Consider the following 72,089-nt stretch of genomic DNA (forward strand, 5'->3'; position numbering starts at 1 on the left):
GCCCTGGCTCCGGCGCCGTCATAGAGCGCGGGAGTTGTATGCATCCCCGGTCACGGAAGTGTCAATGAGGGTATGGGATGTGGTAGCCAGCAGACTGGGCCTGACGACATTCCCGTCCCTAATGTCTCCCTTAGGGGCGAACCCGGATTTTGGTCCGGGCCTGCAACGGGAGGCACTACGCCGTTGGTATGAAGGGGGCTGCAAAAGGGTTGGATACCTTTTTGATGAGCAGGGGGTGATCTCCTTTGACCATGGATGAAGGAGGCATATGGCTTAACAGAGGCGGACAGGATGATGTATTACCAAATACGGCATTGGGCCATGTTGCCAGCCAATAGAGCATTAATAGACAGGCCGTTAACACCGTTCGAAAAATGGATCTTAGTGAAAAAGGACGATAAGCGGGTGATTTCGGAGCTCTAAGGTCTCCTAAGGGGGGAAGCCTGTTCGCCTAAAACTAAGGGCCAGCTGAGGTGGGAGAGGGAACTGGAGAGAGAGCTCTCTGATGAGGAATGGGAGGGCATTTTTTACAGGACTCACCACACGGCCTACAATGCGGCAGGCACATAGACAGCCTATAAGGTGGCCTCCTACTGGTACTACACCCCAGTAAGGATTCATGCTTGGGATCCCACTAAGTCTAGCCTTTGTTGGTGGGGCTGCGGGGGTGGTGGGTCGCTGGTGCATTTACTATGACATTGCCCTAAGCTTCATAGGTATTGGGAGAATATTATAGACACTATTGATGCGGCGTTTTACACTCAGATCCCCAGATTTCCTGCGTATACTTTGCTGGGCCTGCCTAACTCGCTTACTTTCCCCCTGAGATCTCGCTATGGAAAAGCTCACTTTGGCTTCGCAGCAGCGCAGTGGCGAATTTAAGGAGCTCTGGCAACCTTTCTTACAAATACTGTCCACGGAGTTCATAGAATTGACATGTCCGGCCTACCTGAGGGTGTTGGAGTTGAATTGAGCGGAAGGGAGTGTGTGAGCAGTAGAGAGGTGCATGGAGGACCAGGGTTATATGGGAACAAGGCTTGGGACCGAGTGATGGCTGTTTGTCGTGCCAACAGCAGGGAAACAATGTTAAAGTTTTGTTTATGTTTATTGTCACTATACATGGAGCATGCCTCATTCCATGGCAACTGTATTATTTTGACGCATTGCATATGTGATGTTTATAATTGAAAATAATAATAAACAGATTTGATCTATAAAATCTAACCCCTCCATAAAATCACCAAAATAATTAATCTATAGTTACAAACTCTTTGAAGTGCGGGCTTATAAAACTGCATCACCTACATATAAAAGTATTGGAATTGTGGACCCTTCAATCCTAGGTACCTCTGCAGCAACATGTTTAAGGTGGTCCAAAATCCCATTATTATAGACCAAAAATAAAAGGGGGCTAAAATGCACCCCGTCTAATCCCTCTAGATTGACTAATTTGGGACAACAATTCTCACTGGGGCCATATCATACTGCTAATTTTAGATCTTAATGAAGGTGCTTTATCAAAGTGAGCAAGTCATGTTCAAAACCCCTAGTCTCCATTGTAGCCCATAATTTGTCTACCCATGTTACTACACAAGCCAGAATTACCCTCCCTAATAGTTTAGCTGTTACATCTATCAGGGAGATTGGCCTATAACAGGTTGGCAAGGATATATCTCCTTTCTTAAAGATCGGCACAAGAATAGCCAATGGCCACGAATCTGGAAGTTTACCATCAACTGCACTTCGGAGTACCTTTGTTAGAAGAGGAGCCCATAGTTTTATATCTGTTTTAAAAAGGTCAGCTGGAATCCTATCTGGGCCCGGGGCTTTACCAGACGCTGAGAGATTTAACGCCCTTACAACCTCCCCACTTCAATAGATGCTAATAAAGATACTAGGGAAGATTTGGCATCTTTGGCCTCACTACTCCGTGGTCCCAACACACTAAATTTAAAAAAATCCTTTGTAATGTGTGACCTACTCAGCTTCAGGGATCAAAATTCCATCTTTTGGCCATCGGATTCTGCAAAAAAAGGGAGATATACAACCTCCCAGAATTTCATGTTGTTTTTTTTTGTAGAAGCTGCTATAGTTAAATTTTCCCATGCTAGTGCTCTGATTTCTCCTTTCCTAGCCCCCAAAATGATCCTATAATCCTGCCTGGCCTATAAACGTCCTGCAAACATCTAAGAGTAGATCTGAAAGCTTTTAGCAGCCATTTATGGACACCAGAGCATGTCTTATTAAACCAACGGTGAATAGGAGTGGACCGAGGGGGATTACGGGCTTTCAGAACTTAAATAACTGCAAAAAACATTTGATTAAAACCATCCAAGACAGTTGAATGAATAGACTCCTCTGACAAGCACTTTACAATCGGTTTTATATTTTCCTGTATAATTTTAGTTAAGAAACTAGACGGATTGATTTGTTCCCATTTGATGCAGATACCATTGTTTTTATTAAAAGGCCAGTTTTGCTTGGACACCGGAAGGTTACATTATTTGTTAATGTTTAAGAAAGTGCAAATAGGAATATGGTCACTCAAACAGTTTGGGACAATATTATACTCTGACATCAAAAGCAGAGCATCTGATAAAATAATTACCAAACCTATAATACTACTGTTTATCCCACCACTAAAGGTGGGAATTGTCTCTGCCCTAGTACCCCCTATCGTTCAAGTATGAACAAATCCAGTTTGCAAAGCATCATATTCAGTGCATCTCCCAAAGAACCATGTTTAAAGTGGACCCTGTACATACTCTTGTCATCCAACAAAAGTCCACATGCATTTGTCGTGGGTAAGTCACATAGTTTAATAGTGAAATCCCCCAGCCAAATCACAATTATTTTCTTCCTCATATTTAATAAGACTATCCATAAATTCATCTAAATCTCGAAGGGCTTTAAGCACATCATTGCTAAAAAAATTATTATAGGAATTTACTATCAAAATGTCCCACTTACCTCTGAAAGAAATCAGGGAAACCAAAAATTGCGGAGTTCACTACACTACCGACATTTTTAATGTATCCAGTCTTAGAGAAACAAATGTGGCAATGCCACCCCTGAGTCTACCGGTCGTTGAAGGTATGGCCGGTTGGATCAAAGAGGAAAAGCCCTCTAAATCAAAAGAACCAACCAGGTCTCTTGCAGATCACATCATTCATACCACCAAAACTTAACCACTCCTGATTATGCAGCTTTCACTGTGCACCTGCTATATTCCACGACATAATGCTCAGGCAGCCATTTACTGCCACCTGGGTTTGACTGGAGTATAACTTGGAGGCAATAGCCACACCAGTAGCCAATCTAGTTTGCCCTTCATGCCCGTCTTGCCCTTCCATCCCTTCTATTTGGGCGGCTTGTTTACATTGCTCCTACATGGTATATTACTCCTGGTTGGTATGTTCCAGGTTTGGATTATCCCGGTCTCTGGCGTTCTCTGCAGAAGGAGCACTCAGTCATTCATCATTTTGATCCAGGGAGGCAAGGACGCTAAATCTATTTTGGGCCAAATTAAACATGTCTTTACCTCCTTTAAAATGCCCCTGGGAGTGGGAATGGGCAAAAGGTACTTTCTGCAAGTTCTGCTTCACATGACAATAGAACAAAAAAAGTGGAAGCATTTTTATCGCACTTTGTGTCACTCCTTCCACTCCTACTCTGGCATAAATTTCCCCCACCAACCTTGGATTGCAAAAATTAATACCAATTGTATCTCCTGAAGTTACTTGAGGTGAGGGGCCCATTCCACTCACCCGTCATGCCAGAATAATCTCTTGCCTCAAATTCCACTGACCAGGTAAATTGTGTGATAACCAGTGAGCCTCCTTATTCATTAGGGCCTGTGTTGACTGGACTGCATTGTCTGCTAAAGGCGGGACAGTCACCACAACAACTAGATCCCGGCAGGCTGCAGGGGGAGGATATATCACAGGTAACTTATTTGTTTCTTTCCCTGGTTTCACCTGCAAAGCCAACCATTTGGGCTGGGTCCCTCAGCTATCATGTGACTGCCTGGGTGTACTTAATTTGGAATGACATCAACTGCTCTAACCAAAAAAAGTCAGTTGTAGTTCTTGCGTGTGACTAGGGGCCAGGCAAGAGCCCCAAGCCAGCTGGCTTTCGCTTCCCCATAATAAAAAATAGGCTATTTTCCAAGCGTTGGCAAATTGACTAGGCTATGGCAAATTAAAGCCTGGCTGGGAGAAAAAAGTGTAATACAAAAGGGGCTTCTCAGGAACTTTCAGACTTCAAGCCGAGGCCTTTGTAGCTCCTGTCAAGCAGATTACCAACAAAACCAGTTTACACAAATAAAAGGGGTAGCCCTGCCCTGCCAGTCTATGATGGGCTTGTCTTGGTCTGGTCTTTGCCCGACTGCAGTGGGAAGCTCAAGCGCCTTTGGTAGCGCCGATTATAAGTCCCCCGCAATAAGCAGGTAAATGGCACTCTGGATGTTCTTGATTTATTGGCTGCACTTATCGCCACACTCCTTGAAACTGCCAGCCTGACATGTCCCGCACAGCAGGAAGCCCAAGCGCATTTAGTAGCGCTAATTACAAGTCACCCGCCACAGGCAGGGAAAGGGCAATCTTGATGTTGTTGCTTCATGGGCTCCCCTTCTCTCCGCACTTCTTGAAACCGCCAGCCTGATATGTCCCACACAACAGGAAGCTCAAGCGCCTTTAGTAGCGCTGATTACAAGTCCACAACCACAAGCAGCTAAAAGGCACTCTGGATGTTGTAGTTTCACAGGCTTCCCTTCTCACCGCACTCTTTGAAACCACTGGCCTGATATGTCCCACACAACAGGAAGTCCAAGCGCCTTTAGTAACGCCAATTACAAGTCCCCTGCCACAAGCAGGTAAAGGGTAATCTGGATGTTGTACTTTCACGGCTGCCCTTCTCATCGCACTCCTTGAAACCACCGGCCTGATATGTCCCACGCAGCGGGAAGCCCACGCACCTTTCGTAGCGCCGAATACAAGTACCCTGCCACGCGCAGGTGAAGGGCACTGTGGATGTTGTAGTTTCAAGGGCTGCCCTTCTCGCAGCACTCATTGAAACTGCCGACCTGATCACTATTGATTGTCATTTAGCTCGATGTTTCCTCTTGATTCATGGGTGGGTTTTATTTACACTGTGAGGTTGATTTTGTACAGATCTGGCAGTGAAGGGGCATATCTTAGCTTTTAGGGAAATCAAAACCAGGGTCCGATTGGCAACACAAAGCAGCCCTGGAAAATGTTGTCTGACCTGCCACCATAGGATGCATAGCGAGTGAGCCTGACCACCAGAATGAGGCATGGGGGTCCCCCCACCAAAAAAAAAGAAATGGTTCATTCTACAACACATTTTTCATTATATATTCTTTTGTATTAGTTTTTAAAGCATAGTAAATGATGGCCTTTGAGTGCACCAGGATACAGCAATCTTTATTGAGGTTCTTCAATGATGTCTCACCATCACCCTCTAACAGTGCCTCTCATCTCTCCAGAGCCCCCTCTCTAACATGTATTTTTGTTTTATAGCTCCTTTCTTACCAGCATAGGTTGTTAGAGAACTTTACATCGCACGCACATATAGAGACAATGAATCATACATGTGTAGACCACTGTATAGAAAATGTTGACAAAGGGTAGGATTTACGTCATTGATGCTGGTAGGCATTTTTAGCGAGTGCTCGGACTGAGGAAGCATAAACTAAGGATTCAAAATGTAACACAGTGGTTAGGATTGACTTTACTATAACAACTTATTTCTATCTAAACAAACCCTTTCTAGCAAAATAAGGATAATCAAAGACTGGGAAAAAACATAACTATCTAACCTGTACATGCTGTTTGCATGCAGTTCTTTTCATGGCAGTTCATAGCTCACTGTGCTAGAGTATGATTGTAACTCATGAACTGCACAGTAAGAAAAGGAGCTCTTTGACAAAAGCAGTATCCCACTGAGCTATGCACATAACACACTACTCCGTCATGTGCTTAGTACATAATCTTTGCAGCAGGCCTATTAATCCTCTGCCCTACCTTAGATGAGTCATAACTGCCACTAGACAAAACTACAATCTCTCTCCAGCAGGAACATTATTCACTAGAGTTACCTTGCCACTTTTATTGTTGCCTGAAAACTGTTGGATACGCGAGCAACTCTGTAGTGCCTTTAAAACTGCTGCACAGTAATAAACTGGCCTCTCAATAACAAAACCATCTCCCCATCTTTCCAGCCTCCTGGGGAAATGCCCGATGTCCAGTAAGGACAGTCCGGCCTTGATCGAACCTCACCTCCCCTTGTACTCCCAATACCTAGATTATTCCATACAAGTTATCATGTACCTCAAAATGCATTCCACATTTATCAGATCACTTAAAGCCTTTCGAGCTCTGTAAATGGTTAAATATGGTGTCCTAGATATCTTTAAAAAATATCATCCCATTCTTTGTAGATTTTATTTTATTAACCCCAATAGAAACATATTATTGTACATAGCATTTAGGACACAACATATTTATGAGACAATATTTAGTCCATGATATTCAACACCACACACTGTAAACCTAGTGTGTTGTATCCAAACAAGCTGTCCGCTACAACAATTCAAAATATATAGGAAATGGCACCAATGAAGCTGAAACACAATGCAAGGGACTCCTCAAATCAAACACTGCACTAACCTCCTCCCAGCACCAGTCATTTCATATTTCATCTAGAAGAAAATTAAGATCTATAACTTATTCGCAAAAGAAATTAAAACCGTCCTCAACAACCTTGATCTCACTAACTCTCACAACAATTCCATCTTCACCCTCCACATCCCATCCCATGATACACAATCGGACAACTTTCAACCGCCTACCAACGATATCCTGAATGTCTTCTTCTGGCCCTGAAAGCAATAATGTGTGATGATAACAGATTTAAAGGCAAAGACATTTATTTATTGTCCTCATTGATGTATCAGTGGCTTGTCACACTGTTAACCTAAACGTCCTTTTCCAATGTGTAGTTCCCCTGTTGGGCTTCTCAGATACCTTCCACAAAATAAAAGGTTTGCCTCATTTCTCTCGAACTGATAGCAATTTGTTATCCTCCCTTGCTCTCACTTCTAGTCAGTTTTGCATCACCTTTTGTTACAACCTTACCAAAAGATATTTAACATGTATATGGAACTCAGTGATATGTTACTAGCAAAGCAAGAGATGGCTGTCCTTTCCACCAATATGCAAACGAGTCATAACTATCTCTAAGAATGCTCTAAAAGGAATGTTCAACATCTGAAACAAAGACTACATCACATTCAGTCTTGAATACTCAGCAATTTCCTTATGTAAAGCCTTTAATTGGCATAACTCATATTCATCAATAGTGTCAAACTTCAACCAAAGATCATCAAATGTCTGAACAAAATACAACAGAGGTCGTCCTCTTGCCCGTCCTATCAACTAACACCAAATCCCTAGGCTTTTACATTGGCACATCTCTCTTTCACTTAAGTTATCAAGAAGGCCAACACCACCTAATTTCAGAAAGCCCTCCAACCGAAGACAAAATAGTTTCTCACTGCATCCACCTTTATGACAACTATACAAGCCACGTCCCTGTCATACACTAATGCAGCATTTCCCTCTCGGTGGTCTTCATGATTCAACACTCTAAGCAGCTCTTTTGATCACCAAAGAACAAAATAATGAACACATGACTCACCGAATGAGACACAGACACCTACAATGCCCCCCCCCAACCAACACACATCACATTAAACTTTCTTTGTATAAGCTACACCACACACTTTACCAACCAACACATTTTTTAAAGTGCTAAGGCAAGCAAGCATTGGCAAAGCAAGTGGGTTTCACCTTCTAAAACTTTTTGATACGACAAAGCTATTTGCCAATGTTGTACAACATCTGTAAAAAGAAGAAAAAAGGTGCAATGATGTGGGTCCTGTTCATTGATGCATCATTCTGTTATGCATTTGCATGTGGCATGATGGTGGTTGACACAAACTTAGATTGCTAAACAAAACAAATGCATTTTAATGCGCAAATGCACTTTTATGCAGCAAAGTGCCTGGCATCAAATGGCAGGTGCAGGGCCCTCCAAAAAATTTAAACTTTAAAAAAGATACAAACAGCAGAGTGGGTAGGGCGATGCAACAGGGAGTAGGGGCAGATAAAATGTGTAAATAAAGCCGGGGGGAGGAGGAGTGATAGAGCGTTCCGACCTAATAAATTACCTGTATTTGGACGCTCTTGGGTCGATGAATCTTTTGACCAAGTGGGGCTCTCTTCACCCGAGATTAGTCAATTTAATCAAATCAATAATCAATAACGAACATAAGCAATCCCCTGATCAACATAACACTTCACAATTAATCCAGAAAACATTTCGGCGAACCATGACCTTCCGGCCATGAATAACCACACCAGTTTATTCAAAGTTAATGAATTTATTTCCCTATATTAACAAAGCTAGCACGACATAAATGTGTCTCAACATCAAATGATATATGTAAATGAACATTAACAGCTGTCCATAACGGCGAAAAAGATGCAATCTATGCAGCATTTGAATAACAATGCATTCGATGATAGCAACGCAAACCACTAAAACTATAATCTGTAATGAGCTAATTGCATACATTAGTCAGCATAACAAGGTCTCAAATTGCATCGTGCAACAAATGAATCCTCATCTAACCTCAAATTAGCATCTGCATGTGGGATTTCATGCAAAAACAATTTAGCAACATTAATTTGGAAAACTCCTAACTAGGGCTCTTATAAAAAATCAGCAGTTGGTTACCTAAAAAGAAACACAATGCAATTGTACATTTTCCTTTCATATTTACCAAATTCAATCAGCATTCAAGGAAGTCTTCGTCTCACAGGTACCGGTTTCCGATCAGCATGGGACGGGGCAAAGGGGCAGGGTGGACGGGGCAATTGCCTCACAGCGGCAAGATAAAAGGACAAAACTACTACTTTATGCAAAGGGGCAAATCAAAGTTAAAGTCTCTAGGGCGAGAATTACTTAAAGTCTCTTTCTCTCGATTAGAGAAAGCATCAAAGTCTCATCGAACATCAATTGGCATCGTAGAAGATGGCAAAATGACGAAGTCGGCAAGATGGGCCATAATGGCTGCAATGTCCTACAAATGGCAAATGTCCAATGTCTAATGGCTGCTTTCTTCTTGTGCACCAGGTTTTTATAAACAACAGTTCAAATCCAGTAGGGTCTTCCATTGGAGGGTTCATAGGTTGTCTTCAAATTGTCCAATCAAAAACAACAATTCACTAGCTTCTACCTAGGCATACATTATCCTTGGAGTCGGGAACGTAAGTTGCAACATATTTTACCAATTAACTCACTTTCAGAGCTTCCATTGTCTGCACCTGCAGATTGACCTTGGAGCAAAGAAGAAGATGCCAGGCTGGCACGAAACCTTAAAGATAAGCATGTGAACCGATCTCACTGGAAAAGTACAGCTTCAAGCAAGAATACACGTTTTATTAGCACATTAGAAAAACACGAGCATCTAAACCGTGAGACAAGGCAACTAGGCCGAAGCCTCCACTAAAGTTATGCTAAGTTAAAACATTTCAAACAAGCAAATCATAGCACACGTTTACGGTTATGTCAGATTAGTACAATTCTAATACATCATGTTATATAAAGCACGCTTATAAATGTTGGCGAACTACTCTGAGGGCACATTTGTCCCAGTACAATCTTTATTAGTTCGGTTAAAGTCACACTTGATTATTGCGGCACTACGTTTATGCGCTAATAAATGTAAAACCTTCATTTCTGCGTCATCAATCCCTCCTCTGATGACTACTTGTCATCACACAAAACCATTCCCACAAATTTTATTCCATTAAAATTCTGTCAGTTCTCTTTGCCTTTTAGTTCCCCTTGTTCTTGCCTTGTATTCTTCTGCCATTCTTTTCATTATTTCTCTTCCTTCCTTCTTTTAATTCTTTCCATGATCATTAATATTCCCCTCTTTATTCCCCAAATCCCAAAGATGCAAATTAGTACTATTAGTATTCCCTGTATTATTTTTAGTAATGTTCCATTCCAAATGCCACCAAGCCAATTTCCCACTGAAGCAATTCCCTTTCCAACCTTCTCCCAAACTCCTGGTTCTTTCAATTCCTTCAAGTCTGCACTCTCTTTTGTTAGATTTGCAAGCATTGTTTTAATCTTCACACTGTTGTCTGGTATATAAGTGCAACAGTGACGCGCACCAAGCATTTTGCAAACGCCGCCATCCTTTGCTAAAAGAATGTCTAGGGCAAGCCTGTTTTGAAGAGTCATAGCTCTTTCTGCTGCAAGTTCAGCATCCATCAGGATTATAGCACCTGAAAACTTTGTCAACATGTTATCCACTATAGTAGACAACTTTCTTATTTTGATGGAATTCAACACAACTCCCAATGAAGGAATCATGGCTCCAAATATATCTCCTACCACAGCAGCTGCGGTCTCTCTTTTCTGGATACGATGAGATCCAGACGTCTTTGGAATCACCGATAGGTCATCCAGTTGATAAACCTTTGGGAACACTATACCCAAATAACATCTCCCCCACCATCCCTTTGGAAGACGATAATAGGCATTATGCCCACAAATGTAATATACACCAGGTATGACAGGGTCAAGTCCGTTCAGCATGAATGTCCATTTGGCCTTAAAGATAAACGTATGTTTACATTCACTCGCTCCCCCGAAAATGTTATCATAATAAGATTCACCACGATATATACAAAATTTCCCTACATGCCAAGCGTCTAAAGCTATTTTTCCTTGTGTTTTTATTGCGGCAAAAGCATAATTATCTACTGAAGTCCTCTTACTTAGCTCTTTTTCTAATTTCGCATTCATTTGTGCCCTTCTATCATCTGTGCGATCTAAAAAGCTTATTTCTACTGTAGAGAGCGAGCAGGTAAGGTTTTCCCTATGAGCGTGAGCTGTTTCAAAAGGTTGCATTGGCTCGAAAAATTCCCTCATTATTTTATCATCCCAATCTTTAGCAATCTGGCTTAGTTGCGTTATTATAGGAACATATGCAAAGGTAACATCATAATTTGAGTAAAAATACTGTATGTTAGTTTGACCATAAAATCTAGAAGTTACTAAACTACATGTAATCCCATATGTAAGAGGCATGTGGTGATAAGTCACCCCTTCCGTTACCGATGTCGGTATCTGTGTACACACATAACAATCTTTCGCATCCATAGTCTCAACATATTCTGTTAGTAGGCGATAGAAAACATTATACGAAAGTTCCTTCTTATCATGCAAGTGTCTCTCATCTAATTCTAGTCTTTTCAATGCGGTTAGTTCAGTGACAGTAACAGGAGCAGAAGTAGAAGCATCAATTTTCTCATTCTCACCCTTACCACGCGTTGCAAGCACTATTGCCATTATTATTAGTACACATGCAGTTATCAAGCCTATACACGCATATTTACAATATTTCACTCTACTGTTTTGTGTAGCGTACTTAGTCATGATCTGTATAGAATCAGAGAGCTAGAAGCACCTATAAAGAAACGATTTAGCAATTAGTTACAAAGCTGAACGAGCGCAATGTTCACACAGTTTTCTTCAGGAGCCCAGTCACTTATCGGTTAGCAGCATTTGTCTCAATTCGGCAATAACTCAGTCTTTTATCAGTTAACAACGTTGTCTCAAATCGGGTTTAAGAGTCAATCAGGTTATCAAAGTCTTATCAAGTTAGCAAATATCTCATCCGGTTTAGCAATGTCTGAGCTGGTTGTATCACGTTAGATTATAGCAAGCAATGTCATTTATCAGTTTTTTTTTCTTCAGTCAATAGTGTCCATAAAACTTTTCTTTTCTATTGGTATCTCTTCTTCTTCGTTCTCGAGGCTAAGAGATACAAATTCGTCGGTCCAATCGTCATTGACTACATATGCCCATTCTGGACCGGAATATCTCCTGTTTGGTATTCTTTTCCTTTTCAACTTTGCATCTCTCTTTGATTCTGCTTCACTGGTACTTTCCTCTTTGGCCAAGTCTTTTTCTTCACTTGATGTTGGTATCACGACAGACACTTCCTTTATTTTCTCTTTCACTCTCGGCCCTTCACTGTCGTTCAACGTTTCTCTAGTTCTTAGTTTTACTGGTGATATACTTGGTCTTCTCTTTGCACTGTGTCCACTTGATGGACCTGCGATCTCTTCTGAAGAAGTTTGAACAGTTTCGTTCTGTTCTGCCTTGTCCCCTCCTTCTGGGGAGTCAATCAAGTTTTCCTTTTCTTTTTCTGTACCGTCTGCTTCTGGGAAAGCCCTCCTCTGATCAGGCTCTCCTGCTTCTTCACCTCTTTCGAGCCCTTTGTCACCGTTACTTTCTTCAGGCTGTTTGTCACTTTCAGCTGCTTCAGGCTCTTTGTTAACTTCAGCTGCTTCGTCGCTGTCTGAGGTTTCTCCTTGGTCTTCCCCAAGTGAATCGGTTGTTTCGTCCTCAGAGAATATTTCTCTCTCCTCTATTTCTGCCTGTTCGCTTCTAGTTCTGTTTTGCTCTGTCTCAGCGCTCGGCACTTTGTTATCAGGTACTGGCAGTTTCAGCGCTTCAACTTCCTCATCTGTGGGACACAACACTTTCTTTGTATGACTGGCGTGGATCCAGTTGGGAACTCCCGCACACTTCACAGCGGTAGTGGTCGTCAGGATCACTTGGAAAGGGCCTTTCCAACGGGGTTCCAGACACGACTTCCTCACGTGCTTCTTTATCACGACCCAGTCACCTGCTTTCAGTGTGTGTCCTGGACCTTGGATCGGTGGCAAGGTGGTTGCTTCCACCTGGTGAGAGAAAGAGCGAACCACGTCAGCCAGACCTTTGCAGTAGTCTAACACCATATCATCTGTAATATTCAAAAGCGCGTTTGCGGGAACTGCAGGAAGTCTCATGGCCCTGCCCATGAGAATTTCGTGCGGGGACAATCCAGTCTTTCTGTCAGGGGTGTTTCTCATTGACATTAACACCAAAGGCAATGCGTCAGGCCATTTCAAATTTGTCGATGCACATATTTTCGCCATTCTTGATTTCAGTGTACCATTCATTTGTTCCACCAGTCCTGAGGCTTCAGGGCGATAGCTACAATGCAGTTTTTGCTCAATGTTCAGCGCTGCGCAAAGTAACTTTATCACCTCGTTATTGAAGTGACTTCCTCTATCTGATTCTAAAGAGATCGGGAATCCGAAACGTGGTATCAACTCCCTCAACAATAGTTTTGCAACTGTAAGGCTGTCATTTCTACGTGTAGGGTATGCTTCAATCCAGTGACTAAAAATGCACACAATCACCAACACATACTTCAGACCTCCATGCACAGGCATCTCAATAAAGTCCATCTGCATTCTGCTGAACGGGCCACCCGCCCTGCCAATGTGGCTCACGTTCACAACCGTTCCCTTTCCTGGGTTCATCTGCTGACAAATGACACAACGATGGCAAACTGCTTCTGCAACTTGACGGAATCTGGGGTTAAACCAATCACTTTTGAACAATCTTATCATGGCATCTCTCCCTAGGTGAGCCTGCCCATGATAGAACCGCGCTAGCTGCGATAAGAGACTATTTGGTAAAACAAATTTTCCCTCATTTGAAACCCATAACTCATCTTCTCTCTTTGTACATTGTGACTTAATCCAGGAAACTCTTTCATCTTCCCTGACGCTATTCTGTAATGCTTTTAGTTCATCCATTGTATCCACGACCTTCAAGGCAAATGCTTCAGCTGGTTCGAGCTCTGGCTCACTTATCAAATTCCATTCATCCCTGAGCAATATACAGTTCAAGGCACAAAATCTTGCGACCTGATCCGCATATGCATTTCCCAGGGAAACATAGGGCCTCATTATGACCCTGGCGGGCGGCGGAGGCCGCCCGCCAGGATCCCGCCCTCCAAATTACCGCGCCGCGGTCAAAAGACCGCGGCGGGTATTACGAGTTTTCCCCTGGGCTGGCGGGCGGTTCCAGTAAAACCGCCCGCCAGCCCAGGGGAAAACGACCTTCCCACGAGGATGCCGGCTCGTAATCGAGCCGGCGGAGTGGGAAGGAGCGACGGGTGCAGTGGCACCCGTCGCGTATTTCAGTGTCTGCAAGGCAGACACTGAAATACTTTTCGGGGCCCTCTTACGGGGGCCCCTGCCGTGCCCATGCCATTGGCATGGGCACGGCAGGGGCCCCCAGGGGCCCCGCGACCCCCCCTACCGCCATCCTGTTCATGGCGGCTTTCCCGCCATGAACTGGATGGCGGTAGGGGGGGTCAGGATCCTCATGGCTGCGGAGCGCGCTCCGCAGCCATGGAGGATTCCAAAGAGCAGCGGAAAGTCAGCGGGAGACCGCTGACTTTCCGCTTCTGACCGCGGCTGAACCGCCGCGGTCAGAATGCTCATTGGAGCACCGCCAGCCTGTTGGCGGTGCTCCCGTGGTCGGTGGCCCTGGCGGCCACCGGCCGCCAGGGTCAGAATGACCCTCATAGTCCTGTCCTTTTGTATGAGCACTACACTTTACCACTGCAATTTCGGCTGGCATCTGAATGGCGTGTAACAATTCCCTTATTCTCTCCCCGTTTTTCACTGGGGACCCTGAAGAGGTCAGGAAACCTCTCTGTGACCATAGTTGCCCAAAGTCGTGCACAATTCCAAACCCGTACTGACTGTCAGTGTAAATGGTAACCTTCATCAATGTAGACAGTTGGCATGCTCTTGTAAGGGCTACAAGCTCTGCTACTTGTGTGGAATAGACTCCTTGAAGCCAGGACGCTTCCAAGACACCTGTTACAGTACATACAGCATATCCTGCTTTCAATATTCCCAGTGCATCTCTTAAACATGACCCATCAACAAAAACAATTTGGTCATTTTCATCAAGCTTAGTATCCTTAATGTCAGGTCGGGGTTTTGTGCAAAATTCAGTCACCTGAAGGCAGTCGTGCTCGACGTCTTCAGCGTTCTCAATTTCAGCATTTTCACCGGGAAGCAAGGTTGCTGGATTCAACGTAGTGCACCTTTTCAGCTGCACATTCGGTGAGCCCAGAATTATTGTTTCATACCTTGTGAGTCTTGCTCCAGTCATGTGTTGCGTTCGGGAGCGGGTCAAAAGTATCTCAACTGAGTGAGGGACCATGACTGTTAATGGGTGTCCCATCACTATTCCTTCACTCTGAGTGAGGCTGATACCAACTGCTGCTACGGCGCGCAAACACCCTGGCAGTGCTGCTGCGACCGGATCCAAAGTAGCTGAAAAATACGCTACTGGTCTGTTTATGCCACCATGGGCTTGGGTCAAGACAGACAAAGAACATGCATCACATTCATGACAAAACAATGTGAAAGGCTTTGTGTAATCAGGCATACCTAAAGCTGGAGCCCTGCACATGCATTCTTTCAATTCATTAAAAGCATCCATCTCATCTCCTTTCAGCTCAATTTCATCCAAGGCATCCTTCTGGGTCAGTTTCAGTAAAGGCTTTGCTAGAGTTGAGAAGTTGGGAATCCACTGGCGACAGTAGCTCACCATCCCCAAAAACTTCCTCACCTCCCTCCTCGTCTTTGGTGGACTCATTTGAAGTACACTTGTTATTCTTTCCTTCATTATTCTCCGTGACCCTTTCTCTATTTGATGACCCAAGTATTTCACTTTCTTCTGACAGAACTGCAACTTTGAAGGAGACACCTTGTGTCCATTCCTTCCCAAATGATTCAGTAAAGCAATGGTGTCTGCTGTGCAGCCACTTTCTGTCTTAGCTGCAATCAGTAAGTCATTAATGTACTGTACTAGGGTTGACTCGAATGGCAATTCTAATGCTTCCAAGTCTTTCTTTAGAATCTGATTGAAAATTGACGGTGACTCAGAAAACCCTTGAGGAATTCGACACCAACTGTAAACTCTGTCTAAGAATTTGAAACAAAAGAGAAATTGGCTGTCCTCATGAAGAGGCACCGAAAAGAATGCTTGTGACAAGTCGATGACTGAGAACCACTCGGCATCACAAGGGACTTGAAACATTATCACAGCTGGATTCAGTACTACAGGGCAGCATTTAACTATGATGTCATTTATTTTCCTCAAGTCCTGCACTATTCGGACCTTTCCACTCGGCTTTATTAGTCCCATGATTGGTGAATTACATGGACTGCTTAATACTTCTTTCAGTACTCCCTGTTTTACAAACTCGTCAATGAGTTGGGCGACTTTCATGAGGGTGTCTTGTGCCATGTGGTATTGCGGGGTCTGGGGAAAGGTTACATTGGGTTTTACGGTCACTTTCACTGGTTCCACTCCTTTCACCAATCCCACCTCTTTTCCTGTCATATCCCACACTTCCTTTCCGACTGTTTCCCGTAATTCAGCTGGAATATCTTCTTCAGTTATCATCGGAAAAAGGTTAATCAGAGGATATTCTTCATCGACAGTTTCCATCTCATCCCCTTCTACACTTTCCTCTTCTTCCCCATCACTGCTCGTCTGAATTCTAATTCCATCGTCCGAACACATAATTGAACATCCCAATTTGCACAATAGGTCTCTCCCTAACAGTGCTATCGGGCTTGAGTCACATACCACAAATTTATGTAACCCTTGATAGTTACCAATTCTGACTTGTACTGGATCTGTGATTGGGTTCGTCAGGTGCCTGTTTGCTACTCCCACTACTTGAATTGTTCTCCCTGAGAGTGGCAAATTTGGTACTTCAATGCTCCTAACAGTTGAACGTGTGGCTCCTGTGTCAACCAAGAATGAAACACGATGACCCATAACTCTTCCCTCCACATATGGACCCTTTTGATCAACTTCCAAGGATGCTGCAAGCACACAATTTCCCTCCTCATCTGAACTTTCACTCTCCCATACATTGTTTATTCCATTCTCACTGTGTAATGGGAACTGTTGTACTGTGCCATTTGTATTCATCACCTGACCCGAGACCTGTGGAGGAACCATCACTTGCTGCTGACTCATTGGTGCCAAAGGTATTTGCATTTGCTGATTAGGTACCATGGGAAACTGCTGTTGCATTGGCTGCATTTGCGTCATCTGCATACGGGGCATCTGCATCTGCTGCGGCTGCATGGGCTGTAATCCCTGCAACTGATTTATGGTCTGGAAATTTGGGTTTGGACCTCTCATTTTCGGTCCCCTCATTGTCTGGAATGCATTGACATCATTGTTTTGCTGACCAACACCTGCACCTTCCTGCACCACCATCGGACATTCGCGTTTCCAATGCCCGACGATTCCGCACACGTGACACGGCATCACCCTTTTCATTGCCTGCACACCATTCGGAATCGCAACTGTGTTCAAATCCGGACCATTACTCCCAAAGCCTCCTCTGCCTCTGCCTCTCGCCTGTGGCTGAAACACCATATTTCCCTGCGGCTGCGGCTGCGGTATCTGCTGTTGGAACCCTTGCAACCCTTGCAAACCTGTCTTAGCTGCTTTAAGTTGCATCATCATCACTTTCTCTTTCAACCTTTTCTGTTTCACTTCAATTTCGTCGCTACAGTATTTCGCATAATTCAACACCTCATCAATAGGTTTCGACTGCCAACAAATCAAATGCGTCTTTATCATCTGACTTATCTCTGGTCTCAGCCCTTCCATAAATCTAAACACAAAATGAAGCATGTCCTTCGCCTCTATTGTTTCCGTGCCACTGTAGTTCTTGAACGCCTTCAACAACCTCTCATAGTAACCATGAATCGACTCTTTAGCCTCTTGGGCAGTTCGATCAATCTTCTGCCAATCCACATTTTTTGTGGCAACCTTCGTCTTCAAATGCTCAATCACCTTATAGTACAAGCTCATTACCATAGGTGATGGTGCACCCGTATCCCTGTCTCTCTCTGGTTCACTTGTCGGCCAACCTACAGCCCTTTTGCAGTCTTCCCACAAATCTGCCGGAACCACAATCTCAAAGAGGGTGTTCAGGTCTTCCCAAAGACATTTCGCAAGCTTCACAAACCTATCAGTCTGTTGATACCATTCAATCGGTTTCTCTCTCAGTTTGGGAAAATCATCCGTAAAAGACTGAATGTCGCTTCTGTGCCACGGTACATGTATTAATTTTCCCCCTGCTGTCTCCCTCATTGGTAACATGGTTATTGCATCACTACTCTGTGGCCTTTTCTCCTTGTGCTCTGGGACAGTGTCTTTCCTCTTTTCCCTTTTCTTTGCCCATCTGCTTTCCCATTTGTCTAAGCACCTCCACACTTGTGCACTCTGCAGCAATTCTCTAAGGTGCGTTTTCATGCCTGCTGACCTCATGTGTTCAAAGTCTGTGGTCCCGAAATCCAATCTATAGCTCCTGCTCAAGTGTTTTGTCTTGTCTATCTCAACCCCATTTTTGTCAGCTATTTCTTGCAACCTTCTATGTACCTTGTTCACTTCTCTCGTAATCCTGGGACATAGATACCTCAGCTCTTCTTCCGAGTAGGACTCTAACCTATTCAAACCCATAGTCCCTTCCACCAATTCTTCTGCTTCCATGTTCAACCTTACCCTATTCAGATAGTCTTCTCCCTTCCCACTGGCTGAGCTTTGTGTGGAATTCAGACTGTTGAACCACTGCGTCAGCTGTTGCGCATTCAACCCCATCAGTGTAGCATTCACATCGACTGCCATTGATGGTTGCGGCAACTTTTCAGTGTTCGATGATAGCGGTATCATCAGTGGGGGACTCGATCTCACCACTGTTGACTGAGCACATATGGGACTAAACTCCATCAAGGACCCAGATCCAGTTGGCAGAGCCGCTATCGGAGTTGTCTCTGGAGTGTTTTCTATGCACCTCCTTTCCGTCCCATTCTGCACCACTGATCCTTGACCACTCATACCTGAGTTAGGCTGAATGTACAAAGGTACCGGTGGACCTACAGTAATGGGTAGGGATATCGCATCTGGATTCTGTCCATTCCCCATGTTCTGAGGCATGTTCATTCCCACACTATGGGTCATCATTGCCGGCATGCCCGTCTGACTCCCCGTCATCTGAGCATGTGCGGTTCCCCCCTGCATCTGCTTTTGAGGCATCAAAAGCTGGGTTGACTCAGCTTGTGCCAATGTTGGGTTGCGACCATTCTGTACTCCCATTACGGTTGGATCTAGAATCATTCCCGTACTGTTGTCACTGCTGTAGTACCTTGGGACCTGCGGCTGATAATTTTCTGCTGTTTTCAATATAGGCACATCTGGATATATTCTCCTAACCTGCGGTATCTGCGGGGTGAACAGTAAACTCGGGTCCTTAGATCCCGATGGCGTTTCTGAATTCGGAATTTCATTATTCTATACCGGTGCCGGAGGGGCAGAACTGGTACTTGGACCTTGTTCACTCTCTACATAAGGTGGTGGACGGTCGTTCAGCAATTGCATGATGAACTCCTCATCCTCTGACTCTTCTTCTCTCCTTAACTCTTCCTCGTCCTCTCTATCTTTGGAACACCTCCTGTTTGTCTTACAGGTAGCTTTCTTGCCTGTCGCCTCTTCTTCCTTAGCAATTGCGGGAAACAATTTTATCCCCTGCAATATATCTGTCCTCCACACCTTCTGTGCATTATCCCACCTAGCGTCCGCTAGTGTCTTTTCTACCTTTCTTATCCTGTTCTCGAACTTCTTTTGCTGTTGCTGTCTAGCCATTAGTTCCCAAATCGCTAGAGCCTCAAACTGTGCTGGCCTTGGAGGTACCTTCATGTTGTACATCGCGAATCTCAAATTCTCTAGGATCCTTATATTGAATGTCCCATGGATCGGGAACGCTACGCTCCCATGTCTCTCTGTCAGCTTGTGCCATTGCTTTAGCCAAAGGCACGGAGCTACCCCCCTTTCCTCCATTACAATGTAAGCTGGTGTACCTTCGGGTGGCGTCTCCTCTCCTACGCTCGCTTTAATGTAAGACTCCCCCTTCATCGCACTCTTTAATGCTTTCAAAAGTTTCATTTTCTCGTCTTTTATTTCACAAAATTTGTAATCAATAAGTGACTTTAATTCCCGGAATACTCTTCGCTTGCCTTTCCCCTTCCAATCGAGCCCCACGGACTGCGTCCAATCCGTGCGCGACCCTTCTCTGCAACCAACCTATCCCAGCGCGGCTCCTAGTGACGTCACACTCACACACTCTGCGGCTGACAAAGCCTCGCGGCTTGTCCTCCTTCACTCAGCTCCTCTCGTAACAACTTCTAGCATGTATCACGAGCAACCAAATAATAATAAAACAGATCTGTCGGTTTACTACAGGAAGGGTAACACCATCGCTTCAGGACCTTAGGGATTTTTCACTAGCCTCGGCAGTTATTCCATCTTTCTCGGTCCCCACTTTCGCAAGCAAATTCTGACCCGCAGACTCTGCTCTCAACTTGTCAGTGATCTATTCTAGTGCACTTAGAATTTGTCAAAGCCCGAAGTCGAAGTTTCTTTCACTCCCTTAACACACGTACCGACTCGTTGACCACGCCCGGTCAACCTATTAAACCGACCAGACCACAACATAAAACAAGTGTCTCATACACTTTTCAACATACTCCGGAGTCTCTTGACCTCGCAGGGCCCGTCTCAACAACAACAACCACGTGGACCTTTTTCTGCACAAAGCGCCACATGCACATGAAGTTCGACGACTTCCCTACTCTCACACTCGGAGTCGCACCTCCGCTATTCTCTAAAATCCTCGCAACCTTTTCAAACAATCTGCGGCAATAAGCTGTGCAAGCGCAAAATCCTAACTTCACTCATACCATCACTAGTACCGCCAACGCCGATTTCACACCTCCATTCTCTCCATTCGCAAGCTCCGAGATCCCGGGAAAGTCGCGGGGGACTTAGGGCATCATCATTCTCTCAATCTGTTTTACCCAAGAAAAATCTAATTCAAACTTCTCGAGTGGGGTCCCAAAGGGCGTAACCGTTACCTCTCGAGTGAGGTCCCAAAGGGCGAAACCGTTAATTCAACACCATATACTTCTCGAGTGGGGTCCCAAAGGGCGTAACCGTCCTCTGCTACCATCTACTGATAGAGCTTTCCGACCTAATAAATTACCTGTATTTGGACGCTCTTGGGTCGATGAATCTTTTGACCAAGTGGGGCTCTCTTCACCCGAGATTAGTCAATTTAATCAAATCAATAATCAATAACGAACATAAGCAATCCCCTGATCAACATAACACTTCACAATTAATCCAGAAAAAATGTAGGCGAACCATGACCTTCCGGCCATGAATAACCACACCAGTTTATTCAAAGTTAATGAATTTATTTCCGAGGCCTTTGTAGCTCCTGTCAAGCAGATTACCAACAAAACCAGTTTACACAAATAAAAGGGGTAGCCCTGCCCTGCCAGTCTATGATGGGCTTGTCTTGGTCTGGTCTTTGCCCGACTGCAGTGGGAAGCTCAAGCGCCTTTGGTAGCGCCGATTATAAGTCCCCCGCAATAAGCAGGTAAATGGCACTCTGGATGTTCTTGATTTATTGGCTGCACTTATCGCCACACTCCTTGAAACTGCCAGCCTGACATGTCCCGCACAGCAGGAAGCCCAAGCGCATTTAGTAGCGCTAATTACAAGTCACCCGCCACAGGCAGGGAAAGGGCAATCTTGATGTTGTTGCTTCATGGGCTCCCCTTCTCTCCGCACTTCTTGAAACCGCCAGCCTGATATGTCCCACACAACAGGAAGCTCAAGCGCCTTTAGTAGCGCTGATTACAAGTCCACAACCACAAGCAGCTAAAAGGCACTCTGGATGTTGTAGTTTCACAGGCTTCCCTTCTCACCGCACTCTTTGAAACCACTGGCCTGATATGTCCCACGCAGCAGGAAGTCCAAGCGCCTTTAGTAACGCCAATTACAAGTCCCCTGCCACAAGCAGGTAAAGGGTAATCTGGATGTTGTACTTTCACGGCTGCCCTTCTCATCGCACTCCTTGAAACCACCGGCCTGATATGTCCCACGCAGCGGGAAGCCCACGCACCTTTCGTAGCGCCGAATACAAGTACCCTGCCACGCGCAGGTGAAGGGCACTGTGGATGTTGTAGTTTCAAGGGCTGCCCTTCTCGCAGCACTCATTGAAACTGCCGACCTGATCACTATTGATTGTCATTTAGCTCGATGTTTCCTCTTGATTCATGGGTGGGTTTTATTTACACTGTGAGGTTGATTTTGTACAGATCTGGCAGTGAAGGGGCATATCTTAGCTTTTAGGGAAATCAAAACCAGGGTCCGATTGGCAACACAAAGCAGCCCTGGAAAATGTTGTCTGACCTGCCACCATAGGATGCATAGCGAGTGAGCCTGACCACCAGAATGAGGCTTGGGGGTCCCCCCACCAAAAAAAAAGAAATGGTTCATTCTACAACACATTTTTCATTATATATTCTTTTGTATTAGTTTTTAAAGCATAGTAAATGATGGCCTTTGAGTGCACCAGGATACAGCAATCTTTATTGAGGTTCTTCAATGATGTCTCACCATCACCCTCTAACAGTGCCTCTCATCTCTCCAGAGCCCCCTCTCTAACATGTATTTTTGTTTTATAGCTCCTTTCTTACCAGCATAGGTTGTTAGAGAACTTTACATCGCACGTACATATAGAGACAATGAATCATACATGTGTAGACCACTGTATAGAAAATGTTGACAAAGGGTAGGATTTACGTCATTGATGCTGGTAGGCATTTTTAGCGAGTGCTCGGACTGAGGAAGCATAAACTAAGGATTCAAAATGTAACACAGTGGTTAGGATTGACTTTACTATAACAACTTATTTCTATCTAAACAAACCCTTTCTAGCAAAATAAGGATAATCAAAGACTGGGAAAAAACATAACTATCTAACCTGTACATGCTGTTTGCATGCAGTTCTTTTCATGGCAGTTCATAGCTCACTGTGCTAGAGTATGATTGTAACTCATGAACTGCACAGTAACAAAAGGAGCTCTTTGACAAAAGCAGTATCCCACTGAGCTATGCACATAACACACTACTCCGTCATGTGCTTAGTACATAATCTTTGCAGCAGGCCTATTAATCCTCTGCCCTACCTTAGATGAGTCATAACTGCCACTAGACAAAACTACAATCTCTCTCCAGCAGGAACATTATTCACTAGAGTTACCTTGCCACTTTTATTGTTGCCTGAAAACTGTTGGATACGCGAGCAACTCTGTAGTGCCTTTAAAACTGCTGCACAGTAATAAACTGGCCTCTCAATAACAAAACCATCTCCCCATCTTTCCAGCCTCCTGGGGAAATGCCCGATGTCCAGTAAGGACAGTCCGGCCTTGATCGAACCTCACCTCCCCTTGTACTCCCAATACCTAGATTATTCCATACAAGTTATCATGTACCTCAAAATGCATTCCACATTTATCAGATCACTTAAAGCCTTTCGAGCTCTGTAAATGGTTAAATATGGTGTCCTAGATATCTTTAAAAAATATCATCCCATTCTTTGTAGATTTTATTTTATTAACCCCAATAGAAACATATTATTGTACATAGCATTTAGGACACAACATATTTATGAGACAATATTTAGTCCATGATATTCAACACCACACACTGTAAACCTAGTGTGTTGTATCCAAACAAGCTGTCCGCTACAACAATTCAAAATATATAGGAAATGGCACCAATGAAGCTGAAACACAATGCAAGGGACTCCTCAAATCAAACACTGCACTAACCTCCTCCCAGCACCAGTCATTTCATATTTCATCTAGAAGAAAATTAAGATCTATAACTTATTCGCAAAAGAAATTGAAACCATCCTCAACAACCTTGATCTCACTAACTCTCACAACAATTCCATCTTCACCCTCCACATCCCATCCCATGATACACAATCGGACAACTTTCAACCGCCTACCAACGATATCCTGAATGTCTTCTTCTGGACCTGAAAGCAATAATGTGTGATGATAACAGATTTAAAGGCAAAGACATTTATTTATTGTCCTCATTGATGTATCAGTGGCTTGTCACACTGTTAACCTCAACGTCCTTTTCCAATGTGTAGTTCCACTGTTGGGCTTCTCAGATACCTTCCACAAAATAAAAGGTTTGCCTCATTTCTCTCGAACTGATAGCAATTTGTTATCCTCCCTTGCTCTCACTTCTAGTCAGTTTTGCATCACCTTTTGTTACAACCTTACCAAAAGATATTTAACATGTATATGGAACTCAGTGATATGTTACTAGCAAAGCAAGAGATGGCTGTCCTTTCCACAAATATGCAAACGAGTCATAACTATCTCTAAGAATGCTCTGAAAGGAATGTTCAACATCTGAAACAGAGACTACATCACATTCAGTCTTGAATACTCAGCAATTTCCTTATGTAAAGCCTTTAATTGGCATAACTCATATTCATCAATAGTGTCAAACTTCAACCAAAGATCATCAAATGTCTGAACAAAATACAACAGAGGTCGTCCTCTTGCCCGTCCTATCAACTAACACCAAATCCCTAGGCTTTTACATTGGCACATCTCTCTTTCACTTAAGTTATCAAGAAGGCCAACACCACCTAATTTCAGAAAGCCCTCCAACCGAAGACAAAATAGTTTCTCACTGCATCCACCTTTATGACAACTATACAAGCCACGTCCCTGTCATACACTAATGCAGCATTTCCCTCTCGGTGGTCTTCATGATTCAACACTCTAAGCAGCTCTTTTGATCACCAAAGAACAAAATAATGAACACATGACTCACCGAATGAGACACAGACACCTACAATGCCCCCCCCCCCAACCAACACACATCACATTAAACTTTCTTTGTATAAGCTACACCACACACTTTACCAACCAACACATTTTTTAAAGTGCTAAGGCAAGCAAGCATTGGCAAAGCAAGTGGGTTTCACCTTCTAAAACTTTTTGATACGACAAAGCTATTTGCCAATGTTGTACAACATCTGTAAAAAGAAGAAAAAAGGTGCAATGATGTGGGTCCTGTTCATTGATGCATCATTCTGTTATGCATTTGCATGTGGCATGATGGTGGTTGACACAAACTTAGATTGCTAAACAAAACAAATGCATTTTAATGCGCAAATGCACTTTTATGCAGCAAAGTGCCTGGCATCAAATGGCAGGTGCAGGGCCCTCCAAAAAATTTAAACTTTAAAAAAGATACAAACAGCAGAGTGGGTAGGGCGATGCAACAGGGAGTAGGGGCAGATAAAATGTGTAAATAAAGCCGGGGGGAGGAGGAGTGATAGAGCGTTCCGACCTAATAAATTACCTGTATTTGGACGCTCTTGGGTCGATGAATCTTTTGACCAAGTGGGGCTCTCTTCACCCGAGATTAGTCAATTTAATCAAATCAATAATCAATAACGAACATAAGCAATCCCCTGATCAACATAACACTTCACAATTAATCCAGAAAACATTTCGGCGAACCATGACCTTCCGGCCATGAATAACCACACCAGTTTATTCAAAGTTAATGAATTTATTTCCCTATATTAACAAAGCTAGCACGACATAAATGTGTCTCAACATCAAATGATATATGTAAATGAACATTAACAGCTGTCCATAACGGCGAAAAAGATGCAATCTATGCAGCATTTGAATAACAATGCATTCGATGATAGCAACGCAAACCACTAAAACTATAATCTGTAATGAGCTAATTGCATACATTAGTCAGCATAACAAGGTCTCAAATTGCATCGTGCAACAAATGAATCCTCATCTAATCTCAAATTAGCATCTGCATGTGGGATTTCATGCAAAAACAATTTAGCAACATTAATTTGGAAAACCCCTAACTAGGGCTCTTATAAAAAATCAGCAGTTGGTTACCTAAAAAGAAACACAATGCAATTGTACATTTTCCTTTCATATTTACCAAATTCAATCAGCATTCAAGGAAGTCTTCGTCTCACAGGTACCGGTTTCCGATCAGCATGGGACGGGGCAAAGGGGCAGGGTGGACGGGGCAATTGCCTCACAGCGGCAAGATAAAAGGACAAAACTACTACTTTATGCAAAGGGGCAAATCAAAGTTAAAGTCTCTAGGGCGAGAATTACTTAAAGTCTCTTTCTCTCGATTAGAGAAAGCATCAAAGTCTCATCGAACATCAATTGGCATCGTAGAAGATGGCAAAATGACGAAGTCGGCAAGATGGGCCATAATGGCTGCAATGTCCTACAAATGGCAAATGTCCAATGTCTAATGGCTGCTTTCTTCTTGTGCACCAGGTTTTTATAAACAACAGTTCAAATCCAGTAGGGTCTTCCATTGGAGGGTTCATAGGTTGGCTTCAAATTGTCCAATCAAAAACAACAATTCACAAGCTTCTACCTAGGCATACATTATCCTTGGAGTCGGGAACGTAAGTTGCAACATATTTTACCAATTAACTCACTTTCAGAGCTTCCATTGTCTGCACCTGCAGATTGACCTTGGAGCAAAGAAGAAGATGCCAGGCTGGCACGAAACCTTAAAGATAAGCATGTGAACTGGAAAAGTACAGCTTCAAGCAAGAATACACGTTTTATTAGCACATTAGAAAAACACGAGCATCTAAACCATGAGACAAGGCAACTAGGCCGAAGCCTCCACTAAAGTTATGCTAAGTTAAAACATTTCAAACAAGCAAATCATAGCACACGTTTACGGTTATGTCAGATTAGTACAATTCTAATACATCATGTTATATAAAGCACGCTTATAAATGTTGGTGAACTACTCTGAGGGCACATTTGTCCCCGTACAATCTTTATTAGTTCGGTTAAAGTCACACTTGATTATTGCGGCACTACGTTTATGCGCTAATAAATGTAAAACCTTCATTTCTGCGTTATCAGGAGGAATCCAGCACACGTGGAGAGAGCAACATGGAACACAGGGGCAGTTGAAATGTGAGAAGCACACAAAAGAGAGCGAGAGAGAGCACATGAGAAAGTGAACAATACAGAGGAGGGGGGCTGGTATTTAACTGGGGACCACGGACTGGTTTTTAGCAGGGAAAATCATACAGGGGAGGGATCTAGAAAACAAATGTGCTCTCATGGAGTATTGAATAAAAGAATATAGTAGTTCTCTAAATATGAGCAGTCAAAGGCTACAAGTCATTAAGTCAAAAGGGTGATAAAGAGGCTATTCTATTAAGGAGTAACAAAAAGAAGAAGGGGATGATCAACACAAGATTGACAAGGAAAACCCTCATCTATAAAAAGCAGCAGAATAAAGTGACAACAAAGGCCCGCTCTACCCTACTGCTCCTTGGGGATCCGACACACACAATTGCGAAGGGATTTTGAGACCGGGCAACCAGTTGGGGTTTTGAAGATATCTGGAGAACACAACACAGTGGGGAGAGGGATTAATCCTTCTACTCCAGCCTTTACTCCCTTCATGTCCACCTAGATAAGGTCCTGTATTCTGTAACCCTGTGCAATTTGTCCGACAAACCAGGTACCTGGGGCTAACTATTTCTGACCACTACTTGCTCCTTCTGGAAATCCAGGTGCAATGAGGCCGGCGATCCCAGTGTGTCACCCTTGGCCCTGGAAGAAAACACATACCGAGAAGGCCTCCAGGAGGCCATAGCAGACTATTTTACATATAACTTGATTATGGCTGGGTACAGCCTCGGACTGCCTTGTTGAGGGAGGGGCCTTCATTCTGGTCAATCCGGGACACTGCATGGGTTTGACGGTGTGCATCCAGAGGGAGTTCGATAGCAAACTGGTGTCGTTAGGCAAGTCCAAACATGACCTAGGGAACCGCGTGTACACTGACTCCAAATCCAGACTGCGACTGGTGGAAGTCAAGGCATGGTACAATGTCATTCTTAAGAAGCTTCAATGTCATAACTACAAAGATTATATCGCCAGAACAAATAAGGGTTGGGTGGGCAGACTGTTGGCCTGGTTGGTGCCCCCTGGGTCCTGTGGGGCCCTGATAACTTGCATGTCCCGGCCGGATGGGTGAGGAGTACACTTACAGGTGGAGATTAATGACACCTTTACAGAATATTATACTGGACTATTCAGGAGACGATTCGAGGGACTACAAGATTGCATGAAAACTTTTCTGGGTTACCTGATGGTACGGAGCCTACTTCTGATCACAGCAGAAGAGCTGGGTGGTCCCATTACCCCTCAAGAAATCATGGTGGCCATTCAGGACATGGCACGGGGAAAGACACTGAGACCAGATGGCATGCAGACTGAAATAATTTTATTCCACTTTTTTTAAAAAACTAAATTCTATTCGTTTTCAGTTTCAACTGTTTCATCATACAGTGTAGTACCCAAGTAGCATTGCATGTAGATCATAATTGAACATGCAGTCCCCATAACAGATCTACTGGTGTGTTCTAGTGATCTTGTATTATTTAACATTGATGTTGAACAACAATCCCCTATCCTATTCACCCCCACCCTACCCAGCTTCCGTCCATTAATTATGAGTTAAGTCATATGGGTCGCAGTTAATACTGAGCTTCTCGGGAGTACCTCTCCTTGTATGAGAGTCCGACATATATAATCACCTTAAGAACCACAGCCTTCCCAGCCAGTGTGATGAAGGGGCGTTTGTGAACCCTTTAGTTTAAAATATGTGGAAGCCTCAGGCTTTCTACTCAGAATCGCCTCCAGCATTTCTTAAGAGACACTACTTGCCCAACTGCAGTCAGCCCTATGATTCAATCTGTGCCCTAAACGCTTCTACTAGTGAGTCCCACTCTAGAGATATTAGTTTTCTCCTCAGTCCTGTATATTCCTCTCTTTTGAGGGCTGCACTTTCAGGCTCGCTCCAGTATAATACCTCCTCCCTCCACAGGAGAAGAGATGGGGCATTGGGGGACTTCCAGCACCTCGTCAGCTGACGTTTTGCCAAAAGCATAGCCAAGTCCATGAAGCACGTATGTACCTTAGAGGTATGTTTCCTAGAGTGCAGTCCCAGAAGGAAGTAAGCAGGTGATAATTCCACTGTTTCCTCCGCGATCTCTGTCAGAATGGGTCCTATTGCAGTCCAGTCTGTGTGAGGGAAGGACATGCCCAAATCATATGGAAGAGGTCGGTATCAGTGGTGTGACGTGGAGGACAGTGTGCCATTGTAGTGTGGTAGATCCTGTTGAATTTATGCGGAGTGAGGTACACTCGATGGAAAAGGTAAAACTGAATCAGCTTAAACCTAGTGTTATGAGACACTTTTTCAGAATATAGTAATAGAAATGTCCATTCTTTGACAGTAATGTCTCTACCTATATCAGTTGCCCACGTGGCCTTCAACGTCTCCAAGGATGTGTGGAGCTGTGCTCAGATCCCGCGATATAGCCATCAAACAAGATGCCTATCGTGTCCCATTGTATGAAGAGCCTGGAGGGTTTCATATGTTACCAGTTCAGTACCCTGTGGTGCCCAATAAATGTGTACACATGATAGTATTTTAGGATGAGCTAAAAAGAGAGTCTCCGATATACCATGTATTTGCATGAAGTCTGAATGATGCAGTAACATGCCATCTTCGAACAAGTCCCATAAAGTGAGTGGACCCTGCTGTTCCAAACCCTGAGCATAGCTGCCGTGATAGTTCCTGAGGGGGTAGGAAGCCCGCATAATGGTATGTTAGGCACATAGGGGGTTGCTGAGGCTGTGTAACATGTAGTTAGTTTCCAATAAGCCAATATCATACGCAGTTGCAAAGTAGACCCTGAGGGGTAATTTAGAGGACCCAGGATATAGCAATCGGTGAGTGAAGTCCTTCTTTCACAGCGTGGCCAGCTAGCCAGTAGGACGGCCATTGAAGTTGGCCCGCAATATAGTAGGCCTTGAAATCTGGAGCACCCAATCCACCCATGTCTGGGGGTAACTGTAGTTTCGTCAGGCCAACTCAGCGGTGACCTCTCCCTCATATCAAGTCTATCAATAAAGAATTCAATGTCCGAAATACGCAGGGTGGTGCTATAAGCGACAAGTTCACAAAATGGTATAACACCCATGGTAACATTATCATCTTCGCCAGAGCTACCCTCCCCACCACTGAAAGGGGTAGCGTGATCCAGAAGTCGATTTGGGATTGGAGCAATGCAGCCGCCCAGTTTAAATTACTGTCTAGCAAATCGGTTTGGTCCCGATATATGCGAATACCGAGATGCCGGAAAGAGACAGGTGCTATTGCAATGGTCATGGATCCAAATTGGATTGCAAGCTCTGAACAGGTGCCCTGGAAGGAATATGCATATGACTTATCGGGATTCATTTAGAGCCCTGAAAGGAGTGTAAATTCAGAAGAATCTGCGCGGGCCTCTCTGTACCTTGCCACAAATCACTATAGTAAAGTATCATATTATCCGCATACAAAGAGCACGCATGGGTAGTGGGTTTGAGCGCAATTCCACAATCATTTGCGCTTCTGCAAAGGTGTTGTGCCAGGGGCTCCAATAGCAGGACAAACAAGAGGGGGGAGAGAGGACAACTCTGTCTAGTTCCTCTGTAAATGGGGTAAGAGGCAGACATATGCGCTCCTGTCTTGGCCCTGGCAGTCGGAGCTGTGTACAAGAGCCTCACCCACCATGTAAATTCTTGGGGTTCCAGAGACATTCCAGAGATGTCAATAGATATTGCCAGCTGTGAGTATCAAATGCTTGCCGCATATCTAAAGAGATGCAGCTGGTGTACGGATATTGGTGTTTCGAGTCATCCATCAACTGAAATAGTCGGCGGATATTCATCAGTGTACCACAGCATGGAACAAATCCACATTGGTCTGTATGTAGTAGGCGCGGGAGTAGTGGGAGTAGTCTGTGTGCCAATACTTTACTGAGGAGTTTATATTCTGTATTTAGAATAGACAGGGGTCTATAGGATGACATCTGCATGGGAGGTCTATCCGGCTTAAGAAGCGAGGTCACTACTGCTTCTCGAGTTGTAACTGGAAGCATTCCTTCTTCGGGTGAACTCTTATACAACTTCTTTAGGTGGGGAAGCAAACGGTTAGCATATGTGGCATAAAATTCCACCAGCAATCAAGCAAAAAAAGGGTTTTATTACATACCATCTCTTTTAATGCCTCGCGGATCTCGGTAGTTGTGATTGATGCTCTCAGCACCTCTCTTTCTAATGCTGTCACCTGTGGAAGCAGATGGCGGTGCAGAAATATATGTATGGAGTGCTGGTCTACAGGTCACGGTCCTACGTGCAAATCAGCATGGTAGAGATGAAAGGTTCATTAATGCTAGTTTGGCTAGTTACTAAACCCAACTGTGGGGATGGTATCATTGATATAGGTGGCGGAGATTGTTGTGGCCTCATTAGTTTAGCAAGTAGGGCACCCGGTTTGTCCACCTCCACATGTGTCCTCTGGTTGTAAGATCTGTAATCTTCCACTCGCAAGCGCTCTAGGAGTTCCGCATGCCGGATCTGTGCCATTTGTACTTGCGCTGTTTTGGTATCATCTAGGATCACCTCTTGCTCTGGAGTTCCCAACTAATTTTCTAGTTGTGTGAGGTCTTTCAGAATTTCAGCCCGTGCGCCCACCCACATAGAAATGTAGGACCTCCATATGATCACTTTGAAAGCCTGCCATGCAATCAGTGGGGAGGTGGCTGTGTCTGTGTTTTCTGACAAATATGTGTCTATAGTAGTAGCTAATGTATCTCTGTAAACCGTGTCTTCCAAGAGCGTGGGCTGCAGGTGTCATGTTGGTATCAGGGTGGGTACCCTTCCCCAGTTCAGTTGGATCTCGAGCGGGTTATAGTCAGACAGCGTCTTACCTAAATATGTGGCATGAGTTATGTGGGGTTGCAAGCTTGTGGTACACAAAAATCGGTCTAAGCGGGAATGGAGCATAGGTGGGTAGGAGTAAAAGGACTATTCCGTTGCGTCAAAATTACGGCACCACCAGACATCCACTATGTCCCACCCCAAAACTCATTGTCGTAATGTTCAGGGCTGGCGAACCGGTGCGGCCCTCGGGAGGTGCGGGTGCGAGCAGTCGAGGAGCACATCCAGCACTGCATTCGAGTCTCCCCCCAGTACCCAAGGTAGGTGAGCCCAGTCTGCCAGTATGGTAGATAAGCGTGCATAAAAAGCATCTTGTTCCTGGTGTGGGGCATAAAAACAACCCAGTACTATCTGCTCTCCATCCAGGAGGCCCTTGAGTACTACATGTCTACCTCGTGAGTCAATTTGAGTATCTTGGACTGAAAACGGAATTCCCGCCCTTCTCCATATGGCTGCTCCCCGGGCATACGCTGAGAAGGAGGTGTGGAACAATTGCCCCCACCACTTGAGCTGTAATTTTAGGGCTTCTGGTGTAGTAAGGTGGGTTTCTTGTAGGAAGGCAAGATGAGCGTGACATCTGTGCAATTTGCGCTATTACCCTGTGCCGTTTGGATAGTGTCCCCAGCTAATATTCCAAGTAATTATATTGTATGATTTGGTATTCAAGGCCATTGTCCTTAATGTAGGAAGAGTCAAGCAATTTCAAACCCGTGGCCCTACTGCGTTCCCCCCTAGGTATCAGTGATGATGGAAGTGTACTAATAACAAGTAACAACCCTACCCAATAGACAACTGTGCTTGACCAGTGTAACTAATATAACAAACTGTGGAAACAGAAAGATAGTAAGGCTTACGCTAGTGGGGTGCAGTGGCTGAAACACTGAACCATACATTTGCACCTCAGCCATACCACCTCAACAAGGTCCGGACCCAGGCCACATCAGTAATTAGCTACACATATAGGTATGCCCAACATCAAGGGTCTCTCCAGCAGCGTCCACAGGATCCTTGAAGTGGGATGAGTAACAATACGGAAGCCCTCCCTTTTCATAGGTTGTGAGCGGTCTGCAGTGTGATATTTGGGAACAATGCCAAACTTCCCTCAGTCTCAATATCTGAGTCCCCGGCCATGGATGATTCCGTGCTGGACCTACGGTTGGGGTCCCACAGAGTAGTTGCGAGTTGGATGGCCTCCAATTGACTCCTATGCGCCTGCTTTGGGAACGGACCTCCCCCTCCATTATGCACGGTGTCTTGTTAACAGCGGGTGCACCGATTCTGACGGCCGAGTTCTGTGATGTAAACTCTAGTTATTGGTCGCTCCACGTTCCTTGAAAATTCTGATCCAGTCATTCCTTGGCCGTCGTTGGAGTAAAAAAAATGAGAACGTTCATGTATCCCTTTCAGGTTTGCAGGAAAGATCAATGTGTATACAAGGCTGTGTGCTCTGAGGTGTTTCTTAACTTCTTGGAAGGAAGCCCAGTGACGCTGAACCACCATTGTGTAATCTGGATATAGAGATATTCTGGAGCCATCCACTGTGATTGGCGCGTGTTCCAATGTGGCCCAAAGTAACATATCTCTGTCTCTATAGTTCAGTATTTTTGCCACTATTGGCCGCAGCGGTACCCCGGGGATGGGTCTCTTGACAGGCACAAGGTGTGCCCGTTCTACTGTGAAGAGGGCAGACAGGCTCTCAGGAGCTACCTTCGTATCCAGGTCTCGATATATGTGTGGGATGATCTCCCTCAGTACCTTCCAGCAGCCCACTATCCGGATGTTATTCCTGCGAGCTCTACCTTCGGCATCCTCTGCTCAGTCTTGAAGTTGTTCCACTTGTTTGCGCAGTTGCTTCAACATGGAGTCGTGGTCTGCCTGTGCCGGAGCCAAGGTGGCCAATTTGTGTTCCGCCGATTTGACTCTGTCTGACAATTTGTGCTGGTCATCTTTCAGCAGATTGAGGTCCGTGGTGATAGCGCCAAGTTTCTGTTCCATGTGTTCTCTGGAATCACGTGTCTCACGTAAGATAAGATCTAGCTTGTCCTCTGATGCCTCTGCTCTTGTAGGGGGAACACATTCAGGTGGCGTGGAGGAAGGCGAGTCTTCCAAGGGCGGGGAGCGGCGCTGTTCATATTCCTTCACCCCCGTGGTCTTAGTTTTGTTGCTCCTCATTTTAACAAGGATTTGTCACCGTAAGGTCAGAGGGCCACACACGTTGCTCCAGATGTTTACCCCCTTGAGGTGTGCGTGGGATCTGTAACATCCACCCAGCTTCTAGTGGCATAAAATAGTCTCTAGCGCCCCCGTAATTCCCTCAGGGTGTGGATGGAACAGTCAGTCAGAACCTGGGCCCCCCTGAGGCAGGTAGATCTGGCAATTACTGGCATCTACTACCTGTTGCCGGCCGCCGTCCTGCCCCGCACCTTGTTGCTGGGGGCCAGCCCTTAGGCCATTCAGCTCCTCTCGTCCCCAGTCGCCGCCTCTGGTCCCCGTCACCGGGCCTCCCATCCGAAACTGCGCCTTATCACTTGTTAATGTTTTCCTTAGCATAGGGTGGCCTCGCACGTCTCATCTCCATAGCGCTTTCTCTCCAGCCACACAGCACGCTCACCTTGCTGCTTTTTTGGGGGCCAGCCTCAGAGACAGTACGTTATCCGGGTCCTGCCTCTACTGCTCTGCTGCATTCAGGTTCCTCTGCGTCTTCCGTCCTGCCCACAGCGGGCTGCAACAATCAGCAGGCCCCGGCCAGGCCCGAGATGCCATTCTTTTCAAGTCACCACCCACAGAACCAGGCTCCTTCACACGGCCGCTGGTGTAGGGGTAGGCCTTTGCTGACACCTCCAGGGAGCACCAGTAGGCTGCAGCCCAACAAGCCAGGGGACCCGCGTCCATCAGTGGGACTCCCGCACGCGCGGGCCCACAGTGATGAGCGCCTTCAATGTGTCACGGCCCCCGGGTGCCGTGCCTAGCCTCCGTCCGGGCCGGACTCTCCTCGTCTGCCTTCAGTTCACCCTCACCGCCTACGCCTCAGTGCTGGGCCATTCGAAGGCTGGGAGAAGGCGGTATAGGGCGGAGGGGAGGCCTCGCCGCAGGCTGGCGTTGTCAATTGCTGTCCCCTCAAAGGCGCTGCTGCTCCGATTCTGGGCCACACAAAATCCCGGCACCTCTCCAATTCACTGCGGTGAGTTATGTGGCTTCTACACGATGTTGGGGACAGATCTCAGGTAGATGGTTCAACCCAGGTCTGAGCCGCTAGATCATGCATCCACCATTTTGGATGCTTGGCCATACCCACCAAGAATTTTATTCCACGTTTACTGGGTCTCTGGCCCTTGCATAGCTGCCATGTAAAATAGAGCTCTGGAAAGGAAGGAGTTGCCAGCTATCACCAGGGACACAACTGTTACTCCCCTCCCAAAGACAATCGTGCAAGGGGTGCCCCCGGCATATCACCTGTTGTCCGTGTTAAACATGGATTACAAGATCTTAAGCAAGATATTGGCCATGTGCCTACTTCCACACATGCAGAGATTGGTCCATCTCGACTAGTGTGGGTTTATCTCACAACTTAGCACCTCCCTTAATCTCTTAAACTATGTTGTATGTATTTGGTATTCTTTGCCCCACCTCCCGCAAGAGGAAGATACCAGGGTGGATCTGATGACTATACACCTGAAAGGGCATTTGACACTGTCAGCTTGGCCTATCTGGAAGCGTTCATGATCCAAATGCAGCTGTTGGCCTCATGGGTTGTATGGGTCTGTCTATTATATATGACCCTACTGCCCGAGTCAGGACGGGCCAGATCATGTCGGACTCATATGATGTGTGTGGCGATACCAGGTAGGGCTGCCCGTTGTCTCCACTCCTGTTCGCCCTTGCCATTGAGCCCCTGGCAGAGCTGCGCAGACTCCAAGGAGGGGTAGGAGTATACGGTAACTGGAACTGAACATTTTATATTGCTGTATGCCTATGACCTGTTACTGTACTTGTCCAACATGGTCACTGATGTCCCGTTCATGTTACAACTCTTGCATGAGTTTGGTGAGTTATTCGGACTTTGAGTGAACCTGGCGAAGACCTGTGCTTTCCCGGTACTACCCAACTCGGACTGAAAAGGGACCATGTTGCCAGAGATCAGCTGGGCCCCTTCGAAATTCAGATATCTGGGAATTCAAATTGATCATACCGTAGGAGACATGCGAGGGGTAATGTAGGGTAGTGCTGCACTCCCAGAGGGTATGTGTAACCTTTTGCTGCTTGCTCCGACTCCCTATTATGGTGCCCCAGTTGCTTTATTATTTAACCAACCTCCCAACCTAGTTGCCCATCCCATATTTTAAACAATTAGTTTCACTGCCGGGAGAAGTAATCTGGGACAGAGGACATCACAGGGTGTCCCTATACTCTCTTAGATGGACGATTTTGGAGAGGGGGATGGGAGAGTCAACTTTGAGATATATTATTTGGCTTCTCAGCTGTAGCAGATTACACTCTGGCTAGATCGCCCACATCTGACCAATGTAGGACCCATGGGGGCTGTGCTTAACCAGAGAACTCTTCTGGCGCGACTATTTAGGTGACTGCCTGGGATGGGGAAGGATGGCATGCTCTTAGTGATGACACTCTACTCCTGGTAATGCATAATTTGGCAGATGAGGGAGTTGTGAAGAAAAGAACGTGCCACCAAGACGAATTCGTTTCGAACTCAATTTAATAAAAAACAAGGTTTGTCGTAAGGGAGCAAAACCAACTCGACATCCTCCACAGCAACTCTACCCACAACATTCTCCTTGCCCGACCATTCCATCCCCACATTCTACTCCCATTGTAGCTATCCAACGTTCCGATCACCACATATCTCCCCCCCCCAAAACTAACACAAAATTACTAATGGTACCTTAAATAGTGATATTCCAATTTGCACTTTACAGGAGCTACATTTTTTCATCTAACCAGATTAATAATATTCGAATTACATTACTATTGCTCAATGACCCATGACAAATTCTTGGAGATGCCCAGGTAATCTCTTTTCCCTTTGACCTCGTTGAAGCGGTGTACCATCGGTGTGCGAAACACACTTGTTTGCCTTATGTCCAGAGTCAGCACATTTATCAAAATGAATATCAGGACCCACAACTAGTTGCAACTGAGAATCCCTTCACAACAAATACCCCTGGATTTCATCACAATTTTCACGCATATTGACTCCTTCACACAGACTCATATGCTGCAGATTACGTATTTTACCATCCTCGTGCCTGACAGCTTCATCCAATACCTTCACTATTTTAATAGGACTTGACCAACAGCTGCCCCTTTTTCTATGAACCCAGGGTTCCTCACACGTACATTCTGCCCTTCAACGAGTTTAGGCATGGTTCAACTTCTGTTGACTCTACTCATCACATGACCTTGGTGTTTTAGCACACGTTCCCTAATTAGAACATCACTGTTGGTCAACCCCTGCTCCTTTTTTTTGTTCTTTAACCACTACAGAACTATCTTGGAAGACTGTTTCCTTACCATTAATAACTCAAATGGTGTTTTCCCTGTCACCAAATGGGGCGTAATTCTATAAGATAGTAACAAACTCTGAAGAACCTTCTTCCCAGACAGGTTAGATTTCAGAGTCAACTGTTTAGCTTCCTTAACTACCCTATTGAACGTTTCGACTCCACCATTTCCCTCTGGATGATGTAATGACATCTTTAGGTGATTCACACCATAATTTTTCAAGAACAATTTCACTTTACTAGATGTGAGCTACCAACCATTATCTGTTACTAGGGGCTCAGGAATCCCTTCCCTGGAAAACACATCCTCCAATAAGTCGATGACCACAACCGTAGTCAGAATGCCAACCATACGAACTTCTGGCCACTTAGAATAATAATCAATAAGGACAATGGCATACGCCTCTCTGGACGGTAAGGTGGTGAAAGGCCCAATAAAATCACCCGCTACCTTCCCCCAAGATCCTTCAGGGAATTTGATAATCTGCAGAGGTACTACCATTGGCTTGACAGACCTGTCACTCGCCTTGCATGCATTGGATTCGCTCACCCAAGGATCCACAATACTATCCACCCCTGCCCACCAAAAGCTTTCCTTAATTTTCCTTCTGGTACTTGCTATACCACCATGCCCTTCATGTTAGGACCTGACAGTAAGTTCACATATGCCATAAGGAGATACTATTTTATCACCCCTCAAGATGATGTTATTGCATATGGATAACTCATCCTTGATCTTCCAAAATGTACTACATTCCCCTTGAAGCTATTGCTCAGATGGCCACTCCTTCATAAGAAATTCCTTTACCCCTTGCTAAGATTCCATCTTTTTTGCATTTCCTTGATCCACTTATCCTCGGAAAACTCTAATTCCATCCCATGATCTTCAATAAATACCACATCGTCATAAGTAAATGCCACATCACACTCATTATCATCCACTTCCTCACAATTCTCATTTGTCAAAGACAACCATGATAATCAACCGCCACCCGATTGTCTTTCCCTGGCAAGTGTATAATCTCCTAATGGTACAATTGCAGTTTTGAGGCGAGCCTCACTAACTGGGGGTAAGATTTCTCCCACCTCCAGGACTCAAGATATTTACCAAGGGTTTGTGGTCCGTATATATCTTAAATTTGTGACCCCACACGTACATCCTAAAACGTTGTTACAGCTAGTAATTCCCTTTCAATAACAGTAGTCTCTCTCTGCTTGTGTTAGAGTATGGGATGCAAATGCAACCAGCCACTCGTTCCCATTCCTTTTTTGGGCTAAGAAAGCACCAATGCCATACCCACTAGCATCCACAGAAATGATACAATTTACATCTTAATCAAGCGATTTTAGGTATGATGCATTTACAATATCTTTTCTATGTGCTGCAAATTCTTCAGTATGTCTCTGTCCCCAGCTAAATGTTGCTTTTTTCCTTAATAGCACTCTAAGATTCTCGACCTTGGATGCGTAATTTTCTATGAAACGTGCGTAAACTTCTGTCAACCCTAAGAAGGATACCAACTGTTCCTTGCTCTTGGGTTCTGGAGCATCGCAAATGGCTTTCACATGTATCATTTTCGAACGAATGCTATCCTCTGAAATTACATGACCCAAATATTCCACATGTTGTTTCCCAAATTTGCATTCTTGTTCTTTCACAGTTAAGCCATTGTCCATAAGTGCTTGTAGATCTTCCCTCAATAAGCAATCGTGTTCCTTTTTATCCTTCTCAAATATCAATATGTCACCCTGAAAATATTTTGCACCAGTTATATTTGATAATACTCTAGATAATTCCCTTTGGAACACAGAGGATGCACTGGCTAAACCAAATGGCATCCCTTTTGTACTGGAACAAACCAGGTGTTATGAAGGCTATGCAGTGCTTAGAGGTCGCATGCCAGCGGAATTTGCTGATAAGCACTAGCTAAATCAATTGTTGAGAAAATGTTTGCATCACCAATGGACGACATTAATTCTTGCAAATTTGGTAACGGGAAGGCATCCACCCAAATAGTATTATTTAAAGAACCTAAGTCCACACAAGGACATTACAATTGGAGATACCCAATCAGAACTTTCAATTGGTTCTATAATGTCCCTTTCACATAAATCACGCACAGGAGTCCACCATAGCTTCGACCTGTATTCCATCTATGCTTAATGTACACTTAGGCAATTGGATATCCTTCGCTTTGCTGTTCTCGCACTTCACACTTCATACCACATCACGCATTTCCTACTCAAGCTCCTAATAATTAGGATCCTACACGATACAATTTACTTTTTTTCCCCCACTTTTACACACGTGAAAAATGTCCTTTCTTCTTACACACATTGCATGTCTTCCCAATGGCAGGGCACAATTTAGAATTAGCTAAATATGTATTAGCTCCACATCGAAAACACAATGGCCCTCTAGTTTTACCAACCGCAAGATCCTTTTTTTCCTTACCACTCTTCTGACTTCCTATAGCATATACAGTATCATTGTCTTTGTTTTAATTCCTAACTGCCTGTATACATCTCTCAGTAATGTCAATACTCCTTGACACTTCTATTGCATTTTTTAAAGATAATTCACTGGAAGACCATAGTTTCTCTTGAATTTTGTTTTTGATTTAGTTCTCATCAATAGCTGGTCCCTTAATACTTGGTCATTTGTCATGTTTTCGAATGCACAAATTACAGCAAATCCCTTCAACACTGCCATATACTGGTCAATTGATTCATCTTCTTTTTGCCTTCTTGAGTAAAACTTATAACTTTCCATGACTATGTTAATTTTCCTACCATACTTTTCTTGTAACTGTTTGAGAGCACATTTAGACACATCTTCCTCATCAACGTTGTCCAACTTTGGCAGATTTTTAAATTCTCTAAGACTTATTGCACCTAATCTGTGCTTTAGTAAGGACAAATGTCTTTCTGGTGTACATTCCCCATCCTCTAATACTTCCACATATGCCCTAAACAAATCCAACCAGAATTCCCATGGAATAGGTGGGTCTCCCTGCTCAGCCAAAAAAAAAGGTGGTGGTTGAATGCTAGACATAACTAGCCCACAATAAGAAGTAAATCAATAAAACTCCACGTGTAGCCACAAGTTCCACTGCTGCAAGTATGTGCGCGTGGCCAGTGCGTGTCATCCCTTCAAAATAATAGTTTTCCGGGTTTTGGGTGTGCGTATCACCGAATGCGCTGAGTCAAAGTAAATGGTTGTACCGATTGCCGTACAACGCAACTGACGTTTGATGATCTTTCAGTATTTTCAGCATCACCGAACACCCAAGATAGAAGGGAAAGTCGGATTGAATATCCTTATTTATTGCTGTACAACCAAAGCTGTAAAAACAAATCCTCCCAAACAACAAAGATGGCTGCCAAGACGTAATCTTATGTTTTGTCTGTAGGCATTAGGGCTTATTTTTACCCGGAATGCACTTCACTGTACGCGTCAATAAGGCCTCGTGCACAGATCCACGGGCGAAGTGCACTTCACTGTGCATGTCAATAAATGTTCGGGCACAGCTCCATGCATGGGAGATTTATCGTACCTGCACTTCCAAAACGTACTCCTCGGACAAGTATGATAATTACCGTGGCAAACCAGCTACACCGATCCTTCCTCTCCTTCCGGTAAACGTTTTTGTTCATGAAGTTTGCCGGCAGAAACGCAAAATAGATACAGAGTTATGTGACTTTAAAGTGGTGTTGCTCCTCTCCCGCTCATTGCCATTGTGGAGAAAAGAATGTGCTACCAAGACGAATTTGTTTCCAACTCAATTTAATCAAAAACAAGGTTCTTCATAAGGGAGCAACGCCAACTTGACATCCTCCAGCAATCGCCCTGCAGCAACTACGCCCACAACATTCTCCCTGCCCGACCATTCCATCCCCACATTGTACTACCATTGTAGCTATCCAACATTCTGATCACCACAGGAGTGTCCATTGAATGAGCCCCCTCGCTGCCCCTGGTGAGGTTACCACGTGGAGATCCCACCACTTTCTTCTCAGTGGCCCAAATAGAAAGGTGAACAAAGGTAGGATTGGTGACGGTCTGTGACTGGATCAAAGCCACCACAATGAAACCCTTGGAGGTGCTGCTTGTTGAGGCACATGGCTTGCCTCCTGTGCAATTACTCACCTATGAGGCATTAGCCTGGACCTTTAGGGCTCTTTGGGAGATGAGGGAGATGAACCTTGGACACATAACATCCAACATTTAGTGCTGTCGTTGGGAAAGAACAGACACCTATTTGAATGGTTAAATGGAGCCCTCAATATGGATGGTGTGGAAAGAGTTGAACACCCTCGGGCAGCAATGAGATGATATTCTGGACTGAGAAGTTCCAGATTGGTTATGGGTGAATGTACTGGCTTGCCCACAGACAGTGTCCCAGAATACCAGGTTTAAAGTGATTCCCTTTAATTACCTCCACCAGACCTATCTCAGCCCAAAGAAATTGACTGCCATATATGGAGGGAAACCTAAGTGATGCTCTTAATGTGCAGTGGTAGCGGTGGATTTTTGTCACATGACCTGGTCCTGTACTCATGGTGAGGGGCCCCCCGCAACTGATTTTCCCGCTCATTCATTGTCCTGGTTGAGAAGCTAAGTGTAGCCCACTTGGAACCCACAGTTTTCATTTGTTGTTGTATAAATGGTTTACTGTTGCTATACGAATGTACATACAACGCACATTTGAACGCTACCCCTTGTAGCTCCTGATACATTTATGTGGCTTGGATCATTGGGGTAAGCCTGAAAACTATTGGGATAGATATGTGAAACTGTACTTTCTCAATGTAAAATGGTCAATTTGTGATGCCACTCCCTGTTGGCTAGTTAAACGAAGGCAAAAATGCTAGTTGTATCGCACATAGGGAGACAGCGGTCCAGTTTTATCAAAGGCTAGAGCAAATAATAGAAAAGAGACAATGGCACAAGAATTGAGGTAATGGTGAGAGCTGAGAGAAATTCTTCCAGCCGAGAGAGGTCTCCCTAATAAGAACATATAAATCTCAAACTAAATATAAAGGTATTGATTCCAATGTCCTGAGGAGGCCAGAAGTTGTAAGGCCGAAATGCGTTGACTATTTATTTGAGGAGTGTTTTGAATTTTGGAATCATGATATTATGATATTGGGATAATACCGCAAATAATCAACAGGAACAAGAGCCTAGACAGCGCAGTATTGATCATCACTACCTCATTTGGAAGACTGCTTGCCCGATAAATGCTTAGCAGCGTATATTTTAAAACTGTGTTGGAAGCTGCTAATACAAAATATTTTTAAAACATTGAGCACCAATGGGTGTATGTTCAACCATCATGTATTAAGTAATGAGATGTTTATAACTGTATGTGTATGTGTAGGTGTTTTGTATATATATATATGTGGTTAAGAGATTAGTTTGATACAGTAGAGCGAGACAAAGAGAGACAAATATTAATAAATAATAAGGTTGAAAGAAAGTAATTCTGTTCAGTGATTAATTGATATTTTCATTGAGATATAAAGTAGACATATATTTATCCCCATTGTATATTGATATTTTGGTATTGAGACCTTGCCCAGGTACAGCGGAGTTATAAGGGCTCCCTTAGATGGTATAGATTAGGCCACTCTCTGTAGAAGCATGCTGGAAATGTTTCAATTACTGTGCTGTTCTGAACTGTGCTTGTTTAATGTTGTGAACATATTCATAAAAATAATTTTAAAAAACAAGGGCAACCAATACCAACCAACTGGATAGACCAAAGCCCAATGTATGTTTATGGTATAGTACAGTGTTTCCCAACCTTTTGACTTCTCTGAACCCCCACTCTATCAATACTGGGACCCAGGGACCCCCACTGAATCATTACTGAAAGCTAGGGACCTAAACTGTTAATGTTATATAATTTTCTAAGCAGTCACGGACCCCTGAGGAGGCTTTGTGGACCCCCAGGGGTCCGCGGACCACAGGTTGGGAACCACTGAGATAGTACATAATAGACTTTTACCAACCATGCAGCAAACATTTGTCTGGTAGGTGAGACCTAAGAAAGGGAAAGCAAGACAACAAGCCTCATGCTTTGCTCCATCCCTTTAACTTTCTAAACAGAATTCAAAACCCTACTTTTCTCAGTCCAGCTCTCAAGGTGAAGTGCCCATGCCAGCTTTATCTCAAACAGCACTTTTCAAAGGCCTAATCTGCTTTGAGACAGCAACAGATGTCAACCTCTACATTTAGATTTGTTAATCACGGTAAAATATAATAATCCACTTTTGTAAACATTCACCCCTCATCATGTAGGCTGAAAATGTAACATGTGATGCTTGTTCCTATCTTTTAAATAAGAAGAGGAGACTGTTTCTCAGATGGGTGTTCCCTCCTTGCAACTACCTGTTTCCCGCCCTCCCACTCGTCCTGGCAGACGCCCACATACCGAGGTTAGCCACGATCCTGCGGGAGCATGGCGGGTGACACGAGGGGATGGTAGCCTCCCGGCTTACTCCACCAATTCTCATCCGGTTCTATGGAAATCTCCGACAGGGCGCTGGAGCCTCCCGAGTCATCCTGTGTTGGTCGGTCTGGTCCTTTGTCGGTCTCCCACGGTGTCTCCGTTTAGTGTTCCTTTCTCCTGCTCTCATCGACACTCCTTTCTTCTGGGTTCCCTATTCTTCCGATTCCTGGCCACCATTCATCAAGGGGCTGATCAGCGTCACACTCAAAGCCACACCCCTCCTCACATCTCTCTGTAGATGTCTTAAAGGGACAGATGTTCCATGTAGTCTGTAAGAAAAAGACAGACGCATCTTGTGTTGTGGAAGGAGGAGGGAAGGGCCGGTGTAAAACCTCATCTAAGCTCTCATTATCCCCGTCACAATCATTGATCCAGCTGTAGTACTTAAAAGGCTGTCCTGGCACATTTAAATGCAATCATTTGCTTACCTTTCAAACTGAACTTCACAAGTATTTCAAATACATCAGTAGTAGGCAAATTACAAATGAAGCTCACTTCTCTTAATCCAAACAAAATGATGTGAGTAACTATTTTACAAAAGTCCAAACCTCTAAAGTTTTATCTCTCTATTTTAAATACATCCTATTTTCATGTAAAATGGACTCTACCATTACAAACCCTAAAACCACTCACAATTAACAAAGGAAGATTCAAACATAAACATAAGTTTACAACCAAATTTACCTTTCCTGCACCTGCCAAAAATCCACAAAGGGATCCCTGGCAGGCGCACATCCATTTCCTAGTGCGGATTTCTCTGTCACACTTGTAAATCTGACTCAGTGGGTGGAAGAGGTAAGATTTGCCTTGGAAGTTAGGGAAGGCCCACCAGTATAACATGCAGGAGAGCCACTGGAAGTCAGAAGGTGAAGCCACCAACACCGAGGTACTCAGTGGCAAAGAGGGAGATGAGGCTGGACGGGATGCCACAACAACATTTGAATTTGTGGCCTCCAACTCGAGCCAGCCACTCATCATGGCGGATGAAGCAACACAAGATGTACCATCTGTTCCTAAGTCCACCACCACTACTATGCATATCAGCACCCTCACTCCTGTCACCCTGGTATAAAGCCAGCACTCAGGCCCTTGTTTCGAGTCTGGCGGTCTTAGGACTGCCAGACTCGCCGTGGCGGTTGGCCTCCACATTACGACCATGGCGAAAGCGCCACGGTCGGACCGCCAGCACCGCCACCTTTGCCCGGCCAATGGCCTAGTGGTGTTGTAGCTGTAAGTTGAATCCTTACTCTATATTCTGTGTTTGTTTTGTCCCAGGATTTACACTGGGCCCTCAGGGGTTCAGTTACTAGGTTCTAGCAGGAATGTGGGATGTATTAGGTAAGAAGAAGACACTCCCAATTAATGTTTTATGTATAAGTACATGTTGTAGAGACAAAGGTCCTAAAAACCTATTTGTTTTATTATAGGCACTCCACTACCCTAGAGCACTGAAGGAATCAGCATGTGTGAAGACTTCAATACAGTCACCTTGAAGGAACCAGAGGGATTAATCTTCTGATCTTTTTCTCCACTTCCCCTTTCCCTGGGTACTGTTTACACCTGCAGCTATATCCATTCTCGGGTGACTGCAGGGCTCTGGTGGAGAAGGAATTCAGCTTCAGGCATTTACATCTCCCTCCTCAAGATTGTGCAGCCAAAAGCAGAACTGGCTGTGTTCAGGGGTTACAATAGACGGAGGTGGAGGGACTGGGTCAGAAGATGAAATTGGGGTAGTATGTGGAATGGGGTCAGGACTTTGAATGGGGTCAAGTGGTGATATGGTGTCAGAACCTTTAATGGGGATAGGAGGTTTAATGATGCAAGGGAGGAAATGGGGGCAGGAGAAGGAATAGGGGCAAGTGTGCCAGACGCACTGGTGTCAGCTGAGACACCATGACAGAGATAACCTCTCTGTAAGGCAGACAGGACAGAGTGCACACCATCCAGGATGTCAGTCACTTGTGTGAGTTGCTGACTGACACCCTAACTGGCATTCAACAATGCTGCATGCCTCACAAAGACATTCTTTAACAAGCATTTACAATGCAACGGGTCTCGCGTTTGCTCATGTTAGAGCTGATCGCGTTGTAAACTCCTAACCCGACTTTTCACCTATCGGGCAAAAGTGCATTTATGTACATAACCCAAAAAGTTCAATTAACTATGTAAAGCGCTCGACTTCTGCCAAGCGAGACCGCGCTCGTAAATTAGAGAAAAAGAAGTCCATGAGCCCGATGGAAAACAGCGAGCCTCTCATGTTTTCTGTACTTGGTCGCTGCGCTCGAGGAGGGCTAGCCACCGGAAAAGGCATGCATATGCGTGCCTTCGACTAATGAAAGCAAGCAGATTTTATTAGGCAAGCCCACGAACCAATAAAAAACACTGACGTGAAGTTGACAGGGCTCCGAGCCCTTTTCTAAATACTAAAGCGTCTCGCTGCAATACACATGCGCGAGCGCATGCATCGCAGGCTCGACCCTAAAAAGTCTGGTGCCTCCTTTGACACGACTGCTGGTGGGTTAGGGGCATGGGTTAGGTGGCCAGGGAAACTAGACCCCTGCTCATTTACAGACTGGGTGCTGGCTTTATACAAGGGAGTGGGGTTTTCACCCCTCCAGTACTGTTCAACTTGTAATTGGCCAATGGTGGGTTACTTAGAGTGCCTGTAAATAGATCAACAGGGATGGCTAGTTTTCAGATCCCACTATATCTACAAACACACAGCAGGAATACTTCACCACACTTTAACTTTAACAAAGGCCTGAGAATGCAAGAGTCTATCAGACTGTAATGAAAGAGGCAGTGATATTCTATTGTATTGTCATTTGCACAGCAGATTTCTAACACTTAAGAAGCCCAAAGCACAAATATGGCAGAAACGTTGCTTTTTTAATTTTCTTAATGCTTTGAACCTAACATCAGGCTCTATATAAACAGAAAACTAATCTATATTCTGGCATCTGCTAGGTTACGCTTACTGACATACTCGTAGAAAATACTCCGGTTGGGTAGACCACGATGCTCATTTTACAGAAACTAAACCTCAAAGGAAGCACTTACAAATATAATCGTAGCAGGTGCCGCAGTTGAAGCTCAGCTTCTGGAAAGGACAAGCCACCCTAACTCTTGGGCTTGGCAAAGATAAAGCAAGGCTGTGCGCTCAGAGATCCCATAGCAGAAAAAGATCTAGAATCCATCCTGGAGGTGAACTGATGATGTACTGGAGCGTAATCTGTATCTGACTGAGACGCGCGGGTTCTATCTTCCCCTGCTGGAGACACAGAGTAGAAGGTTCTCCCTTTATAAAGCACCTGTAAGCTCCGCCCGCTGAGCCACGCCCCATCCACCCTCGAAGTACGTAAAGGAATTCCCGCCTTTTACCAGAATGATGGACAGCTTTCCAAAACGACCCTAATGCGTTTACCGCCGATTCCGGTGGTGCGTTGTTGATGCTCAGAAGCACAAGGACATCTCCACAAAGACGCACTAGTAACAATCACATTGCCAAAGGCACACAAGGTTGCTGGAGATGTTTACCCCGTGGCCCATCACGTACCCTTAGTGTACAATATAAACGGGGCGTATAAAACATGCTAGGTAACGCTTACTGACATACTCGTAGAAAATACTCCGGTTGGGTAGGCCACGATGCTCATTTTACAGAAACTAAACCAATAACAATAAAATACACACACACTCTTTTAAACCTGTCTGACTAAGTATTTTTTACCCATGATTCTAATTATGTATTGTATGTGCATATGTGTGTGTATTCATGTGTGTGTGTGTATAAATATATATATATATGTGTATGTATGTGTATATGTTGTTTCTGTGCCTGGCATGTTTGTGGATCATTGCATGGCTCCTGTTTTTTTTTGGGGTTGTTATACTAGATATCTATGAATTTCTGCTCTCTTTTTATCACACTTATCTACTCATCACTCTTATGTCATGTCTCTATCAAACTATCCTCCATTCTCACTCGGACTCATCCCAAATCCCTTCGACCACTTTCATCTCCTAAATATCTCTGCCTAAGCTCTTCCCTCCACCTCCACATCTAACTCACCAAACCTCACTCTACCTCTGTGACCTCCCACACAACCCTACTAAATTTTCCTGCATTCATCTCACCCTGCTACTATGCTCTCCCTAACCCTTCCACATCCTCTTTCCCCTCCGCTCCCCTTTTATTCATCTCAAGCCTTTGGATTGAGTAAATGAAGGATAAACTCCCAATTAACACTTCTGGATTTCTTTCCTCCTCCACCCCTCCATTACTCCAGTCAATCTAACTAACAAACTCTCATATCCGCAACTCAAATTAACTCATAATAATACTAAAACTGTACTCCTTATTAAATTATACTAATCCATCACTAATTCTTGTTGGGTACCGGAGTAGCGTGCTACTCATCGAAAAGCGCTTCGACGCCTCGTCAGGGGTAGTAAGCGCTATATAAATACGATTACAATTACAATTACAATTACATGATGCCATGTTCTGTTAAATATCTGTAATCTGCATTCATTACTCCAGGGGACTAAGGTGGTCATTACAACCTCGGCGGTCTTTGTACAAGACCGCCAAGGGACCGCCGAGCGGAAGACCGCCAATGGTGGCGGTTTGCCACTCGGCCTATTATGACCGCTGGCAGCTCTCCGTCCTTTTACGGACGGAGAGCCGCCAACAGCCATACTGGCGGGAGGTGGGGAAGTGGAGGTTGCTCCACCGCCACGCCAACAGAACACCGCCCAGCTAATCACGTCCTGTGATTCGCCGTGGCGGTGTTCTGTTGGCGGTGTTGTGTCGGCAGAGCTGCCACCATGGCTCCCGTCCCCTCCTGGAGGATCGACGGAACAGGTAAGTCGATCGTCCATTAGGGGAGGGGGGTGGGGGGGTGTTGTGTGGGTGCATGGGGGTGTGCGTCTGTGTATGTAGAGGGGGTGTGTGAGTGCGTGTATACTTGCGGGGGTGTTGCGTGTTTTGGGAATGAGTGCGTGTATGTTTGTGGGTATGTCTGTATGGATGTGTGCGTGTATGTTTGTATGTGGGTGTGCGTGTCTGACTGTGTGTGTGGATGTAGGCATGTATGTCGGTGTGTGTGAGTGTGTGTGTTGGTGGTGCCTGCGTGCGTGTTGTGTGTGTGTGAGTTTCTGTGATGTTGGGGGGTGGGGAGGGGGGCCCTGCCACCTTTGGGGGGTGGCAGGGGTGGTGGGGGGTGTAGGGGAGGGAGTCAGGGTGGGGGTGGGGGGTGGGGGAGACCCCTATCATTGCCAAGGAAGGAATTCCCTGGCACAGATAGTGCTTACCGCCATGGATTTCATGGCGGTTCCAACCGCAGGAAATCCACGGCGGTAAGCCGGGTCAAAATACCGCCGGCGGTATAGTGACGGCCGCCGGGCTGGAGACACAGGTCTCCAGCCCGGCGGGCGGAACAGAGAACCGGTGGATGACCATGGCGGTAACCGCCATGGTCATAATACAAAAAAAAGACCGCCAGCCTGTTGGCGGTCTTCCCGCCGCTTCTCCGCCTTCCGCCAGGGTTATAATGACCCCCTAAGTCTATGCTATAGAAATACCTTCAAAATAAAAAATAAGAGCATTTGCCTTTAGTCCACCCTATTACAAGACTGATACGAATACGTAAACAGTGCACAGCCCCTATCAATGTGTTTTGAAATGTGAGCCGTCTCTGCCTCCCCAATCATAGACAAACAGGGAGCATTCAAGAAAGATTTATAATTTCTCACAATTTCTTTGTCCAACAAAGAATTCTTCAGGAGTTGGTGGGGCCCACAATATATTATAACGATTTAAAAAAAATCTGTTTGTTGGCTAGGCTAGGTCAGAAGATGAAGATTAGATGTCAAATGTCTAAGCTTCCAGGTGCGGATTTGAGGCTCAGGCCTTCATTAGGAGAAATACGGTAAGGTTGAACTAGCTGTAAATTTGTGTTTACAGCCAAATTGGCATTTTGAGTTGGGTGGAAGCACCACAAATGCGTTTTCTTTCCCTGTACAGCTTTCATCAGATAAAACATAGTGGCATCTGCATAGGAAAAAGGTTAAGAATGGTAGGAAAAAAACTGCAGAAATTGGCTTACACATAGGTTTCCTGAGGTTATTCTCAGTCTAATGAAAAACACAGATTGGGCCAGTAATCCTTATTATCAAAATTATTGTACTCTGCTGCATCAGTAATCCCAGGCCTGTCAACTTCATAATATTTTTCATCATGTCAACATACAGGGGGAAGATTGGGGGTCTTGCCTTGGAGAGGGGATGAAGTAATGAAGAGTGAGGTTTTGGTTCCACACCACCAAAAAGTCGCAACTCCCCTCCCCTACAACAAGAACAAAATCGTGTGGTGCCACCTCCTGTGCAAGGGTTTTTAGCTCACCAAGTGATAGTGGCTCTTCACCTGGTTGCCGTGAAGAAACCTTGCGTTATAAGTTGGCAAGACTGACATCTGCAGTTGCAGCATTACAGATGTGATGTTCCCACACATCTTAAAATGAGGCTCGAGCATCTGCCACGTGGTGAGTCAGTGAGAATACCCACAATTACTTTAGAGAAGGCTTTGAAGGAAAAAATCAAGAATAATCTGCTCCTCTATTACATTATACTCTTTCTTCTTCTGAATATTTATATTAGTGTCTGTATTATTATTATTTTGTTGATTTCTATTTTTCTATTCGATGAATGATAATAATAATAACAACAAGTTGCGTCTGACCTCATCACAGGTCACCTCCTATTGTGATGGAAGCATGCTCCAGCGCGATGCGGGAGACAAATACTCAGCATTTCTCTTCCGCTCGGGAAGAGGGGGCAGGCAGAGGCATGAAAGGAAAGGAAAGGCCTTTCTTTTCATGTCTCTGCAAGCATTCTGCTGCTCGATCGCAATGCGATCGGGCAGCAGAAATGGCCACTAGACACCAGGGAGTTCATTTTTTTAATGTAATTGAATAAGGGGAGCGGCCCCTTGGGCAAGGGCCGCTCCCCAGGGGGGCGAAATATTTTTAGGCCTTTTCTGCCCCCCTGGGGGCAGAAACCCCTAGACACCAGGAATATATATTTTTTTATTTACTTTATGTTTTTATGTATGGAGAGTGACCCCTTAAGCAAGGGTCTATCCCCAGGGGGCATATTATATTTAGGGCATTTCTGTCAGCCTATTTTTATTAGGCCAATCTGCCCCCAAGGGGGGCAGAAACCACTAGACACCAGGGATTTTTTTTTTATACTTGCGCAGAAGGGGATCGTCACGTTGGGCAAGGGACGCTCCCCTGGGGGGCAAAATATGTTTAGGCCTTTTCTGCCCCCCTGGGGTCAGATTGGCCTATTGTAATTAGGCCGATCTGCCCCCAGGGGGAGATGAAACCCCTAGACACCAGGGATATATATATTTTTTTGTTTACTTTATGTTTTTATGTATGGGGAGCGACCCCTTAGGCAAGAGTCGCTCCTCTGGGGGGGCAAATTTATTTTAGGCCGTTTCTGCTCCCCTTAGTGGCAGATTGGCCTATTTCTATTCGGCCGATCAGCCCCCAGGGGCAGAAACCACTTAGGCACCAGGGATTGGTGTGTGTGTATGTCTTTTGTTTGGGGGGGCAGCCCCTTGGGCAGGGGTCGCTCTCCATGGGGGCACATTACTATTGGCCATATCTGCCCCCCTTGGGGGCAGATTGGCCTATTTTTGGAAGGCCCATCTGCCCCCAAGGGGGCCAGAAAGCCCACGAAAGACCAGCGAAGATTTTATTTTCAAAATAAGAGGGTGGGGGTATGGCCATACCCCCACCCCAAATATATAGGGCCAAAGTTGTTCTGCCCACCAGTAGGCATATGGGGCAATTACCCCTGAACCACACCCAGGGAGGACAGAAAGTCTACTAGATGCCAGGGAGTAATAAATAAATAAAAACATAGTGTGGTAGTGGCTACCAACCAGTATGGGCATGGTTATGCCCCCACTCCAACTGAAGGGGGTAACAGTCTTTCAGCTCTCCCCACCGCACACTAAGACATCTTATCCCATGGCAAGCAAGAGGACATTTGATTATTTGGGGTTTTGGTTTTACATTTGGGCTATGAGAACTTGGCTAACTCTCAAAATCGCCCCGCTTGGAATGGTGAAAGTTGCACTTTTTGGACTCTGTGACGCTGCCTTGTGGAAAAATCCACAAGACCTAGACACACCTGAAAACTAAACATCTGGGTAAGTCCAGGGTGGTGTGCTTCACATGCACCCACACTATTTTCTTACCCACAATGCTCTGCAAACCTCCAACTTTGCAGGAATTCACACATTTTTTCCCACATTTTTATGATGGAACCTTACGAAATCTGCAGGAATCCACAACATTCCTACCACCAAGCATTGTCTCATCTATACCGATAAACATTCTGCCGCACTTGTCAGCCTAAAAATGTTTTTTTTTAAACTGACCTTTGTGACCCGCATTGGTTCCCCCCTCAATTTCTACATGTTTTTGGCTCCTCCCTGTCACAGGCACTTGTCCCACCTACACAAGTGAGGTATCGTTTTTACTGAGAGACTGAGGGGAATGTTGGGTGGTACAAAATTTGTCCCGGTGCAGTGATCCCACACAGAAATGTGTGAAAATGTGATTTTTTTTAGCTACATTTGAGGTTTGCTGAGGATTCTGGGTAAGAAAACATTGGGGGATCCACACAAGTCACACCTCCCTGGATTCCCTCGGGTGTCTTGTTTTCAGAAATGTTTGGGTTTGGTGGGTTTCCCTATATGGCTGCTGATCCCAGGACCAAAACGCAAGTCCCCCCGCAAAAACAGGTAGGTTTTTATTTGATAATTTTGAAGTGTCCACAAAGTGTTTTGGGGCATTTCCTTTCACGGGCAGTTGGCCTACCCACACAAGTGAGGTACCATTTTTATTGGGAGACTTGGGGGACAGCTGGATGGAAGGGAATTTGTAGCTCCTCTCAGATTCCAGAACTTTCTGTCACCAAAATGTGAGGAAAAAGTGTTTTTTGGCCAAATTTTGAGTTTTGCAAAGGATTCTGGGTAACAGAAGCTGGCGAGAGCCCCACAAGTTACCCCATCCTGGATTCCCCTAGGTGTGTGGTTTTAAAAAATGTGCAGGTTTGGTAGGTTTCCCTTGGTGCCGACTGAGCTAGAGGCCGAAATCCACAGCTAGGGACTTTGCAAAAAACAGGTCTGTTTTCTTTGGGAAAATGTGATGTATCCACATTGTGTTTTGGGGCATTTCCTGTCATGGGTGCTAGGCCTACCCACACAAGTGAGGTACCATTTTTATCAGGAGGCTTGGGGGAACGCTGGGTGGATGGACATTTGTGGCTCCTCTCAGATTCCAGAACATTCTGTCACCAAAATGTGAGGAAAATGTGTTTTTTTAGCCACATTTTCAGGTCGCAAACGATCCTGGGTAACAGAACCTGGTGGGAGCCCCACACGTCACCCCATCTTGGACTCACCTAGGTGTCTAGTTTTCAAAAATGAGCAGGTTTGGTAGGGTTTCCTAGGTGTTGGCTGAGCTAGAGGCCAAAATCCACAGCTTGGCACTTTGCAAAAAACAGCTCTGTTTTCTTTGGGAAAATGTGATGTGTCCATGTTGTGTTTTGGGGCATTTCCTGTCTTGGGCCCAAGGCCTACCCACACAAGCGAAGTACCATTTTTATCGGGAGACTTGTGGGAACGCTGGGTGGAAGGACATTTGTGGCTCCTCTCAGATTCCAGAACTTTCTGTCACCAGAAAGTGACGAAAAAGTGTTTTTTAGCCAAATTTTGAGGTTTGCAAAGGATTCTGGGTAATAGAATCTGCTGCGAGCCCCACAAGTCACCCCATCCTGGATTCCCCTAGGTGTCTAGTTTTTAAAAATGCAATGGTTTTGTAGGTTTCCTAGGTGCCGGCTGAGCTAGAGGCCAAAATCTACAGCTAGGCACTTTGCAAAAAACACATCAGATTTTTGTGTAAAAATTTGATGTGTCCATGTTGCGTTTCCTGTTGCGAGCATTAGGCCTACCCACACAAGTGAGGTACCATTTTTATCGGGAAACTTGGGGGAACACAGAATAGCAAGACAAGTATTATTGCCCCTTGTCTTTCTCCACATTTTTTCCTTCCAAATGTAAGACAGTGTGTAAAAAATAAGTCGATTTGAGATATGCCCCGTGATTCACATTCTAGTATGGGCACCTCACAATTCAGAGATGTGCAAATAACCACTGCTTCTCAACACCTTATCTTGTGCCCATTTTGGAAATACAAAGGTTTTCTTGATACCGATTTTGCAATCTTTATACTTCAGCAAATTAATTGCTGTATACCGGCATAGAATGAAAACCCATTGCAAGGTGAAGCTCATTTATTGGCTCTGTGTACCTAGGGTTCTTGATAAACCTACAAGCCCTATATACCCCCACAACCATAAGAGTCCAGCAGACGTAACGGTATATTGCTTTAAAAAATCTAACCTAGCAGGGAAAAGTTACAGAGTAAAACGTGGAGAAAAATTGCAGTTTTTTTCATCTCAATTTCAATATTTTTTTTATTTCAGCTGTTATTTACTGCAGGAAAACCTTGTAGGATCTACACAAATTACTCCTTGCTAAATTCAGAATTTTGTCTACTTTTCAGAAATTTTTAGCTTTCTGGGATTCAGCATTGGTTTCACACCCATATCTGTCACTAACAAGAAGGAGGCTGAAACCACAAGAAATAGTTAAAATGGGGTATGTCTCAGTAAAATGCCAAAATTGTGTTGAAAATGGGGGTTTTTCGATTCCAGTCTGCCTGTTCCTTAAAGCTGGGAATATGGTGATTTTAGCACCGCAAACCGTTTGCTGATGCCGTTTTCAGGGATAAAACCACAAGCCTTCTTCTGAAGCACTTTTTTCCCATTTAAAAAAAAAAAAAAAAATGTCGCTGTATTTTGGCTAATTTCTTGGTCTCTTTCAGGGGAACCCTCTAACTCTGGGTACCTCTAGAATCCCTAGGATGTTGGAAAAAAAGGACGTAAATTTGGCGTGGGTAGCTTATGTGGAAAAAAAGTTATCAGGGCCTATGTACGAACTGCCCCAAATAGCCAAAAAAAGGCCTGCCACCTGAGAGGGAAAAGGCCTGGCAGCGAAGGTGTTAAAATAATAAAATGGAACTGCTATTTCGTAGATCTAGAAATAACGCGATACTCTTCCCCATTTAACCTCTCGGGTGCCTTGGACGAGGTGACCTCGTCCAAGGAACCGGTTCCCGGGTGCCTTGGTCACCTCGTCCTACACCCGGGAACTGGGGCGCTCCCCCCCTGTGCTCCCCACCCACCCCCCCAAGGCAGGGATGGAAGGGGAAGCCCTTCACCTGCCACCCCGACCCCCCCACCTCCCCCTGTGACGTCAGCGCGCGAGCGCGTGCTGATTTGTCACAGGGCCTCCCCGCGATCGAAAGAGAAATGCTTTCTCTTTCGATCACGTGGGGGAGGTCCAGAAAGGCTCCAAAGGGAAGGAAATGTATTTCCTTCCCTTTGAAGTCTCTCTGAGCGTTTCAAAAGCCGGATTGCTTGCAATCCGGCTTTTGAAACGCCCACTAGACACCAGGGATTTTTATTTATTTTTTAAATTGCCATAAGGGAGCGACCCCTTGGGCAACGGTCACTCCCAATGGGGGGCATTTTTTTGGAAGGCCTTTTCTGCCCCCCCCTGGGGCCAGATCGGCCTATTATTAGGCCGATCTGCCCCCAGTGGGGGCAGAAACCTATAGGCATCAGGGATCATTTTATTTTAATTTTTATTTTTGTTTTGTTTTTTTGTTTTTTTAGGTGGGGAGCGACCCCTTAGGCAAGGGTCGCTCCCCTAGGGGAAAAATTGTATTTAGGCCAATTCTGCCCCCTTTGGGGGCAGATCGGCCGATTTTTGCTACGCCAATCTGCCCACTAGGCACCAGGGATTTTTTTTTTGGCGCCAATGTCACGCAGGGGGAGCGACCCCGTAGGCAAGGGTCGCTCCCGGGGGGAGTTGGGGGCCGGGGGAGCAAATTTATTTTAGGCCATTTTTGCCCCCCCTGGGGGCAGAAACCTCTAGGCACCAGGGCAAATTTTTTTTGTGTGTTTTTTTTGTGTTTGTTTGTTTTTTTAGAGATGGGGAGCGACCTATTAGGCAAGGGTCGCTCCCCTGGGGGGCAAATTGTATTTGGACCATTTCTGCCCCCCTTGGGGGCAGATTGGCCGATTTTAGGTCAATCTGCCCCCAAGGGGACAGAAACCACTAGGCACCGGGGATTATTTTTTGGGGCGCCAATGTCACGCAGCGGGAGCGACCCCGTAGGCAAGGGTCGCTCACGGGGGGAGGTTGGGGGGGCGGGGGAGCAAATTTATTTTAGGCCATTTCTGCCCCCCCCGGGCAGAAACCTCTAGGCGCCAGGGCCAAATTTGTTTGTGTTTTTTTTTTTTTTTTTTTTAGAGATGGGGAGCGACCCATTAGGCAAGGGTCGCTCCCCTGGGGGGCAAATTGTATTTAGACCATTTCTGCCCCCCTTGTGGGCAGATTGGCAGATTTTAGGTCAATCTGCCCCCAAGGGGGCAGAAACCACTAGGCACCGGGGATTATTTTTTTGGGCGCCAATGTCACGCAGGGGGAGCGACCCCGTAGGCAAGGGTCGCTCCCGGGGGGAGGTTGGGGGGGGCAGGGGAGCAAATTTATTTTAGGCCATTTCTGCCCCCCCAGGGGCAGAAACCTCTAGACGCCAGGGCAATTTTTTTTTGGGTGTTTTTTTTTTTTTTTTTTTTGTTTTTTTAGAGATGGGAAGCGACCCATTAGGCAAGGGTCGCTCCCCTGGGGGGCAAATTGTATTTAGACCATTTCTGCCCCCCCGGGGGCAGAAACCTCTAGGCGCCAGGGCAAATTTTTGTTTGTGTTTTTTTTTTGTTTGTTTTTTTAGAGATGGGGAGCGACCCATTAGGCAAGGGTCGCTCCCCTGGGGGGCAAATTGTATTTCGACCATTTCTGCCCCCCTGGCAGATCGGCCGATTTTAGGTCAATCTGCCCCCAAGGGGGCAGAAACCACTAGGCACCGGGGATTTTTTATGTGGCGCCAATGTCACGCAGGGGCAGCGACCCCGTAGGCAAGGGTCGCTCCTGGGGGGGGGGGGAGGGGTTGGAGGGTCAAATTTATCTTAGGTCATTTCTGCCCCCCCTTGGCCCGGCTGAGCTAGAGGCCAAAATCCACAGGTAGGCACTTTGCAAAAAACACCTCAGTTGTCTGTGAAAAAATGTGATGTGTCCACGTTGTGTTTTGGGCCATTTCCTTTCCTGGGCGCTAGGCCTACCCACACAAGTGAGGTACCATTTTTATCGGAAGACTTGGGGGAACGCTGGGTGGAAGGAAATTTGTGGCTCCTCTCAGATTCAAGAACCTTCTGTCACCGAAATGTGAGGAAAATGTGTTTTTTTAGCCACATTTTGAGGTTTGCAAAGGATTCTGGGTAACAGAACCTGGTCAGAGCCCCACAAGTCACCCCATCTTGGATTCCCCTGGGTTTCTAGTTTTCAAAAATGCGCTGGTTTGCTAGGTTTCCCCAGGTGCCGGCTGAGCTAGAGGCCAAAATCCACAGGTAGGCACTGTTTTCTCTGAAAAAATGTGATGTGTCCACGTTGTGTTTTGGGCCATTTCCTTCCGTGGGCGCTAGGCCTACCCACACAAGTGAGGTACCATTTTTATCGGGAGACTTGGGGGAACGCTGGGTGGAAGGAAATTTGTGGCTCCTCTCAGATTCCACAACTTTCTGTCACCGAAATGAGTGGAAAACGTGTTTTTTTAACCAAATTTTGAGGTTTGCAAAGGATTCTGGGTAACCGAACCTGGTCAGAGCCCCACAAGTCACCCCATCTTGGATTCCCCTAGGTCTCTAGTTTTCAAAAATGCACAGGTTTGGTAGGTTTCGGTAGGTTTCCCGAGGTGCCGGCTGAGTTAGAGGCCAAAATCTACAGGTAGGCACTTTGCAAAAAACACCTCTGTTTTCTGTCAAAAATTGTGATGTGTCCACGTTGTGTTTTGGGGAATTTCCTGTCGCGGGCGCTAGGCCTACCCACACAAGTGAGGTATCATTTTTATCGGGGGACTTGGGGGAACGCTGGGTGGAAGGAAATTTGTGGCTCCTCTCAGATTCAAGAACCTTCTGTCACCGAAATGTGAGGAAAATGTGTTTTTTTAGCCACATTTTGAGGTTTGCAAAGGATTCTGGGTAACAGAACCTGGTCAGAGCCCCACAAGTCACCCCATCTTGGATTCTCTTAGGTCTCTAGTTTTAAAAAATGCACAGGTTTGGTAGGTTTCCCTAGGTGCCGGCTGAGCTAGAGGCCAAAATCTACAGGTAGGCACTTTGCAAAAAACACCTCTGTTTTCTTTCAAAAATTGTGATGTGTCCACTTTGTGTTTAGGGGCATTTCCTGTCGCGGGCGCTAGGCCTACCCACACAAGTGAGGTATCATTTTTATCGGGAGACTTGGGAGAAAGCTGGGTGGAAGGAAATTTGTGGCTCCTCTCAGATTCCATAACTTTCTGTCACCAAAATGTGAGGAAAATGTGTTTTTTTAGCCAAAGTTTGAGGTTTGCAAAGGATTCTGGGTAACAGAACCTGGTCAGAGCCCCACAAGTCACCCAATCTTGGATTCCCCTAGGTCTCTAGTTTTCAGAAATGCACAGGTTTGGTAGGTTTCCCTAGGTGCCGGCTGAGCTAGTGGCCAAAACTACAGGTAGGCACTTTGCTAAAAACACCTCTGTTTTCTTTCAAAAAATGTGATGTGTCCACGTTGTGTTTTGGGGCATTTCCTGTCGCGGGCGCTAGGCCTACCCACACAAGTGAGGACATTTTTTCCTTCCAAATATAAGAGAGTGTGTAAAAAAAGACGTCTATTTGAGAAATGCCCTGTAATTCACATGCTAGTATGGTCACCCCGGAATTCAGACATGTGCAAATAACCACTGCTCCTCAACACCTTATCTTGTGCCCATTTTGGAAATACAAAGGTTTTCTTGATAGCTATTTTTCACTCTTTATATTCCAGCAAATGAATTGCTGTATACCTGGAATAGAATGAAAACGCACTGCAGGGTGCAGCTCATTTATTGGCTCTGGGTACCTAGGGTTCTTGATGAACCTACAAACCCTATATATCCCCGCAACCAGAAGAGTCCAGCAGACGTAACGGTATATTGCTTTCAAAAATCTGACATTGCAGGAAAAAGTTACAGAGTAAAACGTAGACAAAAATTGCTGTTTTTTTACCTCAATTTCAATATTTTTCTTTTTCAGTTGTTATTTTCTGTAGGAAACCCTTGTAGGATCTACACAAATGACTCCTTGCTGAATTTAGAATTTTGTCTACTTTTCAGAAATGTTTAGGTTTCTGGGATCCAGCATTGGTTTCACGCCCATTTCTGTCACTGACTGGAAGGAGGCTGAAAGCACAAACAATTGTAAAAATGGGGTATGTCCCAGTAAAATGCCAAATTTGTGTTGAAAAATTGGGTTTTCTGATTCAAGTCTGCCTGTTCCCGAAAGCTGGGAAGCTGGTGATTTTAGCACCGCAAACCCTTTGTTGATGCCATTTTCAGGTAAAAAACCACAAGCCGCCTTCTGCTGCCACTTTTTCCCATTTTTTAAAAAAAAAACAAATGTTCACTGTATTTTGGCTAATTTCTTGGCCTCCTTCAGGGGAACCCACAAAGTCTGGGTACCTCTAGAATCCCTAGGATGTTGGAAAAAAAGGACGCAAATTTGGCTTGGCTAGCTTATGTGGACAAAAAGTTATGAGGGCCTAAGCGCGAACTGCCCCAAATAGACAAAAAAAGGCCTGGCACAGGAGGGGGAAAAGGCCTGGCAGCGAAGGGGTTAAATGGTCCTCTATGTATGGACTTCTGCCTCTCACGACTCACGATTGGAACACGTGACTTGAAGTTTGCACATAGAGAGCAATGTGAAGTGCTTCGCTATCAGCATAGGCTGTCACCGAGCCATTGGCTGAGTGCTTTTCCCAAATTCAAAGGAAAATAAGGTATGTGCGTTTTATGGTGTGTTGCTGACCTCTATTTGAAAACAGGCGGTGTGAAGTATATTTTGGCTGAAATAAAGCTGGCATCGAAAGTTTACCAGAAAATGAAACGTGCGTGCATTTCTCACAAACAAATTGAACTATAATCCCGCAGTTATAGAGCAGGGCCATACATTGCACAGCTATGGGAAATCCTCAAAATCCCAAATGAATACAGCCGTTTTCCTCGGTTGTGTCGAGCGTAACTAACTGAGGCAAGGCCGCTGCACGAGCTTGGAAGATAAACTGGGGCTGGGGCTTCAAAGGTTCGTGAAATGGCTTTGAACTCGGCCGCGTGGGCGATCAGAGCGGCTGCGGAGGCCGCGGCCCTATCAGCCCTCTTTCTCGAGGCTCACGATGATCGCTTGCTCTTCAAGCTCTCTGCACGTGTTTAATCATCCATTGACACCCTGACAGGTTGATGGGCAGAGGAGGGATTTACCTATTTACTCACTTCCTCTGGTAAGGTACAAACCTGCCTACAATGACTGAATGTCCTTGCGCGTTCATTTGAACATTGGGTTCTGACCCGGAAATTCATATCCTTGTTCAACTCATTAAATAAACTGTGGTGTCAGATTTCTATTATAGTTTTGTTTACTGCCTTTCAAAGTTTTGGGAAATACAAGACTCAGTCGACCTCATGCACCGATTAGATGTTTTTGCCGTTATTTTCGAAATAATTAAATATGGTTGCAGCTATAAAGAGTAGGATCATTAAGAGTCCTGTGGTCTGGTGAGGTAATAAACAGGGCCTCAAGAATTATGCAGCAGGGGATGGCCAAATGATGTGGCAGGGTTCACTAACTTATGGGCCAAGAAAAGGCAAGTTATGTGGCCTAACGTGGCACATTTTGCAATGTTTGAGCATGTTACAGTCCAGGCAAAGGATTCACCTCATAAGCACCAGTGTGACATCCAAGTACAGCAATGAACAACTGAAAGGGGACCAGTCAACCTTTGCAAATGGTCTTCTACTTTGCGGCAATACATGTCACCACATGTTTAGTAACTTGCAGTGCTTTAAATGGGCAGGCAAAGCTTGGTACTGAGTACCTGCCCTTCTTTAATTTGAAAGTGAGAGTATCTGAGCTTCTCAGGACAGCTGGAATACATTTAAAGGTAGAGTACCAGTACTTCTCATGAGCAAACAGGTATGCTAAAAATGAATACCTACACATCTTTATTTCCATTTAAAGCGCTTGTGACTTAGAGCGTCTCTCTCTCTCTCGTTCTCTTTCGTTCTCTCTCTCTCTCTCTCCCTCACACACACACACACACACACACACAATTTTAATAAATCCATGCAAGTCTACAGGTGAATAACAGACCACACCATTTTTGTCATTTTTGTTTGGAGAACATTTTGTTGCAGGTTTATTTGATAAGGTAATGGGTTAACTTAGGGGTGATCCAAGAACAGCCAGTGATGATATGACCTAAGCTGGCTGCATGCCTTACTAACCAGTGAGGACCAGGAACACACAACATCTGGTGATGAACCTTTTGGAGTTCAACTCACATATGGACCCCAGAGTCTCACACACAGGTGGAGCATTACCAGGCAAGACCCCAGTTGCTCAGGCTTACAACAGCCCGTGGGAATAATGAGGCGGTATCTCTCTCATCCCGGGATCAGACTACTGGCATGATGCCATTATGGGATCTTTCTTGTGGTTGCATTTTGCACCAAAGACCTTTGGATTAGTCTATAACTCCACCTGTAACACACAACAAGAAAATAAAACATCACAACGCTTCGCTACATGATTAATCACAAACACGTCCATATGGGTAAAGGACAGGGTGAGTTCCTCTGTGCCAAATTGCCAAAAGAGTATGACCCCTGGAGCTGTACTTCATATAAAGGGGAGCCCCTACCATGGAAGTGGCATTCATGAAGGTGTTTTGGCCTTCCTCCCTATTAAGCATTCCCCCCAGCAGCCCTGACCACCCAACAACAAGCATTTGCAATGCAATAGGTCTTGCATTTACTTGAATTAGAGCTATTGGCATTGTAAATGCACATTCTCTTCTTCCTCTGTTGCAGAAAAAATGAAAATATTGTTATTTAGCATCCTAATCTAAATCTGCCATGCTAATTAGAATAGACTACCACTTTCACCACCCCACCATAAGAGTTGCTGGGTGACTAACAGAAATGCTGGGGAAGGCTAGGAGCAGACATATTAACTAGTGAGTAGCACCATAACATTCTGTGTGCTACTGCAAAGAACTATCAAGGAACATTTTATAAAATCATGTACCTTCCCTTTTCTTTGTCACTTTGGATCTTTGAAGCAACAGAAAGGCAGTGAATGTGCCGCCCAAGCTCCAACACGAGGCACACAGAAGAGTTACTATATTGTGAGCATATCATGGGCCAAGACGCAGTTTTATTGCCTCTACCGATTATGGGTAAATTGGTAACACAAACAAAATCCAGCTTTAAAGAGGAGGCTTTGAGTTTGACACGAGAATTGCAACAATGCGTGTAATATGCAGCTTGGTGAACAGAGGTAAAAACAATGCTTCCCCTTGAATAAAATGTGCATTTAATGTAACCAAAATAGGCAGAAGGCAAAGTGAATTGGAAAAGCAGTAAACATTTATCCCCACCCAAAAAATTGTGAAAACAAGCACAGTTTTACTGCTTTGAGAAGCCACAGTTGTATAGCAGCAACCAAACGTTGCAAAAATTGTAACAGAGACTAAAGTCAGTTGTGAAAATGTTGCGGTGTCTACTGAGTATTTTAAGAGGCAATCAAAAATGTGTGTGAAATGATGTTAGGTGAACAAAGCTAAACAAAAAAAGCATTTGCAATGCATTAGGTCTCACATTTGCTTGAGTTAGAGCTAATGTCGTAGATACGTAACTGGACTTTTCTGGCCACATAAATAGGTGAACCCTGACGCATAATTTGGTCCTCTCTGCCACGTAAGTCCAGTGGCCCTGCATATAACTACACACACTTCCATTTACCTTCTTTCGAATTCTGCAGCATAAAATAAAAATATTGCCATTATTTATTATAATTGTTTTTATAATTTGACTGTAATTCTCAAAAACTATAAAAAGAACTATAAAAATAACATTTGTAAGAAACATGAACATGTAACCATATAGTCAGCCCCTAGAGAGCATAACCACATGAAAACAGAATGGCAGAACCTAATGCAGTATTACCTCTCGTCCCTCCCTCGCCTTCCTTTCAACCAATGAGGCTCCCTGCCTCCCCCTAGACCCCTCCTTCCCCTTAAACTCCCCCCACCCCCTCCCACCTCCTGTTCTTTTTGTCGAGCCCCGCTAGACTTACCTTTCTCCTTCTCCTCCACGGCGGGGCCTGGGGGGGCATCGGCTTGACTCTCGACGAGCGCCGAGCTCCTCGTGGAAAGTTCCCGGCAGTCACGTCTTCTGGGGGCAGGCGGTGCTGCCTTGGAGACACGTCCTTGGAGTCAGCTGACGGAGTCGGTCGGTTCCATGGTGGCTGGGGCTGTGCTTCCTGATCTTCAGCTCGCGTTGATGGGCTGATGTGCCGGTTGTGTTTTTTGGCATTTTAGACGGTAGGACGGGCGTTTCTGCCTACGTTTTTAGTAGTTTGGTCCTAATTGTTGCCTCTTTTTCATTTGCTGATATTTTTTTAGGGGGGGGGGGCTTTCTCCATTATTTAATGGGTGCTGGGACCTCTGGCCTGCTTTTCTTGTTGGGATAATGTCGACGCAGGATTGTTTCCTCTTCTTCGTCTTCAGGGTAGGATGTTGAGGTTCCCCTCTCCACTCCTGGGGGTCGCTAGGTTGAGGTGGGGGCTTCTGTGCCTCTCATGTCCAGGGAGGAGGTTCAGAACATGATTGAGGTGGCTGTGTCTCGTGCTCTGCAGGCTGGGGCATCCAGGCCTGTACGTTCTCCGGCTGCCCGGCCTTCAGGGGCTGCAGAGGGGTCCTCTTCGTCAGGTGATGACGCTCCTTCTACTTCTTCTGGTGGGAAATAAGTCTCCAGGGAAGAGACGTGGGAGGTTCTGACACATGTTCGGGACACTTTAGGTTTTCCGGTTTTTAAACCTACGGGGACTGATTCGCACTTGTTCCCTCAATATCAAACGCCTTCGAGGTTTGCCATGCCTTTTCAGGGCCTTGTTAAGGATATGATGCTCCGGGAGTGGAAGGATGTGGACAAGTCTCAGGTTCCGTGGTTCCTTCAGAAGCTGTACTTGCTGGAAGGGGAAGATGTGTTGCCACCCTCCGTTAAACTGGATTCCATTTTGGCAACTCTGATTGGCAATACGGCGGTCAATCCGGAGGATTGTGTTCCTGCTGATGCAACTGACCGTAAGGTGGATTCTGGTCTAAAAAGGGCATTTGCAGCGGAGAATTTTCTGCTTATTCTGCACAATCTTTGTTGCAGGATTTTGACAAGCTGGCGGTTGCTGTTCAGGAGGGTTCGTAGTGTTTGGAACTGCTGGCTGGTATGGAACAACAGGCCAGGTTGCTGGCGGACATGTCTTCTGATGTTGTCCGTACTTCGGCTCTGGCGTCGGGAGCTTTGATTGGGGCTCGTAGGTCCCTCTGGTTAAGGATGTGGAAGGCAGATCCTGGGGAGAAGTCTGCTCTCCTGAGACTGCCTTTTGTGGGGCGCTATTTATTTGGAGATCAGTTGCCTTCCATGCTTTCGAAGGCTTTTAAGGAGAGGAAACACGCTTTGCCTTACAAAGGTGGTTCTTCTTTGGCAAGGGTTGGCGGTAGCATTCGCGGTCTTCTCCCAAAGTTGATTCCAAATCTTTTTCTTTCTGGAAATGTCGTTTTCAGCCCCGTTTTTCTCCTAAAAAGTCTGCTCCTTCGGGGCGGGGAGGATTCAAGAAGGGGTCCTGACAATCATTGTGGGCCTGGCAAAGGGCCGGTTGGGGGACAGCTGAGGCACTTTCTTCCCGTTTGGCAGGAGAGTGTCAGCGATCGCTGGGTGCTGGACATTTTAAACAATGGCTACGCCATAGATTTCGACGTGGTACCTCCAGATACCGGGGTGCGTCCTACTCCACTGCCTGCGGACGGGGCCCAGAGGCAGGCGTTGTTGGAAGGGGTCCGAGACTTACTTCTCAAGGGGGCCATATCCCATGTTCCTGTGGGGGAGAGAGTTCTGGGCACTTATTCCATCTTGTTCCTGGTTCCAAAGGTGTCAGGGGGCTTGCGTCCTGTCCTCAATCTAAAGGGGGTGAATTCCTGGATCAAGACTGTGCATTTCCGTATGCTTTCCATTCATTCAATTTTTCCTCTGGTCAGTCCAGGGGATTTCCTGGGGTCTCTGGATCTGCAGGATGCTTACCTGCATGTTCCAGTGGCTCTGTCTTCTCAGAGGTTCCTACGCTTTGCGGTGGGCCAGGACCCTTTTCAGTTTTGTGTTCTGTCATTTGGCCTCAAGTCCTCTCCACGGATTTTCACCAAGGTGCTGGCCTCCCTGGTTGCTCTTCTACATTCCGAAGGGGTGTTTGTACATCCTTATTTGGACGATATTCTAATCCAAGCGCCCACTCAGGTGATGTTACAGAGGCATGTGGACCTGATTCTGTTGGTCCTGCAAAACCACGGTTTTTTGGTCAACTGGGGGAAGTCAGATTTGGTCCCTTCCCAGGAACTAGTTTTTCCCGGGCCCGATTTCTAACTCTTCAGGGCTTGGTGACTGTGTCGGAGAAGCGGTTGGTGTGCCTTCAGTCACAGGTGTGGTCGATCTTGTCACAGCCGGCTCCCAGAGCCCTTCAGTGGTTGCGTCTGCAGGGTCATTTGGCATCGGTCATTTTTCTAGTGCCATGGGCACGGTTTCATCTTCTTTGCCTGGTGAACTGTTTTTTCGTTCATTGGTCTCCTGGGTCGAGTTCTCTTCGGGCACGGATTCCTGTGTCGGGGTTTGTTCGCCGGGAGTTGGGTTGGTGGCTGGTGCCGGCTCTTCTTCGTGTAGGGGTGTCTTTATCTCCCCCTCACCCGGTGGTAGTGATGACCGATGCCAGCCTCTCCGGTTGGGGGGCTTGGATGGGGTCGGCTCAGGTCCAGGGGTTTTGGTCACCTCTGGAGGGCAGACGTTCCTCGAATTGGCGGGAGTTGAAGGCGGTGCTTCTGGCTCTGATTCATTTTCAGGACTCCCTGAAAGGTTTAGCGGTTCTCATTCAGACAGACAATTTGGTGACCAAAGCTTACGTGAACCGGCAGGGAGGGACCAGGTCATGGGCACTGTTCCGCATTGCGAGGGAAATTTTTGTTTGGGCAAAAAGGTGGGTTCTTTCCCTGCGAGCCACCTACATTCAGGGGGTGGTCAATGTTCGGGCGGATCTTCTGAGCCGGGTCATTCCTTCGTCTCAGCTTTTCTCCCTCCGGTTGTCTCTGTTTCGTCACCTGGTTCACCTGTGGGGTCTTCCGGTGTTGGATGTGTTTGCCTCTCCAGAGAATGCGAAAGTCAGTCGTTTTTGCTCCCGGTTTCGTTGTCCTCAGGCTTGGGCGGTGGATGGGATGCCGTGTCCTTGGCCTCAGGATCTTTTGTACGCGTTCCCGTCCTTCAAGTTGCTCCGTGCTTTTCTGGTGAGGGTACGTCTTCTGAAGGCCAGGGTTCTCTTGATCGCGCCCCATTGGCCGAGGGCGAATTGGTTTCCGTTGCTTTGGTTGATAGCTTCAGATCACGTGTGGACTCTTCCTCGCTGTCCTTCGCCTCTGGAGTTTCCATGCCTCCCGATGGAGTTGTTGAGGCGGTTGCACTTTACGGCCTGGAAGTTGAACGAAGGGGTTTGATGTGCTTAGGGGTTCCGGTAGCCTTGAGTTCTACTTTACTGGCTTCGCCGCGTTGTTCCACATTGATGTCTTATGGTCGGCAGTGGAAGGTTTTTTCTTCCTGGTGTTTCCGGCATAGGTTAGATCCTACGTCTGCTTCTCTGATTGAGGTGATGCAGTTTTTACAGGATGGGGCCCAGTTGGGTTTGTCTGTGGCTTCCCTGCGGGTGCAGTGGGCTGCGATACAGGCTTTTAGGGGTCCATGGTGTAATCTGTCTGATGAGGGTCATTTGATGCCTCGGTTTTTCCAGTGTCTTCTTAACTTGTTTCCTCGTCCGGTGCGGTCCTTTCCTTCCTGGGATCTTTCTTTGGTATTGGATGCTTTGACTGTTCCTCCCTTTGAACCTCTGGATTCCTGTGACTTGCGTCATCTTTCTTTGAAAACTTTTTTTCTGGTGGCCATTACTTCAGCCCGTCGTTTGGAGGAGTTGGGGGCCTTGGCCTGCTCTTTTCCTTTTTGTAAGGTTTTTCCAGATCGGGTGGTGCTTATACCGGTTCCTTCGTTTGTTCCCACAGTGAATTTGTCTTTCCATGCTCACCAGGAGGTTATCCTTCCTTCTTTTTGTCCCGAGCCTTCCTCGGATGAGGAGGTTCGGTTGCATTCATTGGATGTGTGTCAGGCTTTGTTGGAGTATCTACGGGCGGTTGCTCCTTTCCGGAAAGGTGATTCTCTGTTTGTGAATTTCGGTCCGGCTCGAAAAGGGGAAAAGCCGTCCACTGCTTCCTTGAGTCGGTGGGTTCGCTCTCTGATTTTGATTGCTTATTCTTTGAAAGGGGTGGTTCCGCCCCAAGGGATTCAGGGCCATTCTACCAGGGGTTTGGCTGCTACGGTGGCGGAGCTACAGAGCGCTTCTGTGGTGGAAATTTGCAGGGCCGCTACTTGGGCCTCACCTTCGACCTTTGTTTGTCATTACAGACTGGCGGACTTGGGTAGTTTGGAGTCGGTATTGGGTCACCGTGTCTTGTCCTCTATGATGTAATAGGAGGGTGGTTATTCAGTGTCCTTTGTTGGTTTTGATTAAACTTGTTGCAACTCAGTGTCCGTCTCCTGTTTTCTCTTGCTATGTCTCATCGGTTGAAAGGAAGGCGAGGGAGGGACGGGAGGTAATGCGTCCATTACTTACGTTAATGGCATTACTCCTAGTCCTACTCCCTCGCCTTCCTTTCCGTTCCCTCCCGCCCTCCCGGTATGGACCGCCTGAGTTGCTGCTTGGGCTTGTTTTTGTACAGGAGGTGGGGGGGGTTTAAGGGGAAGGGAGGGGTCTAGGGGGAGGCAGGGAGCCTCATTGGTTGAAAGCAAGGCGAGGGAGTAGGACCAGGAGTAATGCCATTAACGTAAGTAATGGACGCATAACCGTATATGTAACCCCTAGAAGGAGTTATGGAGGCAATATAATCTCCAGATTACACCATTTGTTATCTCTGTCAAGTTAATGCTGCATGCTCCACCATATGGCCTGGGTGCACGTTAAACAGAAGTACATCTTAAAACTTGGTACAATCATCATTCCAGAGAGCGCAGCAAATGAGAACGGCATTGGTGAGTTTAGTGCATTTCATTTGATATTCAAAGCAAAAACACGAAATTGTACATAAACGAGTTAGACATGAACTTTTAAAAAGCTGTAGTTTCCTTAGTAAGTGGTGTCCACACAGAACACAATTTGGTAAAATGTAACAATGTGCACTGACATTAATTCTGCATGAGAGCAGACACTCAAGGTCTTGATGGCTGAGAGGCTATGACACACCCAAAATACCACTCAAAATAAAACGGTCAGTATATCCTTAAGTGCAGTGGACAGTTTTGTTCTCGCTCCTTCCATCTCTTCATTGCTCGTACAAAGGTAACATGCTTCATTTAAAATAAAATAAAGTAAACAAAGTATCTTGAACTGCAGGTCACAGATGAGTTAAGGGTTCCCAGAAGCTTCTGCTATCTGGCACGTCCCATCACATCCCAGCTGCAGCAAGGTGCAAGTAGAGCAGAACTTCATTCCAGCCCCTGCAGAGACAACAATAAAATGCTGAGATACTGTCCAACCTGAACTCCACATCAACTTCTGTTAATTACAGCCTTGTCAGCACCGTGATTATTCAAAGAGCACATGCAAATGCTAATGAATCCTTATTTGCATAGTTATTTTTTCTTTTGTTGAAACGTCATTGCTTATTACATTCTACTATGATGACTGCTGCTGCTGATGTTCTCTGATATGTAATCAGTCATTAGGTGGAATGAACAGATCAATTATGGAAAAAAGGCTGAGATTAAACAAGAACGCCCACTGTAACTGGAGAAGGAGGTATTTCTTGGGAGCGTTTGGATTACCGCAGCACAGCTGGGGCACTAACGAGATCTACGGTTTTGCGGTCATAAGGTGCATTACAATCACTTAGCTAATGTCATCAAGACAGCACGGATTTATTTCCAGAGTCCAACAACAGCAACAAACGTCCCAATAAACCATGCGACCTCAGCTGTATGCACATAAAAAGGATAAGTGGTGACAGACACACCTCAGTCTATATACTGAAAGTTGGAAATACAAGTCCTTAAAATAGAAACAAGAGAGAGAAAATATATTTCGCTCTTATATGTTTGATGATGGGACCCGCATATTGTGTTCGCAAATGCATTCTGAAAGTACCCATCTATCACTTGCTATAGGCACATGAAAAACCAGTGGCAGGCATCGGAAGGAGGCTTGGTCGGGATTCCTTCCGCTGGGTTCCTTTTCTTCTCCCCAGGCTTAGCTGGGAGGAGAGTCAGGAGGGGTGGCTGCTGCTGGCTGCGGAACTCATATTGATGCAGGAAAGGGAGGACAGGAAGGGCAACACAAAGAGAGGGCGGTTTGAAGGGACTCCTTAAAGAGGCAAAGTCAGTTATAGCCTTGTGGGGCCCAGAGCTGCCCTTGCAGTGTTATGTGTATGTTTTTCTGCCTGTTTCTCATTTTTTCCAATGTAGTTAGTTTGTCTAAATAAACTCTAAGTTGCGTATTTGCATTATTTAAAAGCAGACTCGTGGGATCATGCTCTTACAAACATCATGCCTGCAGTCACTAATCTGCTGAGAACTCCCTTTTAAGCAGTTCTGGGGTACCACAGCTGGTCTTTTCCAGCTATGGCCCCGACAACAAAGAAATTAAAGCTCTCATTCCAAGCCCACCATAGGAGCTAAAATAAACGAGGGTGAGCTGACCCTGGAAAAGCCGCCCTTTGCAGTTGACCTTATGTTTGCAGAGGAAGCTCGGGGGAGGAGGGACTTGCCTGAGGTGGCTGCTCTGGAACACATACCCACAGTGTAAGATGAACAGCCAAAAAGTGAAAAAAAGTCCCCTACAGGAGAGATAAACAGGACATAGCATAATCAGACAGTAGTTGGTGCTGTTCCTAAAGAGAAAAAGGCAGGACAAAGAGGCAGAACTGACCATCAGCAAGCAAGGATTTTTAAAGGACACTGCAACCAACAAATGAAATAGCTTAAATAGCTTTAAACTCACAGTATAAGTATACTTAAAAGTATATATCACGTTGAACGCTTACGCTCAACCTAAAAAGGATAAAGTAGATGGAAAGGTGTACAGGATGGCAGGGGAATGCTGCACAAAGCTACTGCCTGCCCAAATTTTCGCCCTGCAATGATTAAGCACATAAAGAATTTTGAGGCAAATGTGGTAAGTCGTTAATTATGCAGGGAGTGTAACAGCTGCAGAATCACAGAAATCCTGTGGACCTGGTAATACCGCACCCAAACACCCCTGCATCAGTATTTACCAGGTGCAGTATTTGTTCTCCCTATTTTGAATTTTCCTGGGCAGAGTTTTTGATGGCAGTTTCCACAAGTTTTGCCTGTTTCTGAGCAATTTTCCCACTTCACATTTCTTCAGGTTTTCCCTACAATATTTTTCTAGCACAATCTGTGATCCATTTTGATGGTTAAACAACTTTGTTAAAAAAAACAAAAGTGACACAAAACTGCCTGCGCTGCATATTTGATAAGCCAAAAATTAGATATGTGATGCAGACTTGTGCCATGTTTCTTTTACCAACAGAAATTTTGGTGCCTGCACTGCAGCATCTAATTAAACAGCCTTTCAGTTGGAGGTGTGAAATACCCATGTATAGGGTGGGGAGGCGAGCAGATATCCCTCATAGCTCATAGATATCCCTGAAACTGGGTGATAAAGTATGTGATTGTTGCTTTCTACATTATGCTCAACGTGTGAGAACATTAGCACGGAATACTACAATATATATTCAACACTGGCACTGGAAAAGAGAGCCATATTTGCACCTATGATGTCTGCACTCTTGAGGCATCTCACGTCACTTGTGGTTAGGAATCATGGTTCGGAAAAGTGTTGATACTATAGGCTTTGCACAATTTCTAATATTGCCAAAGAATCAGGGATAACAGTTTTATGAAGCTGGAGATCCTGGGAATTTGTATTTTCGTTGCCTTTAAGGCTTGCTCTGCATTTCCAAATTTATATGCGGAAGACCTCTTGTACTGAATTTATTGCTGTTTCTGAGGTACAACGTCTACCAGGTATGTGGCAATTTGTGCTTTTGGGAATGGAGAGAATTTTATTCTTGCTGATGGCAGCTTAATCTGGGAATTACATTCTTGTCAAAAGTAAGTTAAATCAGTTCCTGTTGAAATTCTGAAAAACACTCAATGCCTTTTTTATGATTTTCTCACCAACCTCGCCTCCACCTTTCTGAAGAAAAACATCAACTATTTTTCGAGACACACCTTAAAGATCCACCACGATAGACTACCCTGCTCCAAAACACTACTTTGTTCCTCCCGCCGAGAGGTCTGTCCTTTAGTACTAGACTTGACCTGGTCCTCTGCACGTGAGTGTGGTGCAATAGTGACACAGAGCATGCCCAGTATTAACAGCTGTATGTCAGAATATCTTTATCATTAATATTGTCTGACTGAACTATCATGTTCTAAATATCATTTAATAAAAAACTGCTAGGTGTAGATTTCTATTAGGAACTCCAATATGGCAGTATTTGCCTAAAAGGTATGTAAGACCAGATATTTTTGGCAGGCTATATTTTGTTAGGATATGCTGGTACATGCCACGCTGCTAGGTAAGATGTTGGTACTTCAACATGCACATTATTATACCTATAGATCCTTGTAAGCAGAATTTATGTGCTTTCCACCTTATCATAACATATATAGGGGGTGATTCTGAGCTTGGCGGGCGGCGGTAGCCGTCGCCAAGCGGGAACCGCCAGAAGACCGTACCGCGGTCAAAAGACCGCGGCGGTCATTCTGGGTTTCCCACTGGGCTGGCGGGTGACCGCCGAAAGTCCGCCCGCCAGCCCAGCG

The sequence above is a fragment of the Pleurodeles waltl genome, chromosome 6, assembly GCF_031143425.1.
Source record: "Pleurodeles waltl isolate 20211129_DDA chromosome 6, aPleWal1.hap1.20221129, whole genome shotgun sequence".
In the NCBI taxonomy this organism is placed as follows: Eukaryota; Metazoa; Chordata; class Amphibia; order Caudata; family Salamandridae; genus Pleurodeles; species Pleurodeles waltl.